Source organism: Crocodylus siamensis, chromosome 5 (genome assembly GCF_052110815.1).
Source record: "Crocodylus siamensis isolate JL-2025a chromosome 5, ASM5211081v1, whole genome shotgun sequence".
In the NCBI taxonomy this organism is placed as follows: Eukaryota; Metazoa; Chordata; order Crocodylia; family Crocodylidae; genus Crocodylus; species Crocodylus siamensis.
Window position 1 is genome coordinate 60,080,129 of NC_143399.1, and position 72,089 is coordinate 60,152,217.

Genomic DNA, 72,089 nt, shown 5'->3' on the forward strand with positions numbered 1-72,089 from the left:
GAACCAGATTCAAGTCCCTTCATTTGTCAGGACCCCCAAACTAGAGTAAGCTTCTCTGTCTCCTTCTCTGGCCTATTTAATTATGTATTCAGTGTGGAAGAGCTCTCCAGCAGAAGAGAGTGACGTACCTTAAAATTTCAACTCCCTGTGCACCTGACATCTCAGGGGAGTGCTCTTATCTTTGAGTCTTTGGATAATCTAAGGTTATTTTCTTTTACCCTTTTTCTTACTGTATTTTTATGAAAAAAAATCATTGTAATAAAGAATGAGAAGAAAAAAGCTTCCCTCCAGGTCTATCTGTGACCACCAAATTATTTACCACTCTCCTCAGTCTTTTTCCCTTTCTCCCAGACCCAGCAAAACTACCAGACAATATTTTCATTACAACTGTAAGATTACCATGAAAAGTTTTGCTTTAAAAAATGTCCTGAAATCATTCCTAACAATTTCTAATTAAAATGTCATTATCAATATCTGTGTAAATGTTTGTCATCTCCCTGATATTTCAACTTTCCTTTTCAGATTAGCACACTGTGGTTTACAGTAAGAACTCAGTGGATAAAAATCCATTTTGTGAGCAGAGAATGATGTAATTTCTGGAAACTCTGTCCTTTAGCATTTGTTATTAGAGGTTATGGGTGGAGCTGGTCAAATTTTGGAATGTCTGTTTCACAGAAAATATAAACATTTTGAAAACTGGTTTTGTTCAGATTTGCTATTAAAGCTTTGCTATGTTTTTTTTTTTTTAATTTTCCACGAAACAAGATATTTATGCACCTTTCAGCTTGGAAACCCTAATATATGGTGTTTCTAAATAAAAGATTCTGAACAAATTTGGCTTAATGAAACTGACATGACTACTGCCTGGTGTCATTAAGTGTGGACATAATTGAGCCATTTCAGGAGTCAGTGATTGGGAACTGGTTAACAATTGTCACAGGTCAGAGGTATCCACATGTACAAGTGCCCTGGTATTGCAGGTAGAATGGTCACTTTTTAGTTTTTGAAGTGCTGTGGCTCTGAAGGTGGGAGTAAGTAGCTATCCCATCATGCCTTAGTGAGTGGCAAGAGGAGTGCTTGTACTGATGCTTTGGGGGTTCAAAGGGATGACCTGTGGCTGAGGGCATTTTCACTTTTCTGTTTTCCTTGCATTCTTAAACATTAGTTCAATACAGTTCAGTAACCTGTATTTTATCAAACTCTAAAGTAAGGGTAGGCAAAGTTTTTTGGCTGGAGTGCCAAAACCATGACTACCTTGAAAGGTGCCAGAGTGCCAGCATATTGAAAAACAAAATGAGGGCAGAGGAGTACATACCAAGACTCACTGCATATTAGTGTTATAAGGGCTCCCCCTATATATATTTAAACTATTGTTGTATGTAAAGTAAATAAGGTTTTTAAAATGCTTAAGAAGCTTCATTTAAAATTAAATTAAAATGCAGCTCCTACCAGTTTAGTGTGATCCTTACCCTTGCTTTTCCTTGCTGAGTTTTCCAATGTCCAGCTCATATTTGGATACTTTAAACTGCATACAGGCTTCTGAGTGACCAGTTGTTAAATGACTCCAAGAGGAACAGAGGACTACCTCCATGTGTGAAAATACTTGTTCACACAGGTATGTGGATCCAAATGCTGAAAGCATTGCAAACACAATTTTCTTCAAACTGTTAAATTTCACTGGCAGGGATGTCCAGCAGGTCAGAACAGAGGCCCCACGATCTCTCTTAGTAGCTTCAAGTGCACTCCACAGATCTCTAAATTTTGATGCCCACAATTCTGAGCTTCTTAACTCAATGAGCTGAGTTTCAAGATCTTCAGCACCCATCCACTGAAATACAGACAAATCCAAGTCGCTTTCATTGAAGTTTTTTGGTTTAATTAGGAAAGAAGACATTGGGCCAAATCACTGGAAATCTTGAAATCTGTCAGAAAGTTCTGATTCCAGGTCTTGCCTGTACATTCCCACGTCATCGACACAGACAGTGCAATGTATTGATAGCTCTTTTATATGTTGGACGTAGCAGAAAGTTGAAATTCAAATATCCTGAGAAAAACCTGCTAGTTTTGTAAGAAACACCTTCCAGATTTCATAAAGATTCAGAACTGTTTGCCCTGCACCCTGGAGACAAAGACTGAGTTCATTTAGGTAAGCGGTGATGTCAGCTAGAAACATGAGCTTACATAGCCATTTGTCACCATCCAGTTCAGGGTAGCTTTGTCCTTTTTCTGACAAAAAAGCCTTGATTGCATCAAAACATTTTACAAAGCGCATCAAAATCTTGCCACAACTTAGCCGCAACTTAGCTACCAGACATTGCTGTGAAGTGGAATGTCGTTGTATGCACTGTCCTTCTCTCCTAACGGTGCTTGAAACTGTCTGTGAGTCAAAACAGATCAAGCAACAAAGAAATTCACAATTCGCACCACTGTATTCATCACATTGCTACGCTCTGAATTAGAAACTTGAGCACACAGGTTTTCTTGATGGACGATACAGTGAAATTTGACTGTTGGGTGGCCAATTTGATCTTCAAGTAACTTTACAAATCCCTTCTGTTTTCCGACCATGGCAGGAGCACCATCTGTTCTCACACAAAATATTTTCCTGATGTCGACTCCTCGGTCTTCAAAATGGTTTACAAACATTTTCACGATCTCTTCCCCTTTTGTTGCGCCATGCAGGGGTTTTAGGCAACAAAGTTCCTCTCGGATTTCATGAGAAGCACAATATCCTGCAACTGCCAAACGTGGAACATCGTTTATATCCACACTCTCATCAAGTGCAACGTTAAACACTGCTGTGTCTTTTAATACAGTTGTCTGCTTTTCACTTATGGTTTCTGCCATTTCACTCACGTGTCTCTCAACTGTCCAGGCAGTTCTTTTATTCTAGATAGGATCATGTCTTAATTTGGCAAATCATTGAACAAAACCTCCAAACTGATGAGGAGAGCTTCTTTTATATAGTGCCTATCTGTAAATGGCTTTGCGTTTTTTGCAATGCACTGTGCAATTTTGTAAATTCCTTCTGTGGCTTGATTTTTACTTACACTTAAGCATTTAAAAACACTGATTTTCTTCATGTATCCTGCTCCTGCCTTTTTGATTGATTCAATTCTGTCTGCTTCATCAAGAAAAGTTTGCTCATGCTTCATTTGAAAATGTCAGACACTTGATGTGCAACAAACAACACTTCCACAACATAAAGCACAAACAGCACGATTCTTCTTTTGAATAAATCCAAATCCATCTGTCCAAGAAGGCTGAAATGTCCGGACATCTAACTTTGCTTTCTTAGGAGCTGATATTTTGTCAAATGTACCCTTCAACTTCGGGGTGGGGGGGAAATCATGAATGACAGCAGCACTGGGCTCTTCCTGGGCTGGGGCCATCAGTGGCACTGGGATGGGATCAGGAAAGAATTATATCTCATGGTTAGAATGGTATGGACTGCTGGGGTATTTGCCTTCTTTTGTAGTAGAGGACTTGGACCTCTTCCTTGAATCTATCTGTGTTTTAATAATCCTTGTAGTGACAGGACAGTGGGAGTCCCCATCCCCTGGCTGGGGCTGGTGCCCAAGCTGGGCTGGGACATTTGGCGGTGCCCAGCTCAGCCTGGAGATGGGGGCACCAGGCTGGGACCGGCACAAGGATGAGGCCAGCAGCAGCACCCAGCTGTGGTTGGGGCTGTTGGTGGCATTGGGATGGGGATGGGGCCTGAGCAGGGCTGGGGCTGGGATGGGGCTGGAGCCGTGGACAGCGCAGGGATGAGGCCAGGTCCACCCAGCAGTACATGGCTGGAGCTGTGGACAGCGCAGGGCTGAGGCCAGGTCTGCCCAGCAGCACACAGCTAGGGCCATGGGCAGCACAAGGCTGGGGCCAGGGCCCACTGGCAGCATGAAGCTGGATCCAGAGCCCAGGCTGTGGGCAGCATGGGGCTGGGGCCAGGGCCCACCAACAGTGTGGGACTGGGACTGGAACCCAGGCTGTGGTCAGTGTGGGGCTGGGGCTGTGGCCGTGGCCCACTGGCAGCCTGGGCCATGGGCAGTGCAGGGCTGAGGCCAGGGCCCACCAGCCACACAGGGCTGGGCCCTGTAGCAGCACAGGGCTGGGGCTGGGGCTGCAGCCAGGCCATTGCCAGCGCTGCAATGAGGACACAGGGCTGGGGCGGGTGGCAGTGGTAATGCTGGCTGGAACTGGGCCCACACAGGGCTGGGACCTGATGGCAGCATGTGGCTGACAGAGGCTGCAGCCCCATCCTCACACTGCCGATGGCCAGGCTTTGAGCCCCAGCCCCACGCTGCCAGTGGGCCCTGGCCCCAACCCCACGCTGCCAATGGCTAGGGCTCCAGCCCCAGCCCCATGCTGCCAGTGGGCCCTGGCCACAGGCTCATGCTGCCCATGGCCCAGGCTCTGGACCCAGCTTTGGGGCTGGTGGTGGTGCCAGGGTAGGGTTGGGTCTGGGGGCTCTTACCATGGTGGGGTCAGTGACACAGTCAGGTTGTTCCAGGGCTGGGGTCCGGCAGCGGCAAGTCTCTTCTGCTTGGGTCAATGGCAGCGCAAGGCTGTTGCCAGGCCTCCACATACTGCTCAATCTAGACACGGCTCTTCCCACCCCTTCAGGGCAGGAAGCAGTCTGTGCGCCAATAAGAACCATGCTGCATGCCACCTTTGGCACGTGTGCCATAAGTTGCTGTTCCCTGCTCTGAAGTATGCTTTCCTGACTGTGTATGGGGTGTTTTGACCAACATTTTTGAGTTCCCAGGAGCTGATGGAGAACATGATGAGGGGCCAGGGTTGCACTGGGAGTGAGAACATAGGTGGTTGTTAGGAAGACAGCTTGAACTGAGCAAGCAGTACAAGGGAGCTTACTGATAAAAAGTGCCAACAAACTGCATTTAAACTGGTCTATGTTCATAGCCATTGATGCCTATCACTCAACAGCAGAGGTCAAACTGGACAAACAGAGATTCTGGGAGGCTGCCAAGGAACTGGTAGTATAGGCAGAATGTAAAATAGGTAGGCAAATTTTGAAATGATTTGTCAAATATAGCATGTTTCCTCATAATGTTTCATTTTTATGAATTGATATTTTCTAATAAAAACCATTGCACTAGAAAATTTCCAGCTTCCTTATACAACAGGGTTTACTTTCAACCTCCTCTTTTCTTCAGTGGATGCTCTGGTTTAATTACCCATAATACTAATAAAATGTCAAGTAAAATCAGAGAAAGTGAAACTAAAAAAAAAACAATTTTAACAAATCTGGAGTTTTACCATTTTCAGAAACTATATTAAATATGACTATCACAGCTGAGCTACAGAGGAAGAAATATTTTTCAAATTTAGGCTAAGTACAAACAGTCAAAAGCCTGAGGCTGAATCAATCCAATCTTTGTAGGCTAGTCTAAGCTTTATAGATTGAAGCAATAAACAAGTGAACAGACATTCACTTCTGATTCCAGAAATGCAGCCAGAATTTCTGCAGTGGCCCAGGCCAGAAGCCAGAGGGCACTACAGCATGTTTTCCTGCTCAGCTAGAGCAGACAAGTTGGACTAAGGCTAGCCTGTTCATCCTGTGAGGCAGGATTTGAGGAGGAGGTGCAAAGCATCCTGGGATGCTGGGGGACAGTGAGTTAAATTGAATCTGGAGGGGACCTGGGACAGAAGTTCAATAAACTGATTTAATCTAAATCAGTTAAGTCTGATACTACATCCATCTAGGTTTATCTTAAACCAGTTTTGGCCATTGTGAAAGCAATTTATGTCCACTGAACTTTGAGGCTAGGGACAGAAGTCACACATAAACCAGTTTAAGTTATCAGAAGCTGGTTTAACCCTGAACAAAAGCTCAGTGCACATAAACAGTTTCAAAATGGCTGAAACTGGTTTAAGATAAACCTAGCTGAACATAATATCAGACTTAACTGATATGGGTCAAACCAGTTTATGAAACTTCTGTCCCAGACCCCTTTCTGGTTGAAGTTAAATCAAAGTCCCCCAGAATCCCAGCAAGCTTTCCAGCCCTGGGCTGGTCTGTGCAGTCTGCTCCTGAGAGCAGAGCTGGCCCTTTCCCTCTGCTCCCTAGCTAGAGCAGTGAGGGCTGGCTGACAAGGGACTGGGGGGGTGAGGGACAAGCCCAGATGGGGGTGCACCCCAGCCTGCAGGGGAGGAGAGAGTCCCCCCCACCCCAGGCAAAACCCAGCTGGGATCTGAAGCCAAGGAGGGCAGTTAAACACTCCTTCCCCTGCTCAAACTTACTGCTGGCTGCAGCTGTGGACTACAAATCCCAGAGGTACCTGGAAGCAGGAAGAGGAAGTGATGAACAACCCTGCAGCATCCTGCTGCTGTAATTCTGGACTGCAAATCCCAGAGAACTTTGGGGCAGCAGGAAGAGGAAGTGAACACATAGCCAGAGAGCCATGCTCTAGTGCCCCCTGGTTTCTGGCCTGAGCCACTACAGGCACATGGATACATTTCCTGAATCAAGGGTAAATGTCTATTCACTTCTGTTTCAATTTAATCTGTGCAGTTTAGACTAACCTGCAAAGACTGAATTGATTCAGCCTCGAGCTTTTTGCCTGTCTATAGCCCTGTTGGGTGTGTCCAGATGTGCATGGACATTTGGTTCCCCAGAGACAAGTAGCAGTGGTACACCTTGCACCCCAGCTACTTGTCCTCAAGGAAAGCCTATACCACGTGTGCTTTGGTATGTGGCAAGTTACCCCAGGGGCGGTAGAGGAAGCTGGGGCCAGTACTATGCTGGTCCCAAAAGCCTTACCTGAGGTCCTAGGGGCCTGCTAGGCCTGCAACAATGGTGATCCTTCTGGGACGAGCCTGGCTGGCAGCACTGCTCCGGGCAGCCTGGTTCCACTTTTTGCAGTGCATGCTGCCTGAATGTGCACTACTCTGGGTTTTTTTCTGGGTTTTTTCTTTTAAACCTGGATATCCAGGGGTCAAAAAAACCTGTAGAAAAAAAAATGGAGTAGTACACACTCAGGCAGTGTACCCATGCCATGAAGAGAACACCAGACTGTGCAATATGTGGTGCTGCAAATGTTTGCGGCACCACATACTGCTTGACTGCACACATCCGGATGCGCCTGTTGTGTTACAGATTTGAACCAGTTTCCAATCACTTACAGTGGTTTATGTGCAATGTCTGTCCCTAGCCTTAAAGAGAAAGTCCAAAGTTATCTGTCAGACCCTCTTCTATGTAACCACCTTTCATCAGCTTGCATATTAAATCCTATGTCAGGATTAACTTGCATGTCCAAATAAGTCCCTCGTTGATCCAAAGCAGCTGCCTTTGCTTTCCACACAAGTAAGGTGATTTTGACTCATTGCTCACCAGGATTCATTGATGATACAAGACCCTTTAACTTTAACAGCTGCTTTCCAAAGACTTAAGAAATTTGTTTATATATTATACCTACAACATGAGACTACAGGACCTAGTCAGTTTTTATGCTGATCTTTCAGATGGAGAGATTGGCATTTTCCTTAATAAATGTAATCCTTGCCATTCATTTTTAGCTGCTATGAACTATTGATTTGGGACAAAGAACCAGACCCTTTTTCACAGTCATTAAAAATGGACATTTAGTGATTCAATGGAGGTTTCAATAAGAGTATCCTAGTTCAGTGACCAATTCCTCTGCCTGGCCCTAGTAAGATTGTGTGTACAGGTGGTATCTCTTCATCTTAGTGCTTGCCTTCACTCTATTTTTTACCTTGATTCTGTTGATTGCCAGTTTATTCAACCTAGTTAATATATATGTGAAGGATAGCATAAATGCTCCCAGGTACTTATTCTGGAATACAAGTAATGGTTTCTCTCAGCTAATTCCTTAGTCTTACATTTCTTAGTAATACATTTGTTACTGGCATTCAGATTAATTTAAGATAGAAGACCCTACTGTGCATATAGCTCAGACTTTGTCTTCACTAGGAAAATAAAAGGTGAAGTTTTATCCTGTTGAAATTTACTGTGGACAATACAAATTATAGCTTTAACATGAATTAGCTGGTCGAGATATATCCTAAACCCAGATTTCATGCTCAGTCAACAACTTGCCCCATTTACATTAGGCATTTAACATATTAGTAAACAATACACCTTTTTTTAGTGTAGACATGGACTTAGAAATATATGCAGTTGAGTTGCATACTCATTTTCCTATGCATATGTAAAGAAAGCACTTCATGGTGAAATGCTAAATTATCAGTCATAGGTGGCTTAAAGAGAACCTAAACTAGATACAGTGTATTATAAATATGACTGCCCAATCAACTATTTAGCAAACTACCCATTTTTTAGAAAATATAGCCAGCCTAATAAAACAAAACAAAATCACCTGCATGCTTTTCATCAGATATTCTCTAGAGTGGAAGACACGTGTAATAATGTGCTTTATTTGTCGAAAAGAAAATTGATAATACCTTAGATAATGAAAAAGTCTATGTTTCAGATCAGACTGCACATATATCAGTTCAAAATGTGTGTTTCCTTTGAAGGAATGTGTGCTTAAAATTATAAACTAGTTTGGAAAAGAGCTTATGCTTGCCTGACAGGTGCCTAGATTTAGATAAATCAGCCCAGAAGGGAGAATTGATTGAGCTAATTGGATTCATTCTTGTGCTTTCTAAGAGATGGGGAGGAGAAACCTTCAACACTGAAGGGAAAAAAAATAGAGAGAGACTATTACAGTTTTAATAAATACTTAATCAAAACCCAGTTGAGAACCGAAAGTATGAACTGATCCAATTCCTCATAACACTAAGAAATCGAGAAATAGCTCATTTATCACACTGCTGCTAGCATGATAGCTTTTTAGATAGTTCTAGTCATTCTAAGTGAAAAATTGTCATATAAATTAATGGTTAATCTATTCAAAGTTAAGAAGAAATTCAGTATTCTACTACTCAACAGTAAGTAACATCACTCCTATTCCTTTATTATACTTCAACCAATTGCAAACATTATTGCTACTGTCACCCAGATTAACAATCAAGTTGCCAATGTCAAATTACATTCAGTTTTATGGTGCTATATGGTTATCTGCACACTAAAGAGAGTCATATGTTTTGTTGACCTTTTGCTGTTTAATATAAGGTGCGATGCTCTACCTAACTCATCTTATTTCATTAATGATGTAGCTGTAAACTAGTGTTTCAAGTAGTATAAAAACTGCCATAGAATACATAGGCAAAAGATCACAATGCTATTTTCAAGGGTAGATGTTGTTTTCACAGGTCAACCACTAGGGAAACAATGGCATGGTCTGAATCTGTGGATACTGTGCTGGGTAATAAAGGTAAGAAGCACCTATAGCTGTTAAAAACAAACTCACCCTGTTTACCTGAATTCACCAAAAGCTTTGACACTGGCTTCAACAGGATCAAAATCAAAGATCTTTTAATCAAATAGGAATTTAACCTGAATGTGCCACCTAAGACAAATCCCTACATACAGGAGTGTGTGCTTACAGTGTCAAAAAAAGTAGCGGCACATATTTGTTCTGTTACTTCCTGCTGCTGTGCAGCCCTGCATGTGGATTTTGGTGCGGGGCAGAATGCCTGGCATTGGGGAAACTTTTGTTTCCCCATTTCTGCCAGCTGCCAGTGTGCTGGAGGAGCCAAGGCAGAACTAGAGATGGGGAAACACTCTGGCCAACAGGCAGAGCATCTCCCTGGAGGACTGAGCCTCTCTGTCTGCCAGTGCATGTTCCTGTTGTGTGCATTAAGCCCCTTTTTTCACTGCATTTTGTTTTTGTTACCAGGATTTCCAAGTAGCATATTTTGCCCCCACACTGCAAATTTTCAGTGTGAAGTGTTTTAATATTCTGAGCATGCAGTTTGTGGTGCCACAAAGAGGTTTGCAGTGCCACAAACAACATGTGCCTGCATGTCTGGATCTGGCCCTAGAGTTAAAGTAAAAGATCCCAAGATTCATCCTGGTTTTCTTTAAATATACATGGGGCCTAGTTCTGTCTTCAATTACAACCCCGTGGAGGATTTTAGTGGTATTCTGAACTATAATAAAAGATCATTCTCAAGTATTTAGCATTTCAACTTAAGTTGTTCCATCCAAAAAAGTGGGAGTTTTCTCCAGCTACACAGTCAGTCCTAACTAAAAATGAAATTCTCTACGCTTACAAAATTAGAGCAATGTATTTGGTAAGTAGGCTATCACAGTCCAGTCATATGTGCTTTAAAAATTGACCACTAAGCCCCTAAATTGTCTGAAGATGTAATATGAGATGATACAGTGATTAATGTAAAAATGATGTCCACAATGAAAAAATTGCAGTATCAGGCACTACATTTGTTATCCAACTGGAGTAGTACAGTAGTTACTATAGACTGAAATAAGATTGAGACCTGTGGTATAGCACTGCTTAACCAAGCCAGTGAGAGGAAACAGCTTTCGCTCTGACTTAAGTAGAAGAATGAAACAATATTCCATTCATCACCCTAACAATACTTACTGTCTTAATTGAATTTCCTGTCCAATTTAAAGGAATTTATATTCTGCCATCTTGGAGAACCCTGACAGATATTAATTTAAACCTGCAATTGGATAGGAGGAATGTTATCCTGGATCCCAAAAACAGTGTGTCCTGCCAGGCCAGATGTCCAAGGTCTCTCATAGATTCACAGATGCTAGGGTTGGAAGGGACCCCAACAGATCATCAAGTTCAACCCCCTGCCTAGCCAGAAAAGAGTGCTGGGGTCAGATGACCCCAGCCAGATGCCTATCCAGCCTTCTCTTAAAGACCCCCAACATAGGGGGGAGCACCTTGGAAGCCCATTCCAAATTCTGGCCACCCTTACCATGAAGAAGTTCTTCCTGATGTCTAACCTAAATCTGCTCTCTGTCAGCTTGTGACCATTGTTCCTTGTTACCCCAAGAGGTGCCCCGGTGAACAGAGCATCTCAGATTCCTTGCTTCACCCCTGCTAATGAATTTGTAGGCAGTCACAAGATTACCTCTCAGCCTTCTCTTGCAGAGGCTGAAGAGGCCCAGGTCCCTTAGTCTTTCCTCATAGGGCTTGGCCTACAAACCCTTAACCATACAAGTAGCCCTCCTCTGGACCCTCTCAAGTCTATCAACATCCTTCTTAAAGCATGGGACCCAAAACTGGATGCTATACTCCAGCTGTGGTCTGACCAGTGCCACATAGAGGGGAAGTATCACCTCCTTGGTTCTATTTGTCATGCATCTGCTGATGCATGATAAAGTGTGGTTAACTCTGCTGATGATTTCATCACACTGACAACTCATGTTCATCTTGGAGTCCACTATGGCTTCAAGATCCTTTCCACTTCTGTCCTGCTGAGAGGGTCATTTCCCAGCCAGTACGTGTGCTGGATATTTTTATTCCCTAGGTAAAAATACCGACCCATCCACTACCACTCTCTGGGTGTGACCCCCAAGCCAATTTTTCACCCACCAGACTGTGTAATCATCTAAGTCACAGCCTCTTAATTTATTTATGAGAATGGGATGAGATACTGTATCAAAGGCCTTCCTAAAATCCAAGTATAAAACATCCACCTCTACTCCTGCGTCTAAGCATTTTGTGACCTGGTCATAAAAGGAAACCAGATTAGTCAGGCATGATCTACCTGCTACGAATCCATGCTAGTTGCCCTGCTGCATTATTTTTCCCACTGGACACACACAAGTATGATTCTTAATAATCTTTTCAAAGACCTTTCCAAGGATAGAGGTGATTGGCCATGTTATTTTGGGGATCTGAGATAAAAATTCCTCAGATCCTGTCATGCACCTGGATCTTGAAAGCCAATGCCAAGGTGCACAGCACAACTTTAAACTTGCTGGAACATGGGGATCCTATCAGTTCCTCCTGCTCAGGGACCTTTAAAACTCTACTGTGCAACCTGGCATGAGACACAAATTTGAAGCCAGGAAGTTTAAAGCTATGCCACAGATCCTGACACTGGGCTGCACAGTGTGGCTTTATGATAAACTAAACTAAACTAAACTAAAACATGATGCAAAACAGTTATAACAATGTTCCACATTAAATAATGTGGAACATCTTTATGGCTTCTTTGCCATTTTTATCATATGATACATTGACTGAATATGTGGCATCTTACAGTTTATCATATAATAAATGTGATACCTTACTGGACCCCTAATTTGTAGTTATGTATTTGTATACATTAACCTTCCATCAGATGGCTAGAGGTGAGAAGAGAAATAGTAAATGGAAGTGAAACTGGGGCAAGTCTAAATAGGATGTGTTGCCATTCGATGTGGCACAAAAGTGATGAGAAGTGAGGCACCGAAAAAGCAGCCCTCCTTCGCTTCTCATATGTTATCTTAGTTATGCCTCAGAAATATGACATAATTAAATAATATTCATGTGTAATATAAGACAGTACATGATCTTGAATTGGGGTTTATTTAGTTTGTTTGTATTTTTTTTAAATCAGAAAGGTCCAGCATATCTTTACTAAGAATACATCATCAATAAATCCCCAGTGCTTATGAGAAGGTGCTGCCAAGCATACTCTATCTACCCACTCCCATCTGCACCAAACCCAGAAATGAGGTAATAAAACTGTCAGAGGTAGCCCTGCCACTGGACTCAAAACTTGCCTCTGGTATGCTTGGAAGTGACAGCAGAGTCCACGCCTTCAAATGGCTTCATCTTATTTCCAGGTTTGGTAGAGCTGAATGGGAGTACCAGTGTAGACATTTAGAGCAGTGGTGTAGCAATGTGGCCAGATGCTCAGGGCAGCTAGCACATGCAGGACAGTGAAAACATCTGGTTACTACTGCTGGTACAACTACACAGGCACTGCAACAGTCTTTTTTTCCACTCTACTCCCCTCGAGTTGGCTCCCAGGATGGCTGCCCAGGACTCCCCACCCTAGGTACACCACTAACTTAAAGTGAGAATGAAAATCAGACCAGGGGTATGTCTATACTATATTTCCTGAAGTGAGAGCAAGGCCTTTCTGAGCTGGCTCAAAGCTAGGTTGCTAGGGTATGGCTAGCATCGGAGGCACAAATTACATTGGCTGCAAAGTCTGCTTGAGAAAGTGGGTAAATACTTGGCTATTAACCCTTACTGAGTTTTATGCTATCACAGTTATACTGCTAGCAGTATCTGAACTATCTACTTCAGGAAAACTGAGTATACCTACACATGATGAACTCTCTGGCAGTCTCCCACTTTTTCCAGGCTAAAACGTATGAAGGGGCTTTTGCATAACTGAGATAAAACATAAAGGCAGAGAAAAAATGTGAAACTGTCAACATGATATACTCTGTTTTCTCAAAAATATTTTTAGATATAATCAGCATATTTGTGCTATACCTTTGCTTTTTAACCAAAAGTACAGCTTTCCTCGGGTACCAGTGAAAACATGACATGGTTGGCAACAAATCTATTTTAGGCCTAATCTTGAAAACACGTATGATTAAATTTGCAAATTTCATCAGACCTACTCATGCTGAAAGTTAACAACACAAAAAGCATAACAGAATTGAGGTTTTAAATGAGAATTTAAGCAGTCTATATAACACAACTGATTGTTGCTGTATTGTTATATCTAATCTGTACTAAATTAGACACATATGAACAAAAAAATTCTGTGCTTAGCTGTTTCTTTTACAAAATTAGAAAAAAAAATCTTCATGTGCTCTTTGCATTGGCTCCTTTTCAGACAAATACAAACTGTCTTTTGAATGTTCAAAGCCATCTTCCCCGTAGAGAGAGCTATTTCCAAATCATCTTTCAATCCCCGACCAATTTTGATTATGGACCCGTTCAAATTACTGCTTGCAAGTAATTTTCTCTCCCCTATCTTCCATTTTTCTTCTCTCCTCAATCATGCTCAATAGCAATTGAACACTTTGGATTGACCAGTTCAGATGATGCATCATTATAAGTTGTGCTTCCTGACCTTGCTTTCTTTACTACAAGACCTACTTCTATATTAAATTAGATGCTAAGAGTTGCTGATCAGCAGTTATTAGTACAGGAATAGTTGAATAAGGCTCAAACTTTGTATGCAATGAAGCCAAACTCATCATTTGGATTTGCCTCCTAGAAAGGAGGTTGCAATGTGTTGTTATTTTCTGTGTATTTCAGTAATATGCATTACCTGCACAGAGGCCCAGGTCCTATTACAACCTCTGCTATGCGCAGAGTACAAGATAGCTCTCACTTGAAAGAGCCACACTTTTGTTATTTCTCTTCATCCTTCCACTGTTTTTTGCCTGGTGGAAGCTCCACCCACTACCATTGACATAGCTGTAAAAGTTCTGAGGACCTCAGTGGGGGGCAGGCTCTACCACACTTCAGCTACAGGTAGACAGAAGTCCCTTCATTATCATTCATTCTATTTTCAGTGCCCATTGCATCACACATTCTAAATGGATTGCTTGAACTTAATGAATATCTCTGCATTTACATTACAGTTGCCAGATGGTTTTCAATTGAATGTCTTAAAACCTGAATTTAAATTGCATGCTTAAATGTTCCCTTCTCATATGCATGGACTTTAAATAAAAATACAGCTTCATTCCCCCAAAATGAGTTCTAAATTTTCACAAACTGTCTCAGGATCAATTTGAAATAGATTTCCTTGGTGTGAGAAATTTGTTTTCAAATGACAAGATTTGTAATGATTATTGAAGCAATGCAGTACATAGAGGTTCCAATCAAGATACTAGCATGGCAGGCTACGTAGAGTGAATGACAGACCTAACCTTAAATAACTTATAAGTGGATAAAGTAAAGGGTAGAAGGAAAGAAAGGCCATTATCCTTGGTTAACTGATGAAGAACTGGGTAACAGAAAATAGTAAAGTCCACCCTGGAAATTTGCCAGTCAGGTATTGAACTTGAATGTCCAAAGTGTTGTATTAGTGCTGCAATCCCTAAAGTCCTCCTTATGTGTAGAACTCTTATATAAATTATAGTAATGCAAACAGCAGAACATTAAGGTTTTTCATGCATGGTAGCTAGTAATCAAATTAAAATTTAGTTTCCAAGTACAAAATTGACCAAAATTTGTTGGGAAACCTCTCTCAGGAACCCAACATTTCTTCAGTGGGAGCTCAGCTGAGTAAAGAGTATTGGATCAGCTTCCAATGCTAAAATTTAATTATGCTGATATTAAATTCAGAGCACAAAAAACAGTTCTCTGTTCTACTCAAACACTGTAGGGCAAAGCTGTACTGCTACCCAGCACATCCATAGATGGCAGATAGTGGAATGACCTTCAGGGAAGGTTAGCTGTGAAATAAACTGATGAAAAAGCAGGCATGGACCAAGCAATGGCAGCACCACTAGGGTGTGGTGAGGACAGCAGATGGCAATGGTTTTCCTCCTGGAGAGCCACATATATGCTTTGACAGTGCTGTGAAATGACAAATACTGGTCGCCACTATAATAAGCCAGCCCAGCCCCCAGACATGGATCTACAAATCCTCAACAGAAGAGCAGGCAGAAGATGTCAGAATCTCAATGACTGTGAAAACAGATTAGGCTACAGTGGAACAAGATCCCTCCTTGTCTTGGTCTCCTTACTATTGGATCAAGGTCCCATTCTGTCAAAAGCTGTGTGAAAGTTCATGTGCAACAGTTTCTCTACAATAAATGAAGTCACGCACAGGTGTATTCCATGAAAACATCTTTTCCAGCACATTCCTCAAGCCCTTTGGTAACCAGCTAATGGTGACAGGAGCAGGATTGTGTGGTCTGGAAGCTCCTAATCATGAACTGGCATGAAAGCAGCAGTTACAAGAAGATCATCTAGCACTCAGAAAAGACCAGAGAGAAATTCAGTGGCTGTAACTGTGACTGAGCAACCCTCTTCAAGATCTGCTCTTCTCACCCTACATGAGATGTAATTATCAAAGGTGCCCTAAACATAGCCTGTACCATACAGTATTCTGTATTTCTTCCTGACTGGATAACTGCATCTGGTGGGATCACCTTTACTACAGTTGAAAATACCAGTGAAGACACATCATCATTTTTGGGACTTGGAACATCAGGACCTCCATAGACAACCCTAATAGTGAACTCCCAGACCACTGCACTGTAATTATGGCCAAGAACTCAAGCACCACAACATTAATGTATCTGCACGGTATGAGACCCAGCAAGCAGGAGATGGGCAGTTCAAAGAACATGGAAGTGACTACCTTTTTCTGGAAGGGTAACCAGGGAGGAGAACATTGACTTCATGGAGTTGGTTTTGCCATTAAGAAGGAAGTCATAAACTAACTCAGTGAATTCCCTATTGGAATTAATAAGCACCTCATGACACTCCATCTTAAACTGGCAGGGAGTCAATATGCCTCTGGCATCAGCGTGTATGCCCCAACTCTTGACACTGTCAATGAAACCAAGGAGGACTTCTATGCCAACCTTGACCAAGTCCTCTCTGCTATTCTGGAGGGCAACAGACTTATTCTTCTCAGTGATTTCAATGCCAGAGTTGGAAGGGACTCTAACCTCTGGAACAGAACCATTGGTAAGGAAGGAGTAGGAAAGCTCAACTCCACTGGCATCCTTTTCTTGACCAAATGCGCAGAACATGGGCATCAACAACACCCTGTTCTGCCAGAAAAACAAGCACAAAACATCATGGCAACACCCACAATCTTATCAGTGGCACTTGATTGACTATTATATCATCTGTGCCCAGGGTCACAAAGATGTCCACATCACCCAAGTTATGCTAGGAACTAATGACTGCTGGACTTATCTCTGACTCATCCACTCAGTTATGTCATTCAAGCTGGCTCCCAAATGATGGATGCAGCAGAAGCAATGCCAAAGGAAGATGAACGCTGAAAAACTCAAGGACCCAAGCAAGCAAGACCTCTTCTACCAGTACCTCAACAAAAAACTGGTGATTTGTAATCAATAAGAATGGGATAATGCCAGCAGTGTGTGGGGTGCCCTTAAGGCCACCATCATCAGTGCCTGTGATGAGACACTTGGATTCTCTACCAGAAACATCAAGACTGGTTCAATGAGAATGATTGGGAGATCCAAGAATTGATTGATTGCAAGTGCAAGACCTTTTTTCTTAGCTAAATGACCACAAATCCAAGCAAAGAAATTGAATCTCCAACAAGCCAAGGCAGCGGTCCAAAGGAGGACCTGTGATATGAAGAAGAAATGGTAAGAAGACAAGGCTAAGGAGATTCAATTTCTTGCTGACATTCATAATATGCAGTTTTTTCAATGCCACCAAAACCATCTAAGGTCCAAGCACTCAGCAACCAACCCTCTTGAGACCTAAGGGTGGAGGAGACCTGATCAAGGAAAGGGGAGCTATCATTGCTTGGTGGAAGAAGCATTTTGAAGACCTTCTAAATTGAGACTCTGCTGTGGATAAAAGTGTTCTCAACTCCACCCTACAACAAACACCCAGTCAGAGATGATCTTGGAATCTCTCTAACCCTTGACAAGGTGAGGAAAGCCATCAAGCAGATGAAGGACAAGCAAGGCATCTGGAGTGGATGGAATCCCTGCTAAAATCTTCAAACAGGGAGGAGAACTCAGATCACAGTTTCATGCCCTCATCTTAAGAAACTGGAATGATGAGGAAATCCCAGGTGACGTCAGAGGTGCCATGATTCAAGAAAGGAGACAAGTCTGACTGTAGAAACTACAGAGGCATCACCTTGCTATCTACCACAGGAAAGATCATTGTGAGAACCCTCCTGAACCATCTCCTTCCACTTGCTGAAGAGTTCCTCCTGGAATCTCAGTGTAGATATAGGGCATCAAGAGATACAACTGACATGAACTTCACAGCTCACTAGGTACAGAAGAAATGCTGAGAATAACACAAACCTCTCTATATTGCCTTCTTTGACCTCAAGTAAGCCTTTGACTGTCAGCCAAGAGTTGTTGTGGAGGAGCCTTCTGAAGTATGGATGCCCACTAAAATTTTTCACAGTTCTCTGCCTGCTCTATGAGCAGTATGTGAGCACTGGTTCTTAGTAATGGTTCTATCATAGAACCCTTTGAGGTTAAAATGGTAATCAAGCAAGGCTGCCTCATCACTCCAGCACTCTTCTCAATATTCCTTGCTGCGATGCTACCTAAAAGATGGGACTGATGCTTAACATTAAGAAGACTAAGGTCCTCCATCAACAAACTCCTAATGAACAGTCCCCAGCTCTGGTAATCCGGAACCATGGCAAGACTCTGGAGAATTTTGAGTATTTTCAGTTCCTTAGAAGCCATCTCATGGAAGACTGACATCAATGAAGAAATCCAACATCAGCTCAAATGTACTAGTACAGTCTTTGAATGCCTGAAGAAACGGGTGTTTGATTATTGCAACATCAGATCCAAAACGAAGCTCATGGTTTATCAAGCAGTTGTCATCCCCACTTTGCTGTACAGAGGTGAGATATAGACAACATACAGGAGACATCTAAATTAGTTGGAGAAGTACCATCAATGCTGCCTGTGAAAGTTCCTCTGAATCCAGGAGAAAGACCGATGAACCAACTTTAGCATTCTCCTGCAAGCAAACACCATGAGTATTGAGGGAACGATCATCCAATGTCAAGTTTGTTGTGCTGGCCATGTCACCTGGATGTCTGACTCCAGATTCCTGAAGCAAGTTTTATTTTCCCAACTCAGCCAAGGCTGGAAGACAGATAAAGCGCGTCAAGGATGTCCTCAAGGCCAACTTAAAAAAATGCAACATTGATGTCAACTTGTGGGTCACTATCACCCAGGACCACCCCAAATGGAGGAACAGTCTGCTGTAGGGACCTCAGTCCTTTGAAAACTCATGACAACAACAGGAAATGAAAAAATTTGAGCAGCAAAAACAGCATGTCATGGACCAAATCAAGAATCCAGTGCCATCCCCTCACACAGAAACACATATTCAAACTGAAGCAGAGTCTGAAGAAGTTCAGAAAAGGATAGCTAATGGCTCTTAAGTTACCTCAGCCAAAATTCCTTAAGTACCTTTGACTGCATCCTATCTGTCCCTCCTGCTTTGAAGCCATCTAGCTTCTCTAAGTAATCGATAACCTGTTCTGCCATTACTCTAAGCTTTTTGTCTCCTTCCCTGTTTCTGCTGCCACCTGCAATTGTCATTTGGTAGTTGTTCCCTATTTCTGATAATGGAAATTAAAAAAGGCATGAGGATTAAAAAAGCCTTCTCTGCACTGTTTGTGACTAAACTGCCTTCTGCATTCTATAAAGGGCCTATGAAATCTCTGGTTTTCCACTGACTTTTGATATCACTTTAGAATTTCTTTTTGTTGCCTGTTATATTCCTTGCCAGCTACATCTTAAATTGTGCCTTGCCCTTTCCTAATTTTCTCCCTGAAAGCCCATGTGTTATTCTTATACTTTTCCCTAATGGAAAGTAACCTGGGTGACCAAGTTTTCACTTTTTATTGAATTCCTTTTTGACTTTCAACTGCTTGAAGAGATTGCTATCTAGCCAGGATTGTCTTCAGTTGCTCTTCCCCTTCTTCTTTCTCATTGGGATAGCTTGCTTATGAACCTTTAAGAAAGCCTCATTAAAGTAGAGCATGCTCTCCTGGACTTTTTTTACCCTCAGACTTGCCTCTCAAGGGATCCTACCCAGTAGGTCCTTGAATGTGTTAATGTCTGCTTTTCTGAAGTCCAGTGGCCTTATTCTGGTGATCTTCTTCCTTCCTCCCTTCAGGATATTGGACTCTTATAATTGTGTGGTCATTGTCACCCAAGTTACCTTCCACCTTTCCATTCTCAACCAAGTCCTTCCTGTTTGTGGGCGTTAAGTCAAGACGACCTTCCTTCCTCATTGGCCTCTTTACCATCTGAAACAAAGTTATCCCCAAAACACTCCAGAAACTTAATGGACTGCTTTTATACCGCTGTGTTTCCCTTGTCCCAATAATTAAATTAAAGTATTAAATTAAAGTATTATATCCCAATAATTAAAGTTCTCCATGAAAACCAAGCCTTGCAATTTGAAAGCTTCTGTCAGTTGTTTCAAGAAGACCTTGTCTACCCCCGCTCTTGGTTTGGAGTCCTGTAACCGATGTTCACCATGGCATCCCCCCTGCTGCTCTCACCAGGCCTACCTTTCACTTCATACTGCACCTCCGAACAGGTGTACATTGCCTTAATATATATAGAGCAACACATCCTCTTTTTCTACTGCCTATCTTTCCTGAAGAAGATATCCCCATCTATAATTGTACGCTAGTCGATTGAACTATCCCACTGTGTCTCTTCAGTTTGCCTCCCCAAGAAACGAGGTGCATGTCTTATTGGAAAATGTGTAGTATTCAAGAAAATACTGAAAGTTATTATGCTTGCAGGGAGACCTGTGATTTTTAGATCATTTAGGTCGCTTTTGGGTGCAGGCCTCAGGAGACAGGCCTGTCATATTCCCCTGGATGAAACCCTGTGCTCTAGCCACTTTTAAATCTGTTTATCAGCTGCCTTAACCCAAAAAACCCAGTTTTGCTACTTACATTCCTTTTCTCTGGGTGCTTATGAGAGGGACTGATTAAAGTAACTGAAAAACCCCACCTATTCAAAACAAAGATTTTTTCCTTCTTTCGCTCAGAGATGCCTAGCACACAGAGCAGAGTTAAAACAATAAACAGCACATCTACACTGATACCTTAAAGTCAACCCATTGCCTGAATCTTTGCTACCTACATCACACTTTCTAGCAGGCAGCAAAGCTATCATTAATGGGCTGTTTATCTGTTTTGCACTGCAGTAGGATGAATCCTAGGCTTGTTTACTGAATACTTAGATTCATAGAAAATAGGGCTGGAAGGGACCTGAGGAGGTCATCTAGTTCAACCACTGGCTCAAAGTAGGATCATCCCAAATTAGATCATTCCAAACAGGGCTTTATTAAGCTGGACCTAAAAAACATCCAAGGATGGAGATTCCACCACCTCTCTAGGTAACCCATTCCAGTGCTTCACTACCCTTCTAGTGAGAAAGTTTGTCCTAATATCCAACCTAAACTTCCCTTGCTGCAACTTGAGGCTGTTGTTCCTTGTTCTGCCATCTGCTACCACTGAGAACAGTCCAGCACTTTAGAACCAATCTTCAGGTAGTTCTAGGTTATCAAAAGCTGCTATTAAATCCCCCCCCAGTCTTCTCTTCTGCAAACTAAATAAGCCCAGTTCCTTCAGTTTCTCCTCATAAGTCATGTGCCCCAGCCCCCTAACCATTTTTCTTACCCTCCATTGGACCATCTCCAACTTTTCCACATCCTTTTGTACTGCATGGGAGTGCAAAACTATACACAATACTCTAGTGTAGAATAGAGGGGAATAATTACTTTCCTTTATCTCCTGACAATGTACCTCCTAATGAAGCCCTGTATGCTGTTAACCTTCCTGGCAACAAGGGCACTGTTGACTTATATTCCGCTACTTGTCCACTATAACTCCCGTGTCCTTTTCTGCAGAGCTGCTGGTTATCCAGTTGGTCCCAAGACTACAGTGGTGCATGGGATTCTTCTGTCCTAAATGCAGGACTTTGTGCTTGTCAATGTTGAGCCTCATGAGATAATTGTAAGCATCAGTCTGAAGATTATACCTGTTCTCCTTCTGGCTTTTCTCTACTTAGTGACAATAGAAAAAGGAAGTAGGGTACAAAGGGGCTGGAAGATGAAAACAGGGAATTCTGTTTGAGGCTTGCATGCCAAGGTAAGTCCCAATGCTGTGAAGGAAGGGGGAAACTAGGAGGTGAGTGGAAGGATGGACTGCTAGCGTAGAAGGTGGGTGAGCTAAAGAACAGACAGATATAGACCAGGGGTAGGCAACGTTTTTTGGCTGGAGTGCCGAAAAAACCACAATGTCTACCTTGGAAGGTGCCAGAGTGCTGGTATGCCAGAAAAAAAAAATGAGGTGGGGGGGAGGGAAAAGAGGGGGCGTACTTGACAGGACACACTGTATGTTAGTATATTTAATAATCATAAATGTTGCCTTTGTTGTGTATTCCTTTTTTGTTGAGCATGTTACAATGAGAGAGAAAAAAGTGACATATAAGAGAAAGAGGAGAAAGAGAGAAAAAGAAAAAGGAAAGCAGAGAGAGAACCAGACACATGCACACAGAGAACCACGTGCACAAACACAGAGAGCCCGAACACATCCAGAACAGACACAGGCACACACTCATCCAGAACCAGACGCATGTGTACACACATAGACAAACAGGACCAGACAGAGGCAGACAAACACACAGAACCAGATGCATGGACACACGGAGCTGGGCTCCTGGGCCACTGGACAAAGTCCACTCCGAGGCATGCATGCACCTGCTGGTATGGAGCTAATGCTGGAGAAAGGAGCAGATGATTGCAGCCTCCCGGCTGCAGCCAGCCCAGGCTCTGGGTAGCTGCTGCCTAGCTGCCTGCTGGGAGCAGCCCAGGCTTCGTGGCTGGCAGCAGCTGCCTAGAGGCCAGGCCGACGGTGGCGTGCTGAGCAAAATGGCCTCACATGCTGTGCTCAGCACACGTGCCGGGGGTTGCTGACCCCTGGTATAGACCAATGATTTTCAACCAGAGTGCCATGGCACCCTGGGGTGCAGCAAAATCTTTTGAAGGGTGCCATGAGGTATAAAAAGATAAGCAGGTATGAGATAATAAAATTCAGGCTCAAGTTCTCCCTCCTTGTCCACTGCTCCTCCCCCGGTGCCTGGCCCCTGTGCAAGGAAGTAAGCACAGTAATAAGTAGATTTTTTTTTTTATGAGTTGATGCTTAATACACAGAAGTTACAGAGAGCTGCTTTGAATCAAATGAGGGCAGGACTTTAGTATAAAAAGGTTGATAACTTCTGGTATAGACAAATGTGTGCAGGGGATTGAGGGGGGAAGTATATTCAACACTACCTATCCATACAGACTAAGGAAAAAGTCCTTCCTATCACCTATACTTCAATCTTTCCTTGAAAGCATTGCAAGTTTCCCTTAGACAAGATAAACCATATCTCTGTCTGAGAGAAGCAGACTGTCATGTCAGAGAATGTTTTTTTCTGTCTCTATATCTCAATCAATACAGGTATCAGCCTCAGTCTACTGACAGCCCACTTACTCCTTCATTAAATTTAGAATCTTTCAAGTATAGGATTCCCTAAGCTATGGTAAAGGAAGACAACTAGGCCACACACCCCAGTTAATATAGATAGGTCTTTCAAATAGGAGCCTTATCTTTGTCATTGTTTCATATCAGATTCATTCCCTCCTTTAAGGTAACTCTTGGTAATCAGGCACAGTAATATCAAACAAATAGTCAAGTGACTATGATGTTTATAAAAATAAATGCATTTATTTATAATATCACTTTCTACCACAGGTGTAACTGGTGAGATTTTTGCAAGGGGACAGCATATCCAGCCAAGGGTTAATGCACCTGCTGCTACATGCACAGAGCCTCTCACAGCCCCTACTGCAGCCTGCAGTCCTGGCTTCTGCTCATCCCTTTTGCCCTGGCAACAGTCTGTGGCTTCAGGGGAGAGGCTGTAGTAACCCCCCACTATAGCAGCATCTCCTGAGCAATGTGAGGCTGATGAGGGGACCAGGGACATGAGCCCCTAGGTGCACCACTGGCCCAAGTGCTGCTGATTCCAGTTGCCAGAAACAAGGGACAGCCATGGATTTCATGGCATAGTATAGTGCCATTCTGGCACACCTTTAGCATCAGTGCCCCAGGCTCATGCCCCGGTTTCCTACAGGTGGCTATGCTACTGTTCTCCACACCTCTTCTTGTTTATTTCTGCAGATGGCTTGGCTGCTTTTAGAGCATTCCTGAAGTCAGAGTTCAGCGAAGAGAACATTGAGTTCTGGTTGGCCTGTGAAGACTTCAAAAAAACAAAATCCTCTGTTAAAATTGCCTCAAAAGCCCAAAAGATTTATTCAGAATTCATCGGGACTGATGCTCCAAAGGAGGTAACACGGTTATTCATAAATGTGTTGGGTATCCGCGGGGGGACAGGATGAAAGATCTCCATTAACCTTAGAGGTATCCACCTCCAAAATGTTCCGATGTATAGGAACAGCATCTGTAAAAATCAGTTGCGCTCAGCCATTTCCCTGGAAGGCAAGATGGGCTGTACTCAGTCCATCTGCGGGATGGATCCAGCCAATAGGCCTAATCCAGGGCCCAGTAAGGTCCAATCCATCCACAGCAGCATGGTCCAACCCCAATGCAGTCACATGAGCGGGGGCATGATCCAACCCTAATCTGGCTATGCAGGAGAAAGGAGCGTGGCCTAGCCCAGGGGTGGGCAAAATGTGGCCTGCAGGCCGCAAGTGGTCTGCCAGGCCATTCTATGTGACCTGTGGGGCCCCTACAAAATTTAGAAAATTAATATTTATCTGCCCCTGGCTGCCTTTCATGCAGCCCTCAATAGCTTGCCAAAACTCACTAAGCAGCCCTTCACCAGAAATAATTGCCCGCCCCTGGCCTAGTCCCTATCTGGCCATGCAGGGCATTGAGGGGAGGCAGTACTAATTGCTAATTGGCAGTGGGGGAGGGGTGGCAGTAGTAATTGCTATTGCCCCCACAACTCCCCACAGTTTCCCAACCAATGGGGAGTCCTGCAGGCTGATGCCATGGCTCTCTGGGTCAGATTTGGTCCAAGGTCCAGAGGTGTTTGGACCCCCCTTGGTCTAAACCAAGAGGCATTTATGAAGGAAAAACAGCTAGAAATACAGACAAATAAACTTCCATGCAATTTAAGTTCTAGCTTGGTTTTACTTCTTCATCAAGAAATATATGTTGTCTGGAGCACACAGATGCATGTATTGATTAAATAATATTTCAAGAAGGCATGTTTGAGGTTCAGCTCTATGCCCAATATTTTTAGGAATGAGGAGGTTTGTGTTCACTTTGCTTTGCTTTCAATTGACAATATGCTTCTTTATGATACAATAAACAACATTTCCTCTACAGAGGAGGTAGGTAAGAATGTGCCAGTGACCATTATGTTTTTCATTTCCTTTAACAGTCATTTTTGATGAGATGAATTTTGAAATGTAACATTTCAAATATGCGTGTCATAATGTTCAATTTGATTATTATATAAGAAAACGCTTTGTGTGAATGAACAAATCTGCTAATTAATTTTCTCTATGAAGTCCTCCCTCATAGGCTTTTACACTGTTGTTTCTGCTTTTGATTATGACAGTGCTTTGAATGTTCATATGTCTTATGGCTGATCAAAGCTGTATTAAGCATTATTAAAAACAGAAACCTTCACAAATATTGCAGGGCCAAAATCCAAGAAGGTGTTGAGTACTTGCAACATGGAAAATAATTGGAGTTATTGCTTCCCAGGATTTGGTACATGAAAAATATGAGTGAAACTATGTAACTGCAGACAGTAACAAAAAATACATTATCTTAATTAAATGCTAATAGTGCTGTTTAGGAGTAAGAGAGAATTCAGTTGTCCTCACCAATCACTTCATTTTATTTCAATTATATGCCCTTTTTTCTGTGTGAGATAAAACAATACTCGGAGGGGTTTTCAAATAACAGCAGCCTAACCAATTACAGTAAGGCAGCTGATGCCTGTGTAAATTATAACAGAGGGAAAGAATTACAATAGGAATTATCTAAATTATGTTCAATTGATATTACTGAATTGCTGAGGAGAGACAGAGCACCATAAGTCTGTGATGTTAACAAAGCACATTCAAATTCAGATCTAGATATTTAAATCTAGAAATGAGAATCAGGATGCAGAAGAGGAAGTGGAATGTACCTCTCAAGACCTTTACACAGTCTTCCTGCATTGGTTTTCTGTGGGACTGGTGCTAAATTGATAACGTTGGGAATTTGGTGCCTAAGTACCTTTCAAAATCTGGCCTTTGGGTACTTTTGAAAGTCCATTCCTTCATTTATATTATGTATGGGGTTTAAAATAGGGATTTTACACTATATTGCTTCTATTTACCACACCATAACAGAAGCTTGCTACTACACCACTTGCATCCCAAGTTCCAGATTATAGTAGTGTCATTTTTCCTACTATATTTATATCTTTCTTTAGGCTAACCAAACCCATAACTACTTCAGCCTGAACCATCTAGTAGTAGAAAAACTCTATGCAATCTATTAAAACTAAAAACAACACAAAACAAAAATTGTTTCAAGAAAAATTGGCAAGAAGATAGATTAAAATCCAGGACATGATATCTGTATGATTAACAGGAATCTTTTTAATATAGTTATCTCATTTCCGCAGAATAACGTTTTCATTTATTTTTTCTTTATTAAAGTTTTATTAAAGAACACAGACAAAGCCTTTTGTAATTTGTCATCTCAACTGACCAAAATTGAATCAGATATGATATTATTTATGAATATGAGTCCAAGGCAATTGATTACAATATCTCATGGGATAATATCCAAAAAAATGCTAGTAGTTGGAATAGGCCATTTTTGTAACTGACTATAGAAATATAGAAGGCTGAAGTAATACTGATTTAATCTTTATTACCTTATTACTGATTGTTACTCTTAAATCACTTCATAACCAGTGCACATCACTTTCACATGAATTTGTTGCTTCTTTGTGTAATTTTCTTTGGATAATTTCTGATAATATTTGGAGAAAAGCATATGATTTACCCAAAAATGAAAAGTAATCTTTCACATTGATAAATCCAAAGCATGTACCATATTTTGATAAAACAGCTGTTTTCCAAAATAGAAAAATAGTTCCCTAGTTCAGATTTAGAAACAGATAGACTGTTCAAGCATTATATATAGTTTCTGAGTAAATTGTTTGGATCTTGCATCTACCTATGCAGGAGTAAGTAGGTGCTAAATATTACATCCATTATACCCTTCCCAAAACAGGCAGGTAGGGATTGGGTTCAGCTTTGTCTTCATTCCTTCCCATTCACTGCCTAGTATGAGTAAGATGAAATGTGAAGTGATACATTTTGTTTCAGGCCTATATGTCTGCAGCAAATTTATGTTCTCTGTCCCACCCCTACAACTGTCAGCTCTTTCCAAAGCATGGATGATTCATGTGAAAACTTGAAGTTCACAGTACATCTTGAAATTACTGCTGGGTTAAGGAAGCTTATGTATCGACCCTGAGCTCAGGACTCTGCCTAAAATCACACCCTTGCCCATTCGGGCTAAGTACAGATAGTCAAAAAGCCTGAGGCTGAATCAATTCAATCTTCACAGGCTAGTCTGAGCTGCATAGATTGAACCCATAAACAAGTGAACAGGCATTCACTTTTGATTCTGGAAATGCAGCCCACAGTGGCTCAGGCCAGAAGACTAGGGGTGCTAGAGCATGCCTACCTAGGCCAAGGATAACCCACCCACTCTGCAAAGAAGGGTTCTGCAGGGGTTGTGCAAAGCATCCTGGGATGCTGGGGGACTGAGTTAATTCAAATCTGGAGGAGATCTGGGACAGAAGTTCAATTAACTGATTTAACTTAAAACAGTTAAGTCTGATACTACATCCATCTGATTTATTTTAAACCAGTTTTAGCCACTTTGAAAGTGGTTTATATGCCCTAAACATCTGTTGTGTTACAGATTTGAACCGGTTTCTCATTACTTATACCAGTTTGTGTGTAATTACTGTCCCTAGCCATAGGGCAGCTTCCTCTTCAGAAGTTCCCATCAGGCTTTACAAACTTCAGTTAAATTTCACAACAGCTGTCACATAGACAAGTATAATTATTCTTACTTTATAGATGGGTAAACTGAATCTCATAGCTGGAGAACATGTTGGCGTCTGGGCTACTAGTTCAGGTTCCAACAACTAGGAATGCACGAACAGTTAATACTAGGGATTCTAAAATGTTTCACCACTGAGTGGAGAGAAATCATTTTGTGGGCATTTCTTTTCCCATTCCATTTAAACACTTCTCTGTTTCATAGTCAATTAAGATCACTGAAACAACCACAACAATTCTTTATGTAAACAGCAATATTAGGAAGACATTTAATATTTGAAGCTGGAACAAGGAGGAAAGCTAGTACTATGTAATTATCTTATTCTCGTGGACCACAGTGTTGTCTTTTTTTATAATTAACCATCTAAAGATGAAGGACAGAAACTCTACTTGTACTGTGAGCCACACTGATTAATACCTTTACAATTAAGAAGTTACACATCTGTGATTGATATGGAGAAGAGTACTCTGCTTCACTGATATTTATATAGCCATGGGAAGACAGGACAATTAAGATATCCGAGTCTATGGAATTGTGCATAGTATGGAACATCTTTTGCAAACGTTAGTTCTCAAAAAAGAAATGCAAATATTTTATTTTGGTAATATAATGCATTATCATTTTCAGCATTTATCAGTCCTCAAATAATAAGATGCAATGTTTTTCTTCTTTTTTTTATAGATATCATCTCTTTGGGAATCTTTACATGTGCTCCAGGGCTAGAGTGGGGAGTGCAGGGTGCTTTAATTAGAGCAGCTCCAAGAGCTACTTTAATTAAAACACCTGCAGTATCTCATGTATTCAGCAACCCCATACTTCAAAATGGTAGAGGGGGCGCTTTCGACAAGTTTTAGTTAAAGCACTTCTGCCATGATTTTGGAGCTCAAGAAAGCTGAATGCATGAGACGTGGAGGCTGCTGGAGCATCTCAACTCAATTAATCAAGTTTTCTCTGACACACTATAATTACAAAGCAGCATCCCTGCATGTCTACAGGCACCCTTTAAGACTAGAGAAGCAAATTAAACAAATTCAGTATGCTTGAAAGCAAAGGCATGACCTTCCTCTTGTTTTGCATCAGACTGTGTTTTGAGGAGAAATTCAAATAATTATTGTGTTATATATAGATACAAACTTCAGTTCTCCAATTAACTTTAAACAAATTTCTGTCACCCTCTCTCCACAGATTAATATTGACTTTACTACCAGGGACCACATCTCACAAAATATCTCAGAACCAACCATCAACTGTTTTGATGAAGCTCAGAGATTAATCTATAATCTCATGGCCAAGGACTCCTTCCCTAGGTTTCTAAAGTCAGAAAGTTATAAGGAACTAGTAAATAAACAACAACAGAACAGAAACCAGAAAAGATGGCTCCCATTTTTGTGAAGAGGGTAAATGTCAAAAACACAAGGGTTATAAATCTACCTAAATATATTTCACTGCAGTTCAGTACAGAATAATATATTATTTAACTGGTTATACAGAATAGATCTAAAGCTTCCTACTGCCATATGGTTTTGAAATCCAGAATACATCTAACATCATAACTAATAGCTCCCACTGAGAATTTTTCAGTGAAACATTCTTCACTGAAAAATTCTGATGCAAAGTCAAATTTTGGGAAAGGAAAGGGATCAATTTAGATAATTCCTTAGCGTGAAAATATTTTGAAAAATAGCTAAATGATTTTATCCTTTTAAAATTAAAGTTTTCTGGTTTTAAAGAGGTTTTTAGCTTGAATTTCTAGGCTAAAATATAAAAGTGGTTGAAATCATACTCAAAACCCCTTAATTTATTAGAAACATATTTTCCTAGATATTTTACTTGAAAAGGGTTTAATATTTTGACTTTTCATGATGATTTGAAGGGGAAAATTTTCAAATCTCAGAAATGTGCACAGGATTAGAAAATTCAGCTTTACTTTCTAATTTTTACTCATAAATATTGAATATTTTACCATACCACCTAGGATACATTGAACTAGGTAGGCAATCCTCTGTTCCTAGAATGGCATCAACAAGAACCCTAAACTTACAGAAGTCCATAGGCTGCTCTAAATCAATTGTTAAAACTCAACCAGTGCCCAGCAAACTAAGAATTAAGATTTTTAAACAGTCTGCAACAGGTCCAATACTTAGCAGAAGCTGTAGTAAAGTACTATTGTGTTGTTATTTTTCAGTTCGGTAGCATGTTTCAGTTGATTATTCTATGGAATTATATTCTAGAAGTATACTTAGAAGACAAAATCCACAAATATTCAAAATTCAGCATGTCACTTAAGTTTGTATCAGACCCATATCCTATGACTTAGTATCTAAATACTTTCCAGACCAGGAAATATGGTTTTCTAAAAGAGAAAGCCTAGAAATCATAGAAATGTAGAACTAAGAGGGATCTTAAGACTTCATCTAATCAAAGACTGGTGTTCCAGGTAAGGATCAAATACTCCTTGGGCATATTCAGTACATGGTTTTCTAGCCTGATCATAAAAACTTCCAAAAAGCAGGATTGTATAACTAAATAGAATCTATTCTATTTATCCTATCCTCATGCTTATCTATCATTATAGTTCAAAAGATTTTTCCCAACATTTAACCTAATGCTCCTTTGTTCGAAATTAAGGCAACTGCTTCTTGTCCTACATATAAAAGGCATAGAAAATCATTGATCTCTGTCCCCCATAACAACCTGTTACAGTTTAGAAAGCTTATCACATTTTCCCTTCAGGCTTCGCTTTTCTAAAGAAAACAAATCTAATCCTTTCAAACTTTCCTCTTAATTAATGTTTGTCAAACTGCTTCTCATTCTTCTTGCTGTCCTCTACAAACTTTCCAATTTCTACCTCTTTTTTAAAAGAGTGATGCCCAAAATTTGACTCCTCTTAATACATCTTAGAGTAAGATGTGCATTTTTTTCTTTCTTTGTTGACTGCATTTCTTATCTATTATAACCTCCAGATCCCTTTCTGTAGTACCTGCCTATCCAATTAAGCCCCATTTGTATTTGTACACATGATGTTTCCTACCTAAGCATAGTTATTTCACTTGTCTTGATTGAATTTAGTCTTTTGGATTTCAAACTGTGTCCCCATTTTACCAAGATCATTTCAAACTCTAACCCTATCCTCAAAGGAGGACTCTTTCAAAGTTTGCAACCTCTCCCAACCCTTCACAACAACAAATTGTGTACGTACATCCTTTGTTCCATTAAATTGTTAGGAAACAGAAACAGACTGACCCCTACAGGATCATACTTGAGATATTCTCCTAGTTTAGTGAAGAATTATTAGGCTCTGAGTGTAGTTTTTCAACAATTTCAAATCACCATAAGGTAAGTGCACATCTCGAAGATATAATTTGTTTATTTATGAACTTGTTATATAAGAGATCTTCAAAAGCCTTACAAAAGTCAACATATATCTCATCTACCAATTCTCACTTATTTGGTAGACCCAGCTACCTTGTGAACAAAAGGAATCAGACTGATCTGATAATGTATGATCCCTATAAGCTGTTTTTATCACCTTACCTTTCCCTGTTTGGATATAAGTTGAATTGATTCTATAATAGATTAACATCTTCCCAGGTATCAATGTTAGATTGATTTGTCTAGAATTTCTTTGGATCCCCCTTTGCTCCTCTTCAAAGTTAAGTACTCCTTCGTCACTTCTCTGAGACCTCTCTCAGCACCCATTAGTTCTTGACGATGACTTAAAGGTTGCACTGACTAGTTCCTTTAGTACACTAGAGTGAATTTCACCAGGCCTTGCTGAGTTTAATAGAGTCATTCATGAATGCTGTGTGCCCCCCAGAGGCTGGGGGGACACGGTGAGCTCCCGCAAGTGGCAGCGGCAAATGGTGAGCTCCTACAGGCCACCGTGGCACTGTCAGTGGTAGGGTATGGCAAGTGCCAACCAGTGGTCAGTGACCACCCACAGATGTTGCTGGCAGTGGCAGCCAGCGGCAATTGGGGACTGCCCACAGATACCACCGGTGGTGTCATTGGTGAAGGAGGTGGGGGAGGCGAGTGGCAATCGCTCGCAGGTGCCGCTGGCAATGTCAGCAGCTCCTTTTTGCAGAGGTTCACCACCAATCACAGGGGGTGCATATGCACCCCCTGTGCATTGCCAATGGAGACATTTTTGTAAAGTATTCCATAATCTATTCTTTGCCTATGCTGAACACTTATCCTCATCTTAAAATACTTAGTTATGTATCAGGTCACAGTTCTTTTGTGACAAAAGAGAAAGAAAGGCATTGATTGTTTTGGCCTCTTCCTGTCATCCCAAAATACCTTTCACCTACAGATTCTCAATGTCTACTGTTCACAACTAAATCTAGAGAAGCCACTCGCCCACTAACTTCTGACACTGTAAACATTCCAGTAACTTATTGGATAGTTGAACCTGATTGCCATAATGCTTTTCAAAAGATATCTGGGAAAGTTAAGTCCTCTGTTATCACAAAGTCTTGTATTTTGAATGGTCATGTGAATTGCTCAGAAAAGTCTTATCTACCTTCTCTCCTGTTACATCACATCTATTCTTTTCTCCTTTTAATAGTGATATGCAAGAGGCTGCCTATATCCGCTTACCATACTTTGGAGAAGATGTACATATTTTTAATTAATAATTCAATATCTCCTTCCTTATTTCCCTGCTTTCCCTTCCTGAAAAAACTATACCCTTCTATACCACCTCTGTGATCTTTCCCACTATGTTTTAGTAATGCCAGTTACATCATAGTTTCCATTGTGTACTTTGCATATTCTTTGAGTTCTTCCTTTTTATTCCTGTAGTCTTGGTTTTGTGCATAGACATTTTAGATGTTTGTCAGGTTGCCCCATTTCTCTTCCTCTTGTCCGTCCCATGACTTCGCTGCAGTTCCCACTCCCACTTCCCCCTTTCTCGTCCCATACCAATTCTGGCCTTTTGATCAGATCACCATTTTTTTTAAATTCACCTCTGCACTTTCATCACCACTTCTACTTTAAAATTAAATTAAAGCTTTAATCTAAGAGTGGAGGAGGGTTGTTACAGCATCTAAGGTGCTCCAATGGCCACAGCAGCCTTGGGACTGACTTGACTTGAACCATTGAAGAAGAACCCATTTCTTCTCAGTCCCCCTTCATGGGATACCATCCTGTGGCTGAGAAAGCTAAAGTCCTCCAGGAAACACTACCAGATCAGGCATCCCTTCACCTCCAGTATTCACCTGTTCTTACTTGGGTCTACATTCAAATAGGAAGGTTGATAATATTTTTTGTGTCCCAAGTCAAAGCCTTGCAGGCACTGGTGATCTCCTCAGGATCATATCTGGCAGTATCATTAGTACCTATGTGAATCAACTGCAGGAAGAAGTGATAAGAGTACTAGAAAAGCCTCAGACAACCTCTTTGTAATATCTTAAATTTTGGATGAAAAAAGGCATGGGTTGACAAATCAACTTAAATGAATAACTTACTTCCCATTATCTCCTATGATATTTCCAAATATAACAAATCTTTGTGGCTGTGACCTCCTTCTTTGACCACTGAGGCATGCTCCCCTTAGGTCCCAGAACTGCACAACAGGTCTTCACTTTGATGGATAGAGAACAGGGCAGGGAGGGCAGAGCGGGGTGGTGAATAAAGTAACAAAGAAGCTACAGGGGGGGATACAGAGCTTTCCTCCAGCAGCTACTGCAGCTTAAAAGCTAGTAGAACCACCACGGCCCTACACAAAACCCTTCTTGTTAGAAGGAGGGAGCAGATAAGCTACTTGTGGAACAGTGTTCTCTCAAAATTTGTTTCAATCTACCTATGTATATTACTCTCTCTCTCAATGTTATGCACTTTACATGGCCTGAATCCCTCATCTTTGGAACAGAGATCAACAGTCTTATCTCAAGGAAACCTGTGATCTCAGACACAATTTATCCTTAATTGTGCGTTAAGTCAATTAACTGAATAAAGCAATGGCCAGGGCAGAGTATACATTGAATGCTATTACACCAATTAGAGGTTTATGAAGACAAGGACATTCCTATTCAACATGAGCAGTAAATTCAGTACTTATTGTTCCTTCACACAAAAAGAGGGTAGCAGTAATCAAAAGCCCCACAGCTTCTGACTCCTCCTTTCTTCAGGAGAACTTGTCTGCTGCCAGCAAGGAAATTCTTAATGATGCATATAGAGCAGAAGCTAGAGGTTACCCTACTCTACACATATTCATTTAAGGGTACAGAAGGTCAGTGAGTCCATGTAACATATACCATGTTATTTAAGAGTCATCAGTTATCTTGAAGGTAAAAAGTGTTTAAGTGAGCATATACTCATATACTGCAGAATTGTGTTTGAATTAGAATACATCTGCATTCCCACTGGCATAAAATCTAACCATTTACTGTCCAATAATGATAATTACTTCAGCATAACCAATCCAGGAGGGATTTCTGTTGCACATTATTGTCATTCATAGTACAAATGTGACAAATCACATAACTAATTGGTATAAGAAATAAGCAAGCATACCTGAATGTTTTCAGGCATAGAAGATGGTGAACAATTGTTCTCCAAACAGAACAGGCAGAAGATTGTGTCGTTTTGTGTAGGACTGTATGCTGTAATGGTTTTTATTTCTTATGTTTTCCAAAAAATAAAAGTGAGATTGAATCCAATCTCAATAAATACACACACTTACATAAAGTTTAGAAAGTTTTTGGTTTTGCATCTGAACATTCATGATCTGCACTGCATCTAGACTAAAGTTAACTGCTTAAAGCATCTAACAAAAAGACTCCTATTGCTACTCCCATTTGGTCTTGAGTGAAGATTTTGAAATTAAATGCACTTCTACTTTTAAGATTAACTGGATCTACTGAATTAACATTGACATCTTGTATGAATTCTTTAACCTGTTTATTGTTTTGCACATTCAAAAAATATATTTATAAATGGTAGAAAATATAGTGAATGATAATCAATTATGAATAATACTTAAAATAGCTGCTTCCTAACAACTTGGCATTAAGTGCAAATTAATATTTCATATTATGCCTCTCTCTATTTTGTATTTGTGTCATTTAAATTTTTCATTGAAATCTCTTACTTATTTACACTTTTTCCCCTACATGCTTTATCAATAAATATTTTGTGTATGGTTTCCATGAATTATCTTCTCTGCAAACATTTCTTTTGTACTGTGCACTTACAATCTTTCATTCACAAGTCACACTGCTAATTTTAATTACTCTCGGTGCATCTACACAAAACACTTTACTGCAAAGTAGCATAGTTTACTGTGCAGTAAGCATATACATCTACTCACACACACATGCTTACTATGCAGTAAAGCTCGTTAACCGTGAGTAAATTTACAAACTGCAAATGCAAGTAGCAAATTTATTTGCAATTACTAACTGCGCAGTAGCACTAGTATAGATGCCTGACCAAGAGCAGAACTGCTCCCAGTCAGCTGGCCATCAGGGGGCAGGGGAACATTGGCTCCACACCGGGAGCAGGAACTTCCCCGGGGCAGTGAGCAATGTCCCAGTCCTGGCCAAGAGACAGCTGTCTCCTCGCCCAGTGCTCCCTGCTAGCCCGTTGGCTAGTACCCAGCAGAAGCCTAGAGCTTCCCCTGGTTGTGGCAGGGGCCCGTTGCAGGGCCCGAGGAAGTGAGATGTGTAGATGCCTGCCCAGAAGCATTCAGTCATGGGTAGTTTACGCACAAGTAAAACTGCTCCCAGATCTAATGCATGTGCAGACACACGCTCTTTATAATAAAGAAAGAATGCCTTTTCTTTCTACAGGTTTTAACCAACTAGCCATCTAAAAACATGGATTTAGCCACAAATGTTTTCATTCCCAACAATTCAGAACACATCAAGCCATAGGGAGCTGCACAGAAGCTTTTGGTACAAGACCCAGATATTTAAAAATGCACTCTCTGATAAAATATTGATGTTAGAGTATGCCTCATTCCCTTTTTCTGAGAGAAAATTTCTAATTCATTTTTGCAGGGGAGTGACATTATGCGAAGTATTTTCACACTATGAAAAATAGCTCCGACTAGAAGAAAACTTACAACACACTCATGGGCTGGGGGATGACCTTCTCAAGAGCACAGCAGTGGAAAGGGAGCTTGGAGTCATAGTTGACTCCAAGATGAACACGAGTCATCAATGTGAAGAAATGATCAGTAAAGCTAACCACACTTTATCATGCATTAGCAGGTTCATGACGAACAGGTCCAGGGAGATGATGCTTCCCCTGCATGTGGCATTGGTCAGGCCGCATTTGGAGTACTGCATCCAGTTTTGGGTGCCATACTTCAGGAGGGATATGGATAACCTCAAGAGGGTCCAGAAGACTTGTATGGTTAGGGGCCTGCAGGTAAGGCCCTACCAGAAGAGACTGAGGGACCTGGATCTCTTCAGTTTCTGCAAGAGAAGGCTGAGAGATGATCTTGTGGCCACCTGCAAAATCATCGGGGGGAGGGGAGAAGGGGGAAGCAAGGAATAGGAGATGCTCTGTTTACCGGGATACTCCTTGGGGTAACTAGGAACAATGGCCACGAACTGACAGAGAGCAGATTTAGGTTAGGCATCAGGAAGAACTTCCTTATGGTAAGGGTTACCAGAATCTGGAATGGGCTCCCAAAGGAGGTGGTGCTCTCCCCTACCATGGGGGTCTTTAAGACGAGACTGGACAAGCAGCTGGCTGGGGTCATCTGACCTCAGTGCTCTTTCCTGTCCGGGGCAGGGGGTTGGGCTCGATGATCTACTGATATCCCTTCTGACCCTAACATCTATGAATTTATGAAACAATACAGTAAAACTTTAAAGACTTGTGGTTCCATCTGGTCTAGGACTGCACCACTCATAGCATTTGTGGCAAGCTAGTCCAGGACATGTGCCATATATGGTGCCTACAATAGCCAGTCCGGGACCCATGTTGATTGTAGTGCCTGCCCTAGCCTGCCTGGGGGTGAGGGGAAGGTACCTCATGCAGCATGGGTCCTGGACTGGCCGGAGTGAATATGGCACACATTGTGGACTGTTTGCAGCAGGGGCTGCATGTGGTGCTCATCCTCGAATAAGTGGGACAAGGTATGACATGAAGCACATGTCCCAGCCCTACTTTTGGGACTGATCTGGTGTTCACCATGTGCCATGTGTAGGTCCCTTCCAGAGACAAGGGCAGCACCAGGGGCTAGGTAATGGCACTTTGTGGGCCAGAACTAGTCTTTGGGCCATATCTTTGACACCCCTGATCTCCATCATTTGCCAGCTTCCTCTTCCTCCCCACCCTTTCTTTTCCTTCTCTCTCAGTAAACTTTCACTAAAAAGTAACCCAGCTGACTTCAAGGAGGAAGTGGTGATTTCCTTTCAAAGTTCCACAGCTGGTGCTCCTTCCGTAATAACACTAAGGGAAATTGTAACTTCCTCTGAAATGTAGCAGTTATGCTGAGCACTGACCCATTCCTACAGTCTGCCCTTCATCAAATTATAGTCATGAGGAACCAGTAATTAATATAATGGCATTGCCATCATTTCCACTAGTATGATTTACCCAAAGTTCAGACAAAGGTTTAGTGATTTTTCTCATCTATCCCTGTTCCTGAGACAGTCATTACTCAGAAGGCACAACTTCTAATGACATGGGTAGGACTTGTGTGCCATAGTGTAGAACTGCAGGATCAAGTCAACTTTAGTCAAGGAAAAGTGGGACACTGAAAACATTCTGCTGCCAGTCATGGTCTAAGCTTATACAGAAGTTCTTGCAGGAACAAACTTATATTTACAAATCTCCTAACCTTAATTTGTGCTCCTTTAAACATTTATGATCCTTACTTTCAGCACATCCATTCCATATTTGGAATTAGCAAGCAGGAGTTGCCCCAGTTAACTGATCTGCGATTGTTTGAAAAACACAAGACAGGAAAGGATATACAAAACTGAAGTATGAAAATAGGGACAATACAGAGGCAGCAGCAACCAGTTCTGAGAGTGATTTGATAGCTAAAATGCAGTTCTGATACTAGGTAAAAAAGACAAAAGACCTAAAACAAAATAAAAGCAAAACTTGTGAAAACTTTTCAACTGAAGTACCTAGGGCCAACAACATAAATATCTTTAAACAAACAGATCATTCTTAAGTCTCCATTTTAACTTTTAAATTAACATAGTAAATGCATTAGTAATGAGTTTTGCTGAACTCGAGTTCATTCATAATGTTGTAACAGAGAAGCAAAATTATACTTTTAATAATTATTACTGGACTTGTGTGCACCATAACAATACCAATTCCTCAATAATCCCTTAATTAAAAATGTATTACTCTACAGGCCTGTGCTACAAATATGTTTTTGAATGGGACTTGTGACCATTCTATAAAATTAATCTGTTTCTAGTGTTTAACATGAGATTGAATCTTGAAAGGTTAAATAAATTAATCATTAAAAACTCATGTGTATCCAATAAAAACTGGCTAGTCACAATTAATTCATTTTAAAAATCCTCAATGCACCATCTGAATATCTTATGTAATTTAACAGAAATATCCAGCACATATTGAAATGATTCCAAGCTGAGCAGTAGCAATTCTGAAATTTCATGTGCACATGTACACACATATACATATTATATCTATAGGATCATATTATACACAAGAGCCAAATTCTAACATCACTTCAAAGAATCTGACTAAATTCATAATGATGCAATATCTAGTTATTTCATCTAGTGTTTTCTTTAACTCCCAATACACAGCAGCAACACAGTACATGAAAATCTCTTTTTCATTAAAAATTAAAATTATATCCCTGATGACAGAGGAAATAAAACTGGGTGCATTGTAACCTGAGTCTCAGAAGTCAGAAGGAAAAAAATATCAAGAAGAACCATATATGTATTGTTTTAAAAAAATCATGACTTTAGCCAAATCTATGATTTTGGAGGTCCTGACTCATAATACTCATAGTTTTTGAATGCTTTGGATTAGCATTACTATATTCTCCTATACATTGGTAGCAAAATCCATATGACTTCAGGAAAAAAAAATACATCCTAATGGTAGACTAGAAGGTAGCTTTAAGAAATCATTTAGCCCAGTCCCTTGCACTAAGTCAGGATGAAATATACCAGAGGAGCTGTATGATGAATTGCATTTGTTGTGCACTTGACTGCACTCTGCTTACTGCTCCTTCAGAGTCTGGACTACTCATCATTTTACAAGTATCGGAGCCACCTCAAACAGCCTCCATTAAAAATAACATAAATATGTAAAAATGACTACTGGAAAAATCTTTCATTTTTACTCCCAAATGGGAATTGCCAAACTGAGCTGCAAGGTGGACAATGCTAAGTCTCAGACCACAGCTACATTTAAGGTCCTTTACCTTATTTATTTTGCAAAATGTATGTTATGTACAGATTAGACAAGGGTGTAGACAGTGGAGTCCTGGTGTCATTATGCATGCATAGGATGACTATAGGTTGGAACTCTCTGGAACATCTAAACTTCTAACCTTAATGATGTCATGACCTACTTTTAAAGGCTGAGCATGCAGGGTGAGTGTTTGTTTGAGACCAAGTTGTTTGTTTTGGTAACCAAGGGAATACAAAAGTTAGGATCATTATGCTAATGAGAAGGTGTGATAGTTTGATTTGTATGGTGATTATGATTGACTTTGATTGATGGGAGTAAGTGAAAAATGATTGGAACGCCATATGATGGACAACTGGCATGTTTTAAACCTTATAAAACCTGTCCAGGATCAGGGAGATTGGTTATCTGGGAGTCAGCCTAAGGGGGCAGTGCAGTGCCTCGCAGAGTATGCTCGCTCTCTGATCTAGCAGAGCAGTGCAGAACAGAGCAGAGTAGCTTCAGGGCTGGACTGAGTTAGAGCTTACAGCATGAAAGAGCTGCACGGCTGAGCGTGTAAGTATAGCTAGTGTATAACTGATCTAGTGTTTAGTTGTTTGAAACCATCTGGAACCAAGAGTTAGAATTTGTGAAGTGAGTGAGAACTGGGTGTGTTGCAACAGTGATCGGGAGCAACTACGAGAAAGAGTCCGAATCACCTAGGCACTTGCCGGCCACTCACCTGGTTCATTGCATCACATTGCTTGGGTAAAATATCACCTACCCTTTTTGAGGTGCTCACTACCTAGAGTAAGGGAACAACATAGAAATCCTCAGGGGTGTGAGATGGTGCATAGCAGGCCTTCCCTGCCCGTCAGCTCTCTGGGGAAATAGTCTTCCACCTGACAGATCAGCATTGGATTTCGTAAAGGTATATTGTTTTTAGTCTTGTAAGTTGTTGTGTTTGTTGTTTTAGTGTTCTGTTGTGATTACTTGTCATAACATACATACTTTGTTAACCTTACATACATGTGGAGTTTTTACTGGTAACCTTTGATCGGGACTAGGCAGTAGGTCAATTTCCAGAGGGATTTAACCTTTTGAGTGCTTGAACCTGAAAGGGAGGTTGGTAGGATATAGAGGCTTAATAAACCTGTATGCATGTTTGGGACACGGGTGGATATCTGAAGGAGTCCACAGAGTTCTCTGTCTTGTGGTTGTGCACTTACCAGCCCCTTCTGCTCTTCAATGTGACACGCTGCAGAAGTTACACAGGTTGGAAGTTCAGTGGAGAATTCACCCAGATTAAATAGCCTGTGTAGCTCAGTTATAGTTGCATTCCTCCTAGCTGTTGGGAGTCTTGGTCTCATGTAGATTAACCTTTCACATCACACCCCTATCAACAACACTCTACAGAACATATAGAACACAACCTATTTTCTTTACACTGTAGTTCTTCTCCATAATAATCACCTATAACAATAGAAGCATGGAGGAAACTGGAACATAAAGGGAAAATGAACATATTTAAAAGACTTGCTTCACATGTTATGAACTAGTAAGTATTTTGTATTAATTTCAGTGGAACAAATGTCCCCAGAAAGTCAAAGGCAGACAAGGTTCTTTAGGTAAATCTGATATCTTGCATTAGACCAATTCATATAGTTGGAAAAATTCTTCTTTGCTAGCTTTTGGGTACTAATACCCTTCATCAGGCTGAGGAAACATCTGCAGTTGGTGTGTTGATGCTTCCTCAGCCTGGCGAAGGGTATTTGTACCCAAAGGCTTGCAAAAAAGAAATTTTCCAACTATTTGAGTTGGTCTAATAAAAATTATCAGATTTACCCAAGGAACTGTGTCTGCCTATGTCCTTAGACTGACACAGCTACGACCTATACCCCAGAAAATCAAAGGCATTCACAGGATCCTGTTACTGAACAACATTAAACAGTTAAGGAAAAAAATAAAGCCACCACACACAAAACCCTTTTTCTTTTTGTCTTTATCTTCAAAAAACAGGTAATGCAATTGAAACATAAATCATTAATTAAGGCTTTCATTTTAACAACATCCCTTATTCAGCTGTAGACAGATTTATACGGTATGGAAAAGAATCCCTGTTTGACACACTCATGGATGGCACTGAAGACTGTAATTTTGTCCTTTTTAAGAAAAAGAATAAAAGTTAGTTGGGTGAAGCTGGAATTTGTTTTATCTCTCTTGTTAGCAGAGCTCAGTCTGGCTTTCTGGAAGGCAAGACAAAACAAACACACAGGAAAAGGGGGAGAAAAGAACAACATAGACCAATTTTTGTTTGTTGTACTGATTCTTAATGGCAACCTTCCTTCTAAAAACTGGCAGGCATGGCACGCAATTTTATTAGTTACTCCAAGATCTAGCAAATGAGTACCAGAGTCAGGCCTAAGATACTGCTGTTAACTGACTTTCTGGCCATAATCTCACAGTAGTGTTGCAGAAGGTAGAGTATTAGCTTACGCCAGAATCTTCTAAACGGAAGCAAGATGAGAGGCAAAAAGAAGTCATAAGATGGGAAAGGAAAAATGTACAGTGGAGAGGTGGACTGCAAGGACCCAAGTCTCAAATTCCAAGCAGCATTCAGGGTTCATCTAAAGCCAGTGGAGGTGGTAATGTCATGTAGAACCCAACCTGGTCACAGTGTTTTCACTGTGTCACAGAACTATTAGAAAGTATTAAAGCAGTACTTTCAAATATACTTTGCTTCTGTTTGCATGTGCCAAGCCACAAAATGTAGCAAAGCTGCCTCTTGGGACCATTCAAACCTACTGGAGACCAAGATCTCAGGAGCTTCCTCACTGCCACATTTTCAGTTTTGGTGTATTTGAGGTTAGGGCACCTGACTGTAGAAGTTTGTGATGATAAACTTTTCTCTGTGGCTGTAGAGGGCAGGACTAAGAGCAGTGGCCTAAAACTGAAGCCAAGAAATTTATGTTGTAGTTTACAAAGACCTTTCTGACTGTGAGGATGGTCTAGCATTAGAACAGGCTACCTAGATAAGTTGTGGAATCTCCACCTTTGGAAATTTTCAAAAGCGAATTAGACAGACACTTGATTGGAATGGTTATTTCTCCTCTAAGCATGGGGCTAAACTAGATGACCTTGTAAGCTCCCTTCCAGCTCTACTTTCTGATGACCCTATAACTAATACAGTATCTAAGAATATACCAAGTGTTTCAAAGACAAAACGAGACTAAATTAAAAGTTCTGGTAGCTGCAAAATTAACCACACTCAATGTGAACATCTCCTGCTGTCTACTAAAGATGTCTTTCCTCTCTGCTTCATTCAAATTCTACCATTATTTTAATAAATTAGTAATAGCTATTTTAATAATAGATAGTGCCATTCCACTATTAGTTATGGGCACAATCCAGACATGGAGGATCAATGTTCAGAAGCCAAGGGTCAATATCACTGGAAAGCCAAAGCTGAAGGTCACAATATCGGCTGTCACTATGAGTCCAAGGTATCACATGGGCAGCTGACTCAGATCCATGATCAAGGACAGGCCAGAAGTCAGGAGTTGTAATGTTCATAACTCATAATAGGATAAGCAATAACAAGGTACTGAGGCAGAAATAAGAGTCAAAGGCTGGGGAAAGGCAGGAAATAGGGCAGGAGGCTCCCAAATAGTAAGGCTACAAACACTGTTGCCAGGGCAAGGTCCAGGGGAAATGGAAGGAATTTTATAAGCCTCCCAACAAGAATTTGTGGATTCCAAGAGTTGCCACGTAAGACAGGGTAGTATCAGGACTCCTGGGTTGCATGCCCCACCTCCCCCAACATTGGGCACCTATGAGAGGAGACAGGCTAGGTTGGGTCCAACACTCAGCCAGCTGCTTGGTGGTTCTGTAACCCAGGCATCAATGCACAAGGCTGGAAGACCTGACCTCACAGGTCCTGACATTATCCCTTCTCCTATGGCAACCATGGGATGAATCAGGGCTTGATTCATCTGGGTGGCCATAGTAAAAGGCTCAGTTCTTTGGACATTTTCTGCAGGTTCCCAGGATTGCTCTTCTGTATGGGACAGATGATGTGGAGGGTTTTTTTAGAAAACCAGACCTTTTGACTTACTACAAATGGGGGAGCTTCTTGATGTTACCTCTCTGCCTGTTTTTTGTAGCCCACTTTAGCAGCCTCAAAGTATACCTTCAGGTTAGCCTGGATTTTGTGTATAGTCTTTACCAGCTTTGATGCAGCAGGGATTGGTGAGGGAGTGGGAAATGCATGAGAGAAGAAAGGGTGAAACCATAATTTTCAAAAAAAGTCCCTGTTGAAGCATGTTCCATGCTACTGTATGCAAATTTAGCTGGGGGTAGCAAGGAGGCCCAATTGTGCTGGTGATTATTTAGAAAACATCTAGAATATTGCTCTAGAATTTAGTCTACTCATTCTGACTGCTTCTCTATTTGGCAGTGGTGTGCTGTGGCAAAGTGCAAATCCATGGTAATATTGCTCCAAGACCCTGCAGGCATTTAATGCTACTAATAGTCCAGTTTATGTTGAGTAGTCTTGCTGTGGCTGCAGAGAGTGCAGGATTGCACATAGCCTTGTATTATGTTCATTCTCAGGGGCCACCACAATGAATGAGAGGCTGTGCAAAAGTTTTGTGTTGGCTAAAATGCCTTGCCCAAGGTCTATCATGGCAGGCCTAGAGTGATTCCAGCTGCAGGGACCCTTCAGAGAGCTACAAGCAGTTCTGTAAGTACAGAATTCTTTCCTTCCAGACATCAGGAAGTTGAAAGGAGTCCTTTTGCCAAGAGTCCATTGATGAAAGGGTCATTAGGACAGGCTGCTCAAAGCAAAAAAAGGAAATAGAGAGATGTGGTTCCACACAGGAAATTCTGAAGTAGGATTGTTTTGGGCAGGCATGTCTGTATCTGGGTTCTCTCTGTAGTGGGTTAAGGTTTACTCAGCTCAGTCCTTTATGTTCCCGGGCACTCTTGCCCCACAGGAAATGACACAAATATAAATAATCAAATCAGTAAACAAACATAAACCTGATCCAGATTAATTGAAAGTCCTCAGGCTTCTCCCAGACCCTGAACCAGTCACTCTTGCTCTCTGCTGCTCTCTTAGCACCACAGTCTTCCATCTGTTCCTCTGGAGTGAGTTCCCTGGTGTCGTGCTGCTGATCCTGTGTTGCAGCTGCTAGCCTGGCATCCATCCATCCATCCACCCATCCCTCTCTCTCCCCTATGCCCGCCCCCACAACCCCTCTCCTCTCCTCTCCCAGTACCTTTCCCTGGGAGCCTTTTAACCTCCGTTGTGCCAGCTAATTATTCTTGTCAGCTGGCCCAGTCCTCCTAGGCATGCCTGCAATCTGGTTTAACTTTCTGCAAGCGTGCAGACTGCTACAGCCTGGTGTGTACAGCCTGCTACAAGCCATGCAAGCCAGCAGCCTGCTACACTTCTGTTTTGGAGACAAAGGATCTGCTTTTTCATTTTTTCTCTCTGACACATAGGTTACCGTGAATATAAAGTGGGAGACAAAATGGAACCAATGCCATTGACAAGGATTCAGGACTTTAGTTGGCTTCAGACTTTCAAGGTTTTTGTGGTCTGTGTAGATACATAGATACATTAGACTCCTAAGTACTGCTGCCAAGTCTCAAACCCAGACTTAATGGCCAGGTATGCCCTATCAGCTATGCCATAGTTTTGCTCAATTGGGATAAGTTTCATGGAAAAGAAGGCACATCTCTTGTTTGGGCTCTTAGTCAGTGAGACAGCATACCTCCAATGGCCACATCAGGAGCGTCCAATTCTAGCATCTGTTTCTAGGATGAAGGGTTTTTCTGGGTCTGGGTTTGCAGGTATGGGGACAGATCTGAAAGTTTCCTTTAGTGCTCAGAAGGCTGTCTGAGCTTCCAGCAGCCCATGAATTTTACTGCTTTGTGCAGGATGACTGTGTCTGGGGCAACTAATTTAGAAATGCTGGAGATGAAGTGACAATAGAAGTTGGTAAATCCTAGGATCCTCTGGATGTCATCCCAGGGCTCATCCCAGTTGAATACAGATGCTGCTTCTGGGGATCCACCTGAATCCCATCAACTGACAAGATGACAACTGATAAGACCTCTATGGATGCCTTGTCAAATTCACATTTCTCAAGTTTTGCATGTAGTTCCCTGGTGGTATCAGATGGCAGAAAGGCAGTGGGGTGTAGAAATCTTTCTTTGTTGCTCAGCAATGAAGTTTAATTCCAAAATTGGCTAAAATTCAGCATCTTCCATGTTTCAGGGATGAGAGATAGAGCTTACCTGTTCTGGACAATTACTGGTTTAGGGCCTGATGCTTGATGCAGAGTCCAATGAAGAGTCCATCCTTTAAAAAAACCCAAGTAGGAATGGAGCCCATTAAGGTAAGTATATGACCCTTTGGTGAGATTTTCTTCAATGTATTTCTGTAATGCCTTCAGTTCATGGGCAGACAGAGTACAAACATCCCCACAGGACTTAGGAACCTCTATGTAGCTTTATGGGACAATTAGTCTGGGTATGGGGGCAACTGGTCTTCATTCTTCTTCTCAAAGACATCACAGAGGTCAAAATACTTCATTTGTAGGCAAGACTCCTAACTGGACATGAGAGATCTTGAAACAGCAAAGAAGGCAGCTGAGTCTACTGGCTTCAAAGGTTGTCTGGTGCTCTTCTTTGGTTAAAGGAATCCTGGGAGGGAGTTTTCCCAACAATAATCTGATCCAAAGGGCAATACATAGCAGGACCATGAAACATGAGGGTTGTGTTGAGCAAGCCAAGGTACTCCCTGGATTAACAGAAACTAGGGAATTTGTATCAAATTAAAATAAAAGAACTCACAGTGTTCCCCTGTGATGGGAATACTGCACAATTTTGACATTTGCTGAGATGGTCCCTATGTTACTGCTGGACTTGGGGGTCCCAACAGGGCCTGGATATTTGATTCTGTTGCAGGTTTTACAAGCAATTTTGTATGACAGGTGGAATCCCTGTGGCCAGTGATGCCACAATAAAAACAGAGGTTCTCTCTGCAGCAGTATTCTTACTCAGCAGGGCTTGTGTGGGGTTGATCTATACCCCCTCTATATTGGCTCCTCAGAGGGCAATGAGATGGATTTTGTGTGAGCCATGCAGGAGCTTGGAACTCCTTGCACACCCTGTCTGCCTTGTGGAGCTGAGTATCAATCCTAATGCAAAGGCATATGAGGACCTGAGGATGGACCCACCCAGCCTAGTAGCAGTAGTCCCAGTGATGGCTCTGGCCAGACCCTAGAGCTGAGGCGAGAGCTGCTATGCTGCTACCAGGCTGGGCTGGGGCCAGAGCAAGCATGAACTCCATGCTCAGAGCTGGAATGGAGTCTGAGCTTGAGGCACTGGAGCAAGGGTAAAGGGGCAGAGGGGGACAGTAGCTGTGGATCCAGCCCCAACCCTGGGTCCAGGTCAGAGCCGGAGCCAGAGCTGCAATACCTGCCTGTCTCCCCCGCTGCCTTCCAAGATGAAAAGGGAATGGGAGAAAAAACCTCTGCTTAGAATCAAGTAAATATGGTAATTAAAAATCATTAAACATATTGGGATGAGTGGATGAGATAATATTTAAGTAATGGTTAGAGCTAATATACAGAAAACTGAATTTTTAACTTTGACTAAACAATTATTATAATTAAAAAAAAATCTGCTTTCCCTGGGTGTTTCTGACTGAAAACCTTTTTTTAGTTATTCATTGTTTATTATTTTAATTTGCATTTTCCCCAAAGAAGAAAGAAAAAAGTTTTCCAAGAAGTTTATCTTGAAGTTATAATATGCCACAAAATAAACTGTGGTCTCAAGAAACTGTAGTCTCATTCCTTATGAAATGCATCTAGCTAAGTTATTTAGAATGGCTGAGCTAATTTGTCATTATATGCAGTTAAAATGTATAATCAAATGCAGTAACAACTAGGCTGGCATCAACCTCTGAAATGCTCTTGACAGTGTATGGTGATGTTAGTTGTTTCTGTCATCCTCTAGTTCAGACATTGATTGACAATAAGGTTTTAATTCTTGCATTGCTAAGATTTTCATAAATTCTATAATCTATATGTTTGTATATCTAGGCATTTCTACTGCACTCATTGCCATACTGGACCGTTGCTTCCTAGAAGTCCATTCAAAATCTGTATAGCATTATCACTTGGCTTATAATACTATCAGGCACTGCACTTTCTATGCAGTTAAAATTTGTTTGAACTTAATTTCTAGAACAGATGGCCAGGACTTTTATTTAACCATAATTATTTTGTCTTGTGGAATGAGAGAAAATGGCAACTGTGAAAAGCCTTTGTATTTATTGTTTGGGGGGTGGTTTTAATGCAAAAAAACCCCCAAAGAGTACATATTGCTCTTAAACAATATAAAGGGGTTCTTGATAAACATAATAATTTAGACAAGGAAGATGCATTCATCCTAGGAGCTCTTACATTTTCATATGTATTTTACTTTTAATAGTGAATGAATATCACACATATTGTGTTCTGAGAGGAACTATTAGAATGAACTCCATTTGGCTCTAAGTGCATATTTCTGCTACTTGTGTTGCTTTTCAATTAGCTCTTACAATAGGGCTTAAGTACTCCTCTTTCATTCTGTGCAGTTACATTGTACATAATGCAGTAATGTTGACACCTCAAATCAGAAAAGCATAATTAAATTTCTAATTTAAACTGAATTTTGACCAAAATTATGGAACGAAGCATTCAAGGGGAAAAAAACCCAGTTGTTTTCTGCTTGCTTTATTTAGATGACAACTTTCCTATATATAATTCTGTCATTTCAAAATACTAGATAATTCAAAGCCAACAGAAACACCACAACATGCAACTTTTAACCACACATAATTATGAAATCAGTACACATCTGAAAGTGAGAAGATATTCAAGCAGGCTTCATAGATGGAATTTTCAAATACTTCTATTCCCTCTGGAATCTCATATATATCTACTGGGGAACCAGTAGAAGACCTAGGCAAATACTTTATTCATCAAAAACTACTCTTTTAGGCCAGCCAAATCTATTCACAAACTCTAGTCAAGTTTTGAAAATGCTTCCAGATATAAAATAAAGGAAAAGAATAAATCAAAACATTTCCTTTTAATAGGTTAAACATGAAAAAATCAACATTTTGTTTTGAAAAAAATATTTCAAAACAAAAAGGACCCTATTTTATTTCTGGAAGACTTTAAAAACAACTTTAATATTTATCTATAGCAAGTTTTGGAGGTTTTTGTTTCAGCCAGAGAACGACTTAATTTTATTTTCCCCAATTTTTTGCTTCAATTATTCTTACAACTCTGCAAAGCAGTCATCCAAACTAAAGGCCATATTTTCAGCAAAATTCCACAGCCAACCAAATGGAAATAATTGGATTTTTAGTATTTTTGAAAATCTGGGCAACTCCTTAAAATGCTTAAATAGGTGCTATACTTGATATGAAAATATGGCCCCAATTGTGGGTCCTAAATGGTTTTGAAATTCTGCCCATCAGACTCCACTAGTCATTTCACTATTTTCATAGATATGGTGGAGATCTACATGTGGAGTTTGTAAAAACTACACTGGTTGCTTCCTTCACATCATCATACCTACTGTAGGGATGTGCGAAGCAGGACACATTTGATTCAGATTTGGCCTAAATAAGGGACAGTGATTGGATTTGTTAATTTGGATCACTGTCCCCAATTCAACTCAGCCAAATCTGAATCTCATGATTTGATGCTGATTCAGACAATCAGCAATTCGGCCATAGACACAGCTTTAAATGTTTATTCTACAGACCTCAATGTACTTGTGCGGCTCATGAACATGGTGATGTTGGGGCAGATGGAGCATGGGGGTGGCCCCGCACATACTCAGTGGCAAATGCAGAAGTGAACCGGAAGTATTTCCGATACACTTCTGGGTCCACCAGGGAGCGCTTTGGGAGCTCCCCATACCTCCTGAGCTCAGCAATCGGCCATGGGGGGACCCCGGGTGCCGCCCCAGACCCAGGAGGCACTAGTCACCTAGCTGAGGGGCATGGGGTGGGGCCCAGTGCTCTCCCCGATGGACCTGGAAGTGCACCAGAAGTGTTTCTGGTCCACTTCCAGGTCTGCTGCCAAGCACACTGGAGATCCCCTTGCGCCCCTGTGGGATACTCCATCTGCCTCAGCATCACAGCACTGATGAGCCACCTGGTACCTTGAGGTATATAGAAAAAACATTTAAAGCTGCATCTATATTCAAATCTCCAAATCTTTCTAAATCTCTGTAAATCGATTCAGAGGGTTCTGATTTGATTCAGAGAGATTAAAGGGTCTCCTGATTCAGTTTGGATTTGGAGATTCAGCCACTGAATCTGGCCAAATCTCAGCTGAATTGAATCAGAGACCAAAGCTTTGCACAGCCCTAACCTACTGTTCATGGTCTATGAATATGTTGAGATCTTTTCTAAAAGAATGATTTATATTATAATAGAAGGATATATTCCATTCCTAGGCTGCCTAAGAAAAGATTTCTTTTAACTGACAATATAATTGAAATAATTTATATCATGTTATTGATAAAAGCTATTAGGAAAGAGAATTAACTCTTCTTCTTTTAAAATATATTATTAATTTTCTTTAAAATATATGCAGAGAAATACACATACATATTTCATAGTGAAATTTAACAGACGTCAACACAAGTTTCAAAAAGGTACCAAACACTCCTTTCTCCCCCAGCTGTTGCCTAATTTAAATGGAAGTCTTTTTAGTTTGACAATTTCTCCCATGTTCATATTCCAGTCATTTCAAGCTAAATGCAACTTTTTTCAGTTAAAAAAATTGCAAACAAGAAAAATCTCTCTGAGATCCGCACTCAGGAGAAAAATATACCAAATTCCAACTTTTTTGTAACAAGTGCATGACTCCCAACTTGTTCACAAAAGCCTCAACTTTACAACCAGGCTCCAATCACCAGATGTGTGATGTTACAAAAGGATAACACTCCAGTCCATGCCAAAGATCAGCATCCAGTGAAAGGGCTATTATTACACCTGTTGCTGATGTGGTGCTGATGGAGTCTATTTAATCTCAAAACTAGAAAGCATAGTAAAAATAGAGGATCAGTCTGTGTCTGGCAATCTCATTCAAGTCTCTCCTTTGAATTCACCTTAACCAATGCTATTTCTCCTTTTCCGTGAGACATTATTCTTTCTTCAAGTACTGTCTAGTACAGGAGTGCTCAACCTCTCACCCACAGGCCAAATGCACACCATTGAGCCCTGGAATCTGGCCCACAGGTTGGGAAATTTGATGGCAGGGGAGTAGTGACACGCCTCCCTGGTGCCAAAATCCCAAGTCCTGCCTGGTGGAGTGGAACTGGGCCATGACCCTCCCCCTTCATGGCCATACCCCCTTCCCTCCACACAGCTGGATTGGGGCTGGGCTGCACCCTCTCCTCCCTGAAGGGCTAGGCATGGCAGGAGACATGATTGTAGGATTGCACATTGGTTCCCATCACACCTTATCAGTGCAGAGGGAGCCCTTGCAATCACAAGACACAAGCTCCCATAGTTGGCAGCCCCCTCAGTTGAGGGGATCCCAGCTCTGGGGGTACCCTATGCACCTTTGGGACTGCAGGATCATGGTTGCTGTGATCCCCCAGCCTGGGGGATGCATTTAATCCCTAGAGCGGGGAATTGTAGCAGCCACAATCTGCCAGCCTGAGGGGTACGTGAAACCCCCAGGGCTGCAGGAAAACAGCAGCCACAATCCGCCAATCCTGAGAATATATGGGACACTCCTGTAGCTGGAAGCCCCTTCAGTTAGGCTCTGGATTGGCGAGCAATGTGTGGGTGAAAGCCCACTGCTCCCCCGCTCCCCTGAAGCTGCCCAAAGCCCCCCCAGCAGCCGCGGATCCCCCCACCAACCCCCAGCACAGCTGGAGGCAAGAGGGGCCCGTGGTGGGAAGGGGTTAATCCCTGAGTGAGTGGCAGGAGGCAGCTGAGTGGAGTTTGGCCCGGTCAAGCCCCACCCAGGATCCTACTTGGCCCAGCCCCCCCAGGAAGGGAGAGAGGTAGTGGGGGTAGTCACCCATCCCCCTCCAGTAGGGCAGGACCCCCCAAATCCCAGGCAGGGCCCCCCCTTGCCCAGGAGCAGCTTACCCCACAGCAGGCCCACTGCACATTCACACAGTTTAAAAGGGCACGCCAACAGCGAAAAAAAGCCCCGGTTAGGATCCAGAGTGGTGAGAGATGCGCAGGTGAAAGCCCGCTGTGCTCCCACTTCCCCAAACCTCCCAAACACCCCCCAGCAGCCGCAGAGCCCCCCACCGACCCCCAGCACACCCAGAGGCAAGTGGGGCCCATGGTGGGAGGGGTTTAACCCCTGAGTGAGTGGGAGGACTTGGCTGAGTGGAGCCAGGCAAGGTCAAGCCCCGCCCAGGCCCCTACTTTGCCCAGTCCCCCAGGGAGGCACACAACTGGAACCATGTGAACAGGCTTTTTGTTGGCGCATGAGTTAGCATGGAGTTCACACAGGAGGATGTGCAGGAGGGCCCAAGACCCTGCCTGCAAACCCCCCAAGGTAGACAATCCCAGCTGTAGCTGGGGTCAAAATAACCACATAGAAAACAGTAGAGTGGTGCACATGGGGGCAGCACACACTGGCCAAAACCAGAACATGTCCAACCAGAGCCATGCTCTGGCTGCTGACCAGGCTCTGAAAGACAGGATTGCCACTGTTGCAGCCCCATGAGGCCCCCAGGAGCTTGTGTAAGGCTGCTGGGCCAGTCCAGTGCTGGCCTCAGCCTCCCCTACCCCACCTAGGGTAACCTGCCATGAACCAGAGGGCGCATGTCATAGGTGTTCCCCAAGTACAAGTAGCAGCAGCACAAGGTGTGCCACCACTTCTTGTCCCTGGAGAAACAAATGTCCATGCTTATGTAGACATGGCCCTAATGGTTAGTATTGTTACTCAGAATACTAAGAGAATGGTTAAGCTTTCTTTGTACTGGTTGAAATGCTTTCCATATAAAGTACATATTGATCTGTTCAGGTCCCTCCTGACCCTAGCTACTATGAAACTATGAAACTATAAACATATTATAATACTATAATTATTATGATTTTTAATACAATTATTGTAATGTAATGATTGTAATGTAATTATTGTCTTGTAAGACAATAATTATCGTAATACTATAAACATTTTTACAAAACAAATGTGCTGCCTCTCTGAAACCCTATCAAAAGCTAATTTACAAGTTGCATGACTAATTTACAAGGTCCATCTGTAAGATCCGTGTATGGTGATGGTTCTGCTGTGAAGTGTAGTAATTGTGCGGGGGGGTGGGGTATATGTTGGCAGGTTTTCCATTTCTTGTCATGGCATGGTCTGGATCCCTTCAGTGCTTCTGGTGATGAGGTTAGCAAGGTTTGGTGCTTGTTTGAAGGCTAGGATAGGTGGTTCTGGGAAGATGTCTTTAAGAATAGGGTCTCCTAGTATGGGTTGCAGTTTTTTGAGGATTTTCCACATGGATTTAAGGGCGTGTGCGACTCATGGGGGTTTTTTTCTTCTGTACTGCATACATACAGCAGTGTGCGACTCATGGGTTTTTTTCTTCTGTACTGCCGCAATTCTTCATGTGGTATCCAGGTGGCTCTTTCAAACGTGCAATCTTTCTCTCTGGAGGAGTGTCCTTGTTGAGTGAAAGCCTTTTTAAGATTAGTGCAGTGGCAATCCTGGGTGTTCTTATCAGTGCAAAGTTGGTTGGTATCTGAGTACTTGGCTGTATATCACAGATTGGGGGCCGGGGGAGAAAAACAAGGTTTTCTCTTCCAATCTATAACTAAAAAGTTAAAAGAAGGAAATAAGAACAACTAGTTTCAGAACTATAAAGTAGAAGCCAAATAACCTAGAGAACTGTCTCACTTGTAAGAGATGTAGGTAAAAGCTTAAGTACTAATCAGTATCACTGAAATTTTTCCCAGTCTAATCAAAAATAATATTTAATCACCAGGGATCTGGGCTTTCCATTCACCACAGGAAAACATGGAAAAAGACAGATTTTTCCCTTTAAAGAAGAAAAATATGGGAAGTGGCAAGTTTCCCTCTGCAGGCAAGCAGAGTTCCAGCTTTCAAGGGGCTGCTTGGGGTTGGGGGGAGCAGGAGGAGGGCAATCAGGCAGGGGTGCCATATGCATGTGTGTACATGCACATGCACATGGCAACCAGGCAGCATGGAAAGCAGCTCCTGCAGCTCCCTCCAGGTAAATCTGGGGAGGGGATGGGGGAAGGGGGAGAGCAAATTGTGGCCCCCCACGGTGAGAAAGGAAGGGAGGGAGGGAGGGAGGGAGTGGGACAGGACTGGGGCTGGGCAGGGGGCACTGCCCAGTCAGGCAGTGTGTGAGGCCTGGGGTCCAGGGCAGGGGTGGGCAGACACAGCTGCAGGGCCTGGCTGGGGGAGCAGGATGGAACCACAGCTGGTTCATCTGGAGGGTGGCAAGAAGGCTAGTTCCCTGCCACTGTGTGCACTCCCAGGAGGGGAAATGGGTTATGGGCCCCCCAGATTTGTGTGTGGGGTGGGGGGTGGATGTAGGCTGGCTACAACAGGCTTAGGACCCCCCACCCTGCTGCCCTCCCCCTGTAGCCTCCACAGTCCCAGCATGAGACCTGGCATGGGAGGGCAGAGTGGGGTGAGCTGGGGGCCATGTTGAGGTGCCCCCTGCCCACCCAGCAGTAGTGGGGGACAACTCCACACCACCACTCCCACTGCTGCCAGGTGGATAGATGTTGCCTTACGATGGTGGCACAGCCAGTGCGGGGCTTCCAACAGCAGCACTGAGTCTCCCCACCTTCCTGCAATGGGTCCCACCTGCTGGGCCATGAAGGCCCCCAGGAGAAAGGGAAGCAGGGTGGGGAGCTCCAAGCCCTCAGCAGGCAGGCCACATTTTCCTCCCCCACCCCACAGGGCTCAGGGACTGTGGGTCAACAGTAAGTGAGGGGTACCAGCAGTGTTAGGGGGGCTGTGGCTTGTAAGTGAGGGGCAACAGTATGGGCAGGACACTGGTATACCAGGGCTGCTCATCACCACAAAATGGGTGGGGGACAGCCACAGTTGGACCCACATCCTGGTGAACCAAGGGGGAACTCTGATTTTCTATGATAAAAAACCAAAATCAAAAGCCAAAATATGTAGAAATTTAGAATTTATTTTATTATAATGATTGAGGCACTTGTAGGCTTCCAAATTGCTTTAAACTTATAAATATATCAACATAATATTGTGTCACCTGATATCTATAAATATAAAATGGCATTTCATTTTAATTACAGAAAAATGCAGGTTTGGAGGTTTTAAATCAGAGAATCTGCAACTTTTATCAGAGAGTTGTGATTTTTAAAACAGAAGCAGGATCAGTGACTATTGTTAATAGCTCTGTTCAATAAAACATTTAGATGTAAAATGTGAGACATGTTTGATAAGAGAAAGTTTTATTCAAACACCGAAGGCTGTTTTGCTTAATAAAACTAAATTTTCTATGGAGTTGTGTGTTTAATTAAATTGTAGTTACTATCCTAATGCATCTGCTTGACACAAACCAAAATCAAACTGTTAATTATCTAGTAAATAAGCAACATATCAATAATCAGTCTCTAAAATACTAAAGATGTAAAATTAATAATCTGAAAATACTAGACTACATAACTGATTACATTATTGTTAAATTTTCCTCTTTATTAGCAAAAAGATGTACCAAATGCAGTATAAAAACTCTATTTACTTGCAGTTCTATATGCTTTAATGGTTATATTAGCCAATGAGAAAGACCTTTAGGAAAAAAATATGTACAATAGAAAAGTTGATTAAAACTGATAATTTAAGTCCAGTCTTCCACTTGGAGATTTATATTATCTTGATTTAAATCAGTCCATTCAAAGGACTGTGTGAATGTTGTTGGCTTCAGGGTAGGAAGCTACTCAGCCAGAAGACAACTGTTCTATCTTAGCAAGACAGTACAAAAGAAAGATGGAAAAGTGCAGGAAGGGTAGACACAGGACACAAGAAAGCTCTTCACACAGAGTGACAAAACACATAGTTACCCACATTCACTAAAGAAACTAAACATACAATTGCAATCTCATTCAAACTATTAATAAGGGAACATTTTTCATGTTAAGGAGGTCAATCTGTATCCGAATGCCAGTCCCATTATGCAAAGAATTAATGGTATAAATAGTTCTGGTAAAGGTTTGCCCTCTGGTATAGTACTGGGTCTCAGTATTTTTTTCTAGGAGCGCTAGCTCCTGAAACATAAGGTACTCTGCATAATTACCTGTGTGTGCCCTTTTTTTGTTCCATTAATTAGCATGCTGTTAGCTAAGAGAATCTTGGAAAGGTTGATGTAACCTTGTGATATTCACTACTCAAAACTTTAGTTTATTTTTCAATTCTAAATTGGTTGCCACTGACTATATTTTTCCATCACCCTAAGATAGAGTAAACTTTGACAATTATCATGCTTAGACTGGTAGTAAAATCTGCTAATTAAGTAAGATAAGATATAAGGGGAATAGCCAAAAATCTTTGCCCGAGTTTTGCACTATAAGATTGCTTGATGCTTAGTCAAATTATGCAGGCTGTTTACCAGAAGGGTTAGCTATAAACCCCATATTCTTTCTGATTCTGGCTGGGTACATCTACATGAGACATTTGTGGGCAGTTGACTGAACAAATGCACAGTAAACATTTCAGCATCTACATGTGAGCCCCTGTTAGGGAGCATAAAACTAATAAACCCTGCAGCAGCACAGTACTTGTAAATACTAATATTACCCTGATGCAGAGTATTTTCATGTGCAGCAGCACATGTGTAGATGCTGACCTGGCTGGCTGGAGCATGAGGGTGCATCAGTGCAGGCACTGAATTCTCATGCCCCAGCCAGCCCCTCCCCAGTACGAGCCCAGTCACAGCAGCCCCGGGCTGGTAGGCTGACCCCCCCACCCAACCTCCTGCCAGCTGGGGCTGCTGTGACCTGGCCCAATTTGCTGTGGTCCAGGCGCACATGTAAACCGTGCACCTGGGAGATTCCCAGGAGCAATAAACTGCAGAGCTATAAGCTCTGCAATTTATTTCTGAGCATTAATGGCATGCGTAGATGCACCCATTACCACCAATTTTAATCTAAGATCAATCAGTGACACAAACTGTTGCAAATGATGTGCAAGAATCCACAAACTGATGAAATGCAAATAGTGTTACTGAAAATCTCAGGTGTAATTAGTGCGTACAAAATGTACCATTTTTATTCGGCTCCAAGTGATGCAAATGTTACATCTAAAACAATAGCTTTCTACAAACAAATTATAAAAAAACAAACAAAAAAAACCAATATAAGGATGATTTGAAAATATATCATCCTTGCTTAGGGAATATGAAATAAGTCAAATTTTAACCCCTTTTTAAAATAAATTAATGTGTTCTCTTGCATGCTGAACAGATTCATCATAATTTTTTTTTTTTTAATCACCAGCTTTCTTCCTTCCCTGTTTGTTGATCTGTTTTTAAGGAGGGGAAGGATGTTGCTGAGCAACAGAGCCTTCGCTAGCCAACTGCTCATATTGCTGAACACACAAGTATGTATGCATAAGCCAAGGAGACATGACTTCCCCTTCATTTCTCAGAAAGAAACATTTCCTCTTCTCAAAAGATTTCTTGGAGGCAACAGAGCAAAAGTAGGGACCCAATAAACAAAAGCTTCTATGCCCATATCAAAGGAGATTTTTTCAAAGTAGGTCAAAGGAGTCTTAACTGTGATAGCATCTGCAAAGGGACAGCATCTCTGACATCACTAGACAACTTAAAAAAGAGACAATGGATCTGATTTTGAGTAGTCCGTCTTGAGGATGTGCCATTTTCTCTGGCATTGGCACCATCATAGAGGGAGTTTCTGCCTATTTCATAGCTAGGGTCAGGAGGGACCTGAACAGATCATCTAGCCTGACCCCCTGCCACAGGCAGGAATGAATGCTGGGTTCACAGGACCCCAGATAGGTAAGCATCCAATCTCCTCTTGAATTTGCCCAAGGTAGGGACGAGGACTACTTCCCTGGGAAGTTGGTTCCAGATTTTGGCCACCCTAACTGTAAAATATTGCCTTCTGATCTCTAACCTAAACCTGTTCTCCATCAGCTTATTACCATTGGTCCTCGTCACCCCAGGTGGTGCTGGGGAGAAAAGGGCTCTACCTATTTGTTGTTGATCTCCCCTGATGAGTTTGTAGGCAGCCACTAGGTCCACCCTCGGCCTCCTCTTGCTGAGGCTGAACAGGTTCAGGTCCCTCAGTCTCTCCTCATAGGGCCTGTCCTGCTGCCCTCTCACCAAGTGGGTGGCCCTCCTCTGAACCCTCTCCAGGCTGGCCACATCCCTTCTGAAGTGCAGCGCTCAGTACCAGACGCAGTACTCTAACTGTGGCCTGACCAAAGTCACATAGAGGGGGAGTATCACCTCTCTGGACCAACTTGAGATGCATCTTTGGATGCATGACAAAGTATGGCTGGCCTTGCTGGCTGTGGTCTGGCATTGGTAGCTCTGGCATTTCCTTATGCTGTAGAAGCTTCTGGCTATTTGAAAGATACCACAAAATTTCCTAAAGCAACTAGGTTCCATTGACAGACATCCAGCAACCACCATAGATGTTACAGCTTTGTATGCCAACATCCCCCATGAAGACAGATTGCAAGCCATAAAGAACATTATCAACGATGACTCGAGGACACTTTTTCTGTTTCCATTGCACTCTCCTGTTTTATCCTTGTAAGACCTTTTGTACTGTCGAATGGAACTTTTCTAAATGCATCCATCTTAGGAAGGCCAGTGAGACTTCCTGAACATGGTCACTACCAAAATGGTGACAGCTGGGCCCATGGGGAAGTGTTTTAAGAGAACTCCCTGTGAACAGGAGCTGGGGGTGAGGGAGCGTTTTGGGCAACAGGCTGCCCAGACATACAGTGGGAGGGGATGGGCAGATCCCAGGATGGCTGCAGTCCTTGTCAGGATGCTGGAAAAGTTGCTTTTGTTTTCCCTACAGCCACACTGCCTATGTTGTTGCAGTCCTTACAGTGGGTGGGGCTGGAGGCCCCTGATGGTGCAGGTGGTGAGAAGGTCCGTGCCCTACCCTGGCTCCAGATGCCTGTGTGAACCCAGGCTAAGCAGCAGACAGCTGCAAGCCCTGCTGCATTTTTGATTGCTCCAGCATGCCACATACTGTGCTGGACCAGCAGGGGCACAAATGGAGCATAGAGATGCTCTGGCTGGCAGCCAGAATGTCTCCCTGGAGGACCATGCCTCAGTTTGCTGTGGCACATGCCACCGTAGCATGCTTTGCCACTGTTTTTTGCATCACTTTTTTCTGCTACCAGGAAATCCAAGTAGTAAATTTTGCCACCATACTGCAAAATGTCAGCATGGCACATGTTTTAATGTTCACCACATGTGGTTCGTGGCACCACAAACTGCAATTGCTTGCAAGTCTGGATGGGCCCATTGGATTCATCCAGAGGTTCTATAGAAAGTGGATTTAATACATTGTTAATTGGACTTAACAGCCTTCATCCTAAGCACACCACTAGATGCATCATCTACAGTGAAGCTCTATGTTACAACCCCTACTAACTGAAATGCACACCTTAAGGATCTGGAGCACAGTTTTACAATTACAAGTCCTAAAACTGTAGCCACTCAAATCAACAGAGCCACACTGATCAAACTCTAACCTCCACTCCCCAATACCAACCCCAAGACAAGGACAATGGAAACCCTTTTATTGTCACCTACAGACTGCAGGTTGGACACTTTAGATGCATCATTAATAACCTCCAACCCCTCCTGGAAAATCATAACCATCTCAAGGTATCCATGGGGAACAAACCTGTTCTGGCTTACAGGCAGCCCCTAACCTCAAACAGCATCTCTCCAGCAGTAAACTACTTTTTATTCTCAGCAAGGCACCAGACCTTGCTCTGGACCCAGATGCCAGCTGTGCCTCATCAATGCAGATCACATCATCACTGGATTAAATAACATGAATTATGCTATGCGAGGTTCATTTACCTGAACTTCTACCTAAGTCATATATGCTTTTACCTGCTTGCCATGCCCTACTGCTGTCTACATTAGACAGATAGGGCAATCCTTATATGTAAAAATGAATTAACATGGATCTGAGAGCTGCAGAAAAACACATAGGCCTGTGGCAAAACACTGTAATCTACATGGATGTTCTGCTGCTGAAGTCAGCGTAGCTATTCTTAGGCAGCAAAACTTTAGAAAAACAGCTTGAATGGGAAACTGCAGAGAACAAAGTCATCCACACATTGAATTGTGTTAAGAATAGTCTCTAAACCAAGACTATGGATTCTTATTCCTTTACCTGGATTAGCTTTTTTAACTGTATGTCCCTTAATGGTTTTACTGTTTCTTTCTCTCTCTTACCCACCTTGCCTCTCTCAGCACTACCTGCTTCCTTCTTCTCCTCTCTTTCCTACCCTTTGTATTCTAGTCACTGCTTTCTATTTATAAATTCTGCTTTGTGCAGTCCTTTCATAACATCCGATTAAGCAAGCTCTCTGTTTACAAAAGCTACTGATATACATCTCTGATTTAGCTGGTCAATAAGGCTCAATCTACCTTCCTTCTGCAAAATATAGTTGTCAAATAAGAAAATTGACCTGTATAGAATAATGTCCTGACAAGCCTCCACAAAACCATAGGTCACATCCACATGAGCTAGCATGCACCTGCTGCAGCATCTCAAAACAGTTTGAGATACCAGAGAATCCCAGCATCAAAAGAAAACATGCCAGAAAAAAGCAGTGCAGGGTGCACTCCTGAAGCATCCCTGGAAGCAACTGGAGGCTGGGTCCTCCAAGAAGATGCTAGTATCTGGCCAGTGTCTCTATGCACACTGCATATGTACTGGAAGAAATAGAAGCGGGGTATGGCTGGCAGTAGTGGTTTGGAGCTGGCTGGGACACAGGCTCTGTCTTGGGTTACTCCAGAGCCTGGACCAAGCAAGCTATTTGCAGCCATGCAGAGGCGCCAGCTGTGTCTATGTCCCAGAGATAGAAGCACCAGCACCCTGTTCTCAGCTCCAGGATAGCAGCAGAGTCAGGAAGACCTGGAGGCTGTGCCACAAACCACAGGTGACCCTGGTAAGCAGGGTCATGGAGGTACAGGGACTGTGTCAGGGTGGGGGGGAACCATATGGGTGTAAGGCCTGTGTGCTGTGTGGATGTGGGGGACTGTGTGGGAGGGGGAGACTGTGTGGGAGGGATGAGAGGGGCTCAGTAGAGAGTGGCCCTGACACACACCCACCATCCCCACCACAGCATACAACCCCCGCTGCCAGTGGCAGCAGACAGCAGCAGGCCCTCGGGGTGCCCGTGGCCCACTGCAGGCAGAGTCCCCTGGAGGCATGCAGCATTTCCTGAGTCTCAAGGACTACATGTGGTGCACACAGCTGACCTGGCCCATTGGCACACACCTTCAGCCAGGACCAGAACAGCTCCTGCCGCCACCTAGGGCACCTGGCATTGCAGGCAGGAGTCATGCACCATCAGGCTGGGCCGGCTCTTGTCTCCATGTGTCTGCCACATAGAGGCAGGAGCCGACCCGGCCTGATGGTGCGCAGCTCCTGCCTGCAGTACTGGGAGCATCAGGCAGCGGCTGGAGCCAACCCAGTCCTGGGCAAAGGTGCATGCTAGTGGATCTCCACTCCAGAGTGCTGGGAGGTTATTGTGGAACCTTGGGCATGGCTTTACAAGCACTTGTGGTGCTTTTGCGATGTGCCGGATGACTGGAAAAGGGCCAATGTGGTCCCCATCTTCAAAAAAGGGAGAAAAGAGGACCCAGGTAACTATAGGCCCGTGAGTCTTACCTCGGTCCTGGGCAAGTTTTTTGAAGTCCACGAAGGGCCAGCAAGGGAGATTATGCTCAAGGGTAACCAACATGGATTCATAGGTTCGCTGTCAAACCAACCTGGTGACCTTTTATGACCAGGTCACCAAATCCTTAGATGCGGGTGTCGCAGTGGATATAGTCTTTCTGGACTTTAGGAAGGCCTTCGACATGGTCTCTCACCCCATTCTCATAAAAAAACTAGGAGATTGTGGTGTTGATGCCTACACAGCCAGATGGGTCACTATCTGGCTGGTGGGCTGCACCCAGAGAGTGGTGGTAGATGGGTCTTATTCAACCTGGAGGGATGTGGGCAGTGGGGGGTTTTGCAGGGCTCGGTCCTCGGGCCTGCACTGTTCAACATCTTCATCAGCTATTTGGACGAGGTGGTAAAAAACACCCTTTTCAAATCTGCAGATGACACCAAGATGTGGGGAGAAGTGGGGATGCTAGAAGGAAGGAATAGTCTGCAATCAGATCTGAACAGGTTACAGGGATGGGCCGATAGGAACAGGATGGAGTTCAGGACTGACAAGTGCAGGGTAATGCACCTGGGGAGGAAGAACCAGCAGCATACCTACAGACTGGAGAACTCCCTTCTCATCAGTGCCAAGGTAAAGAGGACCTAGAGACCTGATGCCACAATGAACATGGGCCGACAATGTAGGGATGCAGTCAGGAAGACCAATCATACCTTGTCGTGCATCCACAGATGCATTTCAAGCAGGTCCAAGGAGATGATACTCCCCCTCTATGTGACACTGGTCAAGCCACAGCTGGAATACTGTGTCCAGTTCTGAGCACCGCACTTCAGGAAGGATGTGGACAGCATGGAGAGGGTCCAAAGGAGGGCCACCTGTATGATCAGGGGTCAGCAAGGAAGGCCCTATAAGAAGAGGCTAAGGGACCTGAACCTGTTCAGCCTCCACAAGAAAAGGCTGAGGGGGGATCTAGTGGCAGTTTAAAAACTAGTCAGGGGGACCAGCAGGCATTGGGAGAGTCCCTGTTCCCCTGAACACTCCCACGAGTGACTAGAAATAACGTAAATAAGCTAACAGAGGGTAGATTCAGACTAGACATTAGGAGGCGCTACTTCACTGTCAGGGCGGCTAGGATCTGGAACCAACTTCCAAGAGAAGTGGTGCTGGCTCCTACCCTGGGGGTCTTTAAAAGAAGGCTAGATGAACACCTGGCCAGAGTCATTTGACCCATTAACCTTTCATGCCACAGCAGGGGGTCAGACTTGATGATCTGCTCAGGTCCCTTCTGACCCTACCAACTATGAAACTATGAGCCAAGTGTAGCCTCCAGGACTCAGGCAGCACCATATGCCTCTCAGGGACCCTGCCTGCAGCAGGCCATGAACACCCTGAGGGCCCACTGCTGGCTGCTGCCACCAGTGGTGGGGGGTCTATGCCGTGGGGTGGGGGGCAGATGGGCAGGTAAGTGTCAGGCCCCTCCTCCACAACCTCCCCACAATCCATCCAAAAACTCCACACCCCCAACCAAGGAACCCACTCCCACAAACCCCATACCCACAAACCCCCCCATGGATTCCCTCACAATCCCCACACACACCTCCACCACCCCAGTTGTCCCCAGGGAATGTCCATGCCACGAGCGCTCCGGCAAACGGTGAGTTACCCTAGGGGCAGTATGGGAGGCTGGGGCCAGCACTGGGCTGGCCTAAGAAGCCTTGCCTTGGGTCCTGGGAGCATCCCAGGGCTGCAGCAGTGGCAATTCTGATGTGCAGAGCCTGGCTGGCAGCCAAAGCATGGCTTCAGTTGGCCTGGCTTCAGTTTTGAATGGCGTGCACTGCCATGTGCACTGCTCTGCTTTTTTTCCTCCATGGGATTTTTTTGACCCCTGGATAACCATGTGTAACCCCCAAGACCCAGGGGCCTCTGCCTTGCAGCACAGAGAACAACAATGTAGTTTGTAGAGTCATGTGTTTGCAGTGCAACACATCATATAGCCACACTCATCAGGATGCAGCCATAGAGTTGGATTTGCAAATTAATGGTAAATCAAGTCAAACAAATGTTCAGAGAGTACAGAGAAGATTCTAAGTAGTCTCCTTACTGGAAGCATCTTTTCTCTATAAAAGAGATGTAGAAAACCTAATTAATGAAACAAAATGTTTTAAAAAAATCTTAAGTTTTACTTAAAGTAAATATCCATGTCTAGAGCTTAATGAACAGGTTGATAAAACCACTAGAATTCTGTACAGAACATAAATTAGGCACCAAGCCTCTAATGAATTTCAATACTTTCAAATGATCTGTCCTTTGTGTCTCTATCTCTCCCAACTGAGTGTTTATGTAATCAATGCCTCTTTTATTTAACTAAAGAAAACAGCTCATTTGAAGAAGTTTGACCAGATTCTAAAATGGAAAGTGCGTATGAACACTGAAGTTAATAGAGAGTCTGCCACCTTTATTCTAAGAGTAGGAAATATACTGGTAAATGCTTGCTGGTGTACATGGGGAAGCGGGGTGAAGGGTGGATTTTGTTTGTTTGGCTGGTTGGTATTTTTTTTTTTTGAAACCTAAAATCATATTTCTTAAATGTTAAATGTTAGTTGAGTTAAGCCAGATCCAATCTTATTTCCCACCTTCTCAAAACAAATTGTATGATTAGGATGATCACCATCATTAACCTACTAGTCACCTTATCGGTTTATAATTGTATAAATGGCAAAATGATAGAGCTGTAGACCCTATAGACACTCCTACAGAAAAACATAGTTTTTCAAGGTTGAATTCCACCTGTCTCTCTCATGTCTAAAGAGTATTCAAATTATAAAAATATGAATAACATATCTCTTTTAAGATATAAAAATGAGGGGGGAATCAGCCTAGTATAGTTCTCTCTGATTTTGCTTGCTCTTTGAAATACAGTACATTATGTAAAATAATATTTTTTAAATGTTTTTAAAATTCAAATGAAAAGGCCTTCAAAATAGACTCCCTGCTCCTCACTTCCTTCGTCAGTTATGAAGAGAGGAAATAGTTCTTAGGTTAAATTTTTCAGGGCATCTATATGATATAGAACTGGAAACTCATAACAATTGTGAACTATTCATCTATACATTGTATATCCATTCAGTCGGGGTGGAGGGGAATCTCACAATACTAGTGTAACCAGCCCTGTAGCTATGCACATCTGTGGGATATTTTTCCTACTTGTAGTCATGAAGGGTTCTCTGAGCAAAAAAGTGGCTCTCCATGTAGAAAAAAAATGTTCTCTCTCAATTACTACCTGAGTTATTGTTATGTCTCTGTTAGAGCTCTAATTAATTTCTGATCAGTATGATCATTATTGTACTATATTCACAATTCCCACTTCACCGGAGCCTTTAGTTAAAGGCTTTGTCCTGCTGCTGGGTTCCCTGTTACATAATGATAGCTGCTTGTCATTTTACACGCTGTGTTATTTTCTAGTGCTGGGACCATCATGAATACAGAATCTCAGCAAAATTACAATAGTTTGCAAAACACTATTTTAGCTCCTGATGGGAGAGAAAAACCCCAATGAACGAACAGTTTACCATGGTGATTACTTCTCATCACTGAGAGATCGGGTCTGATGTACTAGGGCAATTTCAGATATCATCATTCTTTCAACACTCATTCTGAAGAAGAGTAAGAGCATTGAAGAGGAGGAGTAAAAGATGCTGTATGGCATCTTGTTGTCCCAGACCTCTGTTGTGGAGAATGGAAAAAGGAGAGCTTGGTGGAATGAAATCTATGCCCAGTACTTCAGTGTGACTACAAATGAATATGCTGTCCATAAAAAGATACAACTTGGCTGTTTGGATGTTCATTTGTATCCATCAGTAGCAATGGAAAAACTAAACATCTCAGAAAAGGACTATTCATTTGGTTCTTCTAATTTAACTGCAAAAAGCACCAGAAAATTTATAATTTCTTTCAAATTTTCAAACATTGTTTTTCTATCTAATTAGACATGGATTAATCAGTTGAGGTTTTAGTAAACTGGATGCATATCTGACCTAACGTGAACTTCCAGAATTTATGAATAGTTACTAATGTAAATTTTTCCATTCTGCTGGATCAGAAAGGGATTCTAATCCATCAGAATGGAGACTATTTTGACCAGACCCTCTACTGGTGTAAATGTATGTGGCTCCATTTAAAAATCAACAGCATAATAGAAAAAGGAGGGAAGGAGGGAGGAGGAACATCAGGCAGACATCTATTCCAAACTCCTGCTTAAGACAGGATGATACCTGGACAAACTATCCTAGTCAACTGTTTGTCTAAAGTGCTCCTAAAAACTTGCAAGAACTTTAATTCCACAGTCTCCCTGGGTAGCCTGTTCTTATACTTAACCACCCTTATAGGTAATAGGTTCTTCTTAAGATCAAACCTAAATTTTCTTTGCTACAATTTAAGCCCATCACTTCTTGACCTGTCCCTGTAGCCACAAAGAATAGTCCATCACTAATCTCCTTATAATTACCCTTCAGGTATTTCAAGATTGTTATCAAATTCCTCCTTCAGCCTTCACATCTCCAAATTAAGTAAGCCTAGTACTTTCAGCTTTTCCTCATATGCCATGTCTCCCAGACCTCTAAACATTTCTGTTGCTTTTTGATGGAGTCTTTCTAATTTGTCTACATCTTTCTTGAAGTGTGGGGCCAAACCTGGACATGGTATTCCAAATAAGGCCTCACCAGTGCTAAAGACCCAAAGGATCAATTCCTTGACTTGCAAGTGTTGTGTCTGTTAAGACAACCTAGTATGCTGTTGGTTTTTTGGTTGTTGTTGTTTTTTTAAACTGCAGGAGTACACTGCTAATTCATATTCAGCTTATGATCCACTGTCCCCTCCAGGTCCTTCTCAGCAGTACCATATCCAAGCCAACCATTCTCCAGTCTATACTATATATGCAATTCCAAATGCAGGACTTGGCACTTATCCTTATTGAATTTCATTTGATTAATGCCAAGTCATTTTTTTTTTTTGGTTCATCAAGGTCATTCTGAATCCTAATCCTATCTCCAACTGCATACAACTTAGTGTCATCTGCAAACGTGTTATGTATATACTCAAACCATTCCTCCAAATCATTAATTAACAATACCAGACCCAAGAAAGTTCCTGGGAGAATCCTGCTGGATACCTCCTCCCAACTACACATAAAACCATTAATAATAGTGATGAGCAGAATGATTCAACCAGTTATGTATGTACCTTAGAGTACTTTCATCTAGACCATATTTCATTTGTTTACTGTTTAGAATGCCATGGGAGACGGTGTCAAAAGATTTGCTAAAAAGTAAGGTATACCATATCCATTTGTCTTCCCAGTTTATAACAGCTGACGACCTGATCCATGAAGTCTTGAAATTCTAATTACCATCCAAGGTGGCAAAGTGCTTGAATAAAAATGATTTTTGCTTTGTTTCCAGGAATTCAGTATATTCATTATAATTTGCCTGCCAGCAAAGTAGTCCCTTACATAGCAAGGGGATTGATATTTTAAGATTTCCAGACCAGAGTACATGGTTTATATGGTATAACCAGATATGGTGATCTATCTATAATGGATAAAATAGTACACTGTGATTCAGAGGACCTGCATTCTACTTTAGCTCTGCTATTGATCTGGTGAGTAATGCCGAGCAAGTCACTGCATTACTCTGTGCCTCAGTTTACTGGATATAAACACAGATAATGATTCTGACCTCATTATTAAAATGATTTGAGATCTAATGATGAAAACCGATGAAAAACTATTAAAAACAGATTATTAATATTATATCCCAATTTCAGAAAAGTAGAATACATATCGACTCTCTTTTTGATTGCTTACCTGTAACTCAAACACTGGCATGGAAATGACTTCATTCTTTACTTAATAAGGATGCTGTTTAAGTGCAGACAGGATATAAAATTAGTTGTTTTCTTCTCCAAGTAACTTTCCTATTTTATTTTTTCAGGCTGTAGCTCTTGGTTACAACAACAATAATAATTAAAAAAAATCATTAAAGTTCTGTTTGGAAAGTTATCAGCTTCCTTAATGCCTTCCAACTACCTGTTTAAAAATTCACTAATACCTTAGGACATCTGTTTTGTTTTTAACATAAAGCATATAATAAAAAATGTTAAACATAACAATGTTTTCCCCTCTGGCCTAGCTCTTCACTCAGATCTCAAGTGTGTAATGCTCAGAAGGCAGAATGTCATTATAACCTTTAGTCTCTAATTATTTTAATGCTTATCATTTCTGTTTTCTGCACTGAATGTACAAAATATAAATACAATTACAAATTATAATGCTTTTTTAATTTAAAGATATGGGACACTTCAGAATGAACCCTGATTAAGGATCAAAGAACATGTGCATTATTTATGAATGAATTTCAGTAATACTGTGATGACCTTTCTGCCTTCTTAAGTCAGTCCATAGGTATGAATAAAAAGCTAAATCCAAAAGGTACATCTCATCCAGAACTTTCTGAAATATGGATTTAGTATATGGTCCTTACAATGCTTTGATAATGGAACAGGTAAAAAATTAATAGCCTTAGTCCCATATTTAAAAAAATGGAAGGGTAGGTCTTTACTCTTCAGTGACTGTAAATGGGATAGCACAGCAGGTATCAATGAAGTTGCACACTTTTATACTAACTGAGGATCCATACCAGAGACTTCAGAATGTATGGATGAATTAATTTAAGGGTTAATAAGGAGTCCCTTCTGCACATAGCTAAACCCTTTAATGCCTTTCAGACACACGTGAATCTACTTCAGTAGTGACAGAGGTTATGTAGACTTTAATTTTAAATGACTCCCATTCTTTTGAATGATTCGCTCATTCTCTTTCAAAAAAAGAAAAGATCAATTTTCTGTGCTTTGGTAGTAACCACTAGGCAAGGCCAAACTGTGGAAGAAAAATTATGTTACGGAAAGCAGATTTATGGTTTTTCTAATGTGAAACCATAACGAACCATATATATTCCTAAACCCAATATACAGGCTTTGGTGTTACAGATCTGACTGCCTCCCTTGCAAAAAAGCTAGAAATCAAATCTTGATTTGCTTGGCTGATGACAATCCTACCCTACTCTGCTCTGCTCCGATAGAGATGGAAACCATTACAACTACTAGGGCAATGAGATAGTGGAACAGTCTTACTACGAGAATAGAGAAGAGACAAAACTTTCTTGTGATGTGCATACTCACTGTCTAGGAACTGGTCCAACTGGACCATGAAGTGAATTCGTGTTCATTTATGCCAGTTATCCGACGAACACTACTTTGTACTGCCTGTTTCTGCATCAAAGCTTCTACCTCCCATTGCCAATTCCTTCAGCCACCCAGTTCTCAGAAGCAGCACACAGTATTGAACAATACATTTTAAAACTATTTTGCCATGAACAAGTTTATAGGAACTGAAAAACTTAAATGCCAAGCCAGGATGCTTTCAGAGGGAAAAGATATGTTTCTTAAAATTATGGGATAGGCCACCTTAGATGTGAAATGTTTATTTGCACATAATGTTTTCTTCATGCTGCATAAGAAAAGCTAGAGAGATAAAGCACCTCATTTATTGGAGAATTCGGTAAACAACAGCAGCAGTTACATAGCCATTCATTTGAGTAAAACAAACAGAACACATAGCCAAATTACCCATCTAAACTTTATGATGCACATAATTCACAATTGTTACTAGCCTAAGGTACAGCAAGATTCTTAAATTATGTTCTTGATCTTATTTTTAAGCCTAGAGAATCAATTTACGGAGGAACATATATTTCTGTATGAAATGCATTTCTATGACTAAACCATTTATAATTTGATGAAATTGCCTAAAACATTGGTCTTAGCGTGATTTTCCCTTTCCCACTGAAATATACACATGGTGAACTGCTAAACCTATTTATAAGAACTGACTTATATTATTTGGAAAGAAACATGAAATTACTTCTTCATAGGAAAATGAAAACGGATCTGAAGGGGAAAATAACCCATAAACTTTTTACAAGTATGTTTTAGTGTAATTCCTAATGTTTATAGTACAATAGCTATAAAACACACCACCAGTTAAGGTAGCCCAGGAAACTGGTTTACAGATGCTGTATATAAAAGCCAAGATTTTGGTTTCATTAGTTTAAACAGTATAAGCAAGATGGTACACCAAACACCTCTCCTGAGACAAATATCCTTTGTTAGGTTCCCATGAAATTACACAAGCCTTTAATTCCTTGCTACTCTCTGGTTAAGTTAATAGGTCAAATTCTGCACTTGTAAGCCATGGTTTTAATGAGAACCTCAGCTAAGCATTAAGCAGAGAAATTTGTCCCAAAATTAATATAAAAATATACACTCATCCCATCAAGGATAATACAATTATGTAAATTTAAACACCCACAACAGGATTCAATGAAGGCATAAGGGTCTGTGTGCATTGAGCTCATTGTGGAATTGGGATCTACTGTAGCATTCATCATCATATTGCTATACTACCACACTGCAAATATCACAGGATTAAAAGGAGAAGGAAATCACTGAGCATTCGCTAAGTACACTATGCAAAACATTGGTAAAACGCTAACTTTTTAACTGTACTGTTACAATTAATTGGGGGGGGAGGGGGCACACATGCATATATTTCTTAGTGCTTCTTGCAACTGCCCAATCAAGGACTTGCCAAATAATTCTCATCCTATCTATAAATGTTAGGAAGAAATAATAATTGAGCAGACAATAAAGGTAAATCCCACAAGTCACAAATTAAAGAAGGAAACTTTAGGAGAAGTATTAATAATATATTCGAAGAGGTCCTTCTACAAAATAGAAGTATCTGTATACGTATTTTGTATGAACAACTGGGAACACTAGCTAAGGAAGGAAAAGTCAGAAATACAGATTAAGAGCTCAGTTTTCAAAATGGGCCATCAGTAGGTCATCCTATTAACCAAAAGAGGTGCTTGAAAACTGTCTGACAGAACAGCTTTCCATTGGAGAATGTAAATTTCTCAAAACTGAAACATTTCACGAGATGGCGTAAATGTAGTAACGGCTGAATGGAGCACCTGCCTAAAGAAGTCTATTAGGCTGACAGGAAGCCAAGCCATGAGAAGAACTAGGATCACAGGTCCCCAAACTTTGAGGGTCTGAATTAGCCAGTGCTCCTGGACCTTCTGTGCTTCCTGGGAGAATTTAGTTTATTTTTTTTGTAATGTACAGCTTGGTGGGGTGGGGGGTGGTAATGAAAGTTTGCGAACTCTGTTTCATGAAATATTTCAGATTTGCTATTTGTTGTTTCGCTGATATGAAACAAAATTTCAAAACTCCAAACTCATCCTTAATTACCCTTCTTCACACAGCTGTGCTTTAACTTTTATTCAAGCTTGAGTTCACTTCTAAATACACGAGGCCAGTCATGTGAGTCAGTGCTTGCCACACTAATTGAAGTAGCCCCATCTCCCCCAAAGATAAATGAAATCTTTTACTTTATGAAAGCATTTGATGCTGTCTCTCATATTCATAACTAAAATTAAATATTTTAATATTTAATATTATATTAACTGAATTAAAATATTTCATAACTGAAATTAAAATAATTTCACACGGACTGAAAACTGACATATGGCCATTTTAAAAAAGGAACAATAAAAAAGACAACATCTTCTTGAGAGGAGACATCCAGTAGATACTGTACTACTAGGTATTGTCTTACATCTTTTTAAAAAGGTAAAAAGAAATAAAAAGTATGTAAATGAAATCAGTATATATTATATTGGGAGGTGTTGTGCACCTAGGGGGAGAGAGGTAATTCAAAGGCAACTGGAAAAAAAAAAAGAAAATAATGAGATTATTTCATTTATGAGATTGAGAATGGAAGCTTCAAATTCATATATCTGGGGAAAATTATTTCAGATACACAAATTAACTGGACAGGAGACAACCCAAATCCTGAAAAACAGAAGCAGATATAGCTGTATATCATTAAGCCTCTCCCTGTGCCTTACATAATCTTTAAAATATCACACCACTGAAAAATACCATCTTTTCAGCTAGGAAATCACAAACACCTCCCCCTCCCTCCTGGCCGCCACCACCACCACTGCTGCCCATCTCATCAAGCTATCCACTGCAAAAATCTGTTGGATTGGCTGGAAAATAAGAGTATCTGAATTCTCAAGGTATGGGCCCTTCACTTATTTTCAGCCACAGTGATTTTAGCCCCCAACAGATTAAAAGCATGATCAACATGGATCTAAATTCATATGCCAAACATAAGGCAAAAAGAGAGCATTTGTATATCTGAATCTTAGACTATTTAAAACTTCATAAAGACTTTGAATTACTCTGTAAGTGAACAGGTGGCCAAGCAAAGAGTAGAGCCCTGTTAAGTAATCATAGCATTGCACAGGCATCAGAAGGTAAGCTACTTAGTTGAACCATCTGGCTGTGTTTCAGGTGTAGAATATAAAATGAAGAGAAAAGGGAACACCTGAAAACTATTTGCTCAACGGAGGGATTGATTTACAAAGAGGAATTAAAGGGTTACATGCAAACACAGTGGCTTAACTAGGACAAAAGGAGATATGTAACAAACTATAGAAATAATTGAGGTGTGTAAACACCAAAGATAAAGAGGAATTATCAAGTATGATGCAAAGAGTAAAAACATGTAAACTAAGTACAATATTAAATTTTTAAATTCAGGAAAAATTGTATTTTTGGGAGATCTATCTGTCCTTGGATTTCTCCCTTCCTCTCCCCCTACAGATAAGTCCCAAAGGAAAATAACTGAATCCCTATCACTGGGTATGTTTAAGTTAACGAGGGTCAACCTTAATGTCATCCTCAAATATATTCCCAGCAATTATCTATACTGTAAAATCCTGCACACAGCTCCTGATGGCAATAATCCCCAACCCTGGAAGCTATTCTGAACTTTCATGTATAAGGCTATGCCCTACCTACACTTGCCATTTCTGCAGCACTTGAAATTTATGCACATGCTGCAGGTCTGAAATACAGTAAGTCTACCAGCAGCAGTCCCAGCAGTCC

The 72,089-nt window shown here is 41.7% G+C and overlaps 1 protein-coding gene across 1 annotated transcript; it reads left to right on the forward strand.

Moving 5' to 3' along the window:
• Positions 1–3,440: 3,440 nt before the first annotated feature.
• RGS21 (regulator of G protein signaling 21) lies at positions 3,441–29,103 on the forward strand. Its single transcript, XM_090049755.1, has 4 exons — positions 3,441–3,458; positions 9,236–9,317; positions 23,782–23,948; positions 28,897–29,103. Exons 1-4 carry the CDS (start codon positions 3,441–3,443, stop codon positions 29,101–29,103), a joined length of 474 nt encoding a protein of 157 aa, XP_089905881.1.
• The last annotated feature ends 42,986 nt before the right edge of the window (positions 29,104–72,089 follow it).

Coding starts and splice junctions, on each gene's coding strand:
- RGS21 (XM_090049755.1), top strand. Junction 9,318..23,781: donor TACTGTGCTGGGTAATAAAG/GTAAGAAGCACC, acceptor TTATTTCTGCAG/ATGGCTTGGCTGCTTTTAGA. Junction 23,949..28,896: donor GGACTGATGCTCCAAAGGAG/GTAACACGGTTA, acceptor CTCTCTCCACAG/ATTAATATTGACTTTACTAC.